At 41.7% G+C, this 71699-nt stretch overlaps 5 protein-coding genes and 1 pseudogene across 7 annotated transcripts; 2 read left to right on the top strand and 4 right to left on the bottom strand.

Annotated features, from left to right (window-relative positions):
• Window positions 1-7601: 7601 nt before the first annotated feature.
• Window positions 7602-17495, top strand: LOC149084651 (vascular non-inflammatory molecule 3-like). 3 transcript variants are annotated; one of them, XM_089235044.1, is made up of 3 exons: window positions 7602-7723; window positions 10554-10786; window positions 13676-15884. In XM_089235044.1, the coding sequence occupies exons 2-3, from the start codon at window positions 10562-10564 to the stop codon at window positions 15041-15043; spliced, it is 1593 nt and encodes a 530-aa protein (XP_089091170.1). In that variant the 5' UTR covers window positions 7602-7723; window positions 10554-10561; the 3' UTR covers window positions 15044-15884. The 3 variants fall into 3 exon arrangements, with proteins under 3 accessions (XP_089091170.1, XP_089091169.1, XP_089091171.1); XM_089235043.1 differs by having other exon boundaries at window positions 7618-7788; window positions 13676-15883; XM_089235045.1 differs by lacking the exon at window positions 13676-15884 and adding an exon at window positions 16042-17495 and having other exon boundaries at window positions 7650-7788.
• Window positions 17496-20573: 3078 nt separating this feature from the next.
• Window positions 20574-34242, bottom strand: LOC149084650 (cytochrome P450 18a1-like). The gene is made up of 8 exons (XM_089235047.1): window positions 33800-34242; window positions 29643-29770; window positions 29431-29537; window positions 26753-27054; window positions 26541-26656; window positions 24953-25208; window positions 22457-22647; window positions 20574-20843 (listed from the first exon to the last, which is right to left on the bottom strand). The coding sequence occupies exons 1-8, from the start codon at window positions 34018-34020 to the stop codon at window positions 20647-20649; spliced, it is 1518 nt and encodes a 505-aa protein (XP_089091173.1). The 5' UTR covers window positions 34021-34242; the 3' UTR covers window positions 20574-20646.
• Window positions 34147-40474, bottom strand: LOC149084649 (pantetheinase-like; annotated as a pseudogene).
• On the bottom strand, window positions 39407-49680 carry LOC149084648 (vascular non-inflammatory molecule 3-like). Its single transcript, XM_089235046.1, has 3 exons — window positions 49541-49680; window positions 42672-42903; window positions 39407-42162 (listed from the first exon to the last, which is right to left on the bottom strand). The coding sequence occupies exons 2-3, from the start codon at window positions 42894-42896 to the stop codon at window positions 40798-40800; spliced, it is 1590 nt and encodes a 529-aa protein (XP_089091172.1). The 5' UTR covers window positions 42897-42903; window positions 49541-49680; the 3' UTR covers window positions 39407-40797.
• A 7884-nt stretch (window positions 49681-57564) lies between these two features.
• LOC149084647 (vascular non-inflammatory molecule 3-like) lies at window positions 57565-65960 on the bottom strand. The gene is made up of 3 exons (XM_089235042.1): window positions 65832-65960; window positions 61379-61613; window positions 57565-59908 (listed from the first exon to the last, which is right to left on the bottom strand). Exons 2-3 carry the CDS (start codon window positions 61607-61609, stop codon window positions 58538-58540), a joined length of 1602 nt encoding a protein of 533 aa, XP_089091168.1. The 5' UTR covers window positions 61610-61613; window positions 65832-65960; the 3' UTR covers window positions 57565-58537.
• Window positions 65961-68849: 2889 nt separating this feature from the next.
• On the top strand, window positions 68850-70767 carry LOC149084646 (TD and POZ domain-containing protein 1-like). Its single transcript, XM_089235517.1, has one exon. It carries the CDS (start codon window positions 68952-68954, stop codon window positions 69966-69968), a length of 1017 nt encoding a protein of 338 aa, XP_089091643.1. The 5' UTR covers window positions 68850-68951; the 3' UTR covers window positions 69969-70767.
• Window positions 70768-71699: the final 932 nt, after the last annotated feature.

The following is a 71699-nucleotide window of genomic DNA, read 5'->3' as shown; positions in this document are numbered from 1 at the left end:
CCTATCTGCTGTTTTTCTTAGTTCCCCCCCCCCCCCGTCTTAAAAAAGTCCCCGTGACCTTAGCGATGCTAACCCTGCAAAACCGTTTATTTTTCCGGGTTTTATGAATTTTTAAAGTTTCTACGGACTTTTTGCCCACTTTGTATAATGCATATTTATTAGAGTCGCAATCTGATACGTCGGTATTACAGTCAAACCTCGTTAGTGCGTCACCCGGTTAACACGTCACTCCGCTTACCGGGTCACTTTTTGGAAGTCCCAATTGTCCTCAGGTAGGAATTTTCACAGCTATGGCTTACTCCGTTTAACGAGTCACTCCGCTTACTAAGTCATATTTACATCCTAAGAGTGACTCATTAACGAGGTTTGACTGTACTTTTACTCAATCATTTCATCATCATGAAAATGTAAAACAGTAAAACATACGATCCACTCTAATTTTGATGCTTTCGTTTACTCTCATTTGCTAAATGAAAATCCTTCATAAAGTTCACTTTCTTCTTGCAATATTTCCTCGAAAAGAAAAAAAAAGGGTCTTGTTTTTTCAAAAATATATATAACTAGCTGATACCCGGCGACGTTGCCCGCCCCGTAAAAAATGTATATATGTATAGCTTATTAATTATTTCTTACTCAAAAAAATTTCTGCATCAAGTAAGAAAAAATTACTTTTATTTTTAAATATTTGAATTAAAATCTTCGGGGAATCGCTTGTGGATACACAATATTTTTTTCTTTTTCCATCTGGTGTGTAGATGTACAAATTTTTGCTATTACCAACACGTGAACAGGTGACGAAAAGGTGTCCGTGTGAAAAACAGGGCTCAAGTAGGTTGATACCTGCCACTGCTAACGACTGGCATTACGCTTTGTTGATTGTCATGGCAAAAGCTAAATGAATCGGGAACTGTGATCGCTTGAAAGTGAATGGCATTTCTTCAGTGATAATTGGGATACGTAGAACGAAGACGTCTTCTCTCCTTTGGCACATCCAGTTAGAATCGTCGCTTCAATGATGCAATTGTGCAATTTCTTCACGCAGAGTCTGGTGCCATTGCAGAGTCTCGGTGTATCCAAATTTCTTAAAAGCATTATAGGTGCTCCGACTTTGAGGGTCAAATTGTGTGGTGGCACACCCGGAATATCCAAAGGAGTTCAGAAATTCTGCAGGATACAGAGCTAAATGTCTGCGCTGTGTCTGTGACAGTGTCAACCGATTTGTAAGATGTGGAGTCTCCTGGAATAATTTTTAGGATTTTTTCGTTGAGATTGTTCACACTGTCATTTTTCGGTGCCAGAATCGCTCTCAGAAAGCCACTCATGGTTTTGGTCATTTTGTTGAATGTTTGGGAAGACTATGTCTGCAAGTTCTTGAACTGAGTTTAACAACTGGCAAAATCCATTTGGGAACGTAATCGGTCCAATGCTTGGGTGTACTGGTTGGTCAACTGATGTGAAAATTATAGTAGTGCTGAGTCATTTTGCAGTTGAACTCGCATGTTTGTGGATAATGATAATTTTTTAACTTCGTGCCAGAGTGTTGATGATTTGAGGCAAGCATTGAGTTCATCAGTTGGCGTTGAACATTTTTATTCCCAGTTTTGTCAGCGTAGTTGTTGTTCTCTGTTGTTAGCGACGTCATACGTCCAGCTTGTGCAGCGAATATTATTCAAACGCCTTTTACGCATTTTTTAAATTGAAACTATACCTATACGATGGGCGGTTGATGAGATAAAGGCCGCATTATCACTTACAGGATTACAGGACAACCTGTATATAGGCTAGCAGAAATACCCGGCGCTTCCCGGGTTTTCTGCAATTAAATTGGAAAAGTGACAAACCATTATAAAAGAATAAACTGTTATAATAACAGAATTAAAGGTGTGGCAAACCATTGTAAAGGCATATATACACGTCTGAAACGCATTGTTGGAAACCACGGTAACCAAAGTAAACGTTCCGAAAGTAATTGTTGAGGCCCCAAAACTATTGTTGCCCGACAGTTTTCCGCCCATTTCGGGCATTTGCCCAGCTCTGCCGAACTTTTAAAGTAGCCTACGGTTCAATCCCGGACCTGTTTGGTATATATGCAAAATCTGGCGACGATCGGTCTAAAACTGTAGATTTGTATAAAGAGCATACATACATACATACTTTCACATTTATATATAAGACTAGCTGATACCCGGCGACGTTGCCCGCCCCGTAAAAAATTTATTTATGTATAGCTTATTAATTACTTCTTAATCAAAAAAATTTCTGCATCAAGTTTGAGAAAATTACTTTTATATTTAAATATTTTAATTAAAATCTTCAGGCAATCGCTTGTGGATACACTGTATTTTTTCTTTTTCCATCTGGTGTGTAGATGTACAAATTTTTGCTATTACCAACACGCGAACAGGTGACGAAAAGGTGTGAAAAACAGGGCTCAAGTAAGTCGATACCGGCCACTGCTAACAACTGGCCTTGCGCTTTGTTGATTGTCATGGCAAAAGCTAAACGAATCGGGAACTAATCGCTTGAAAGTGAATGGCATTTCTTCGGTGATGATTGGGATACGTGGAATGAAGACTTCTTTTTCTTTGTAACATCCAGTTAGAATCGTTGCTTCAATGATGCAATTGTGCAATTTCTTCACGCAGAGTCTGTTGCCATAGCAGAGTATCGGTGTCTCCAAATTTCTTAATAGCATTACAGGTGCTCCGACTTTGAGGGTCAAATTGTGTGGTGGCACACCCGGAATATCCAAAGAGTAAAGAAATTCTGCAGGATACAGAACTGTCTGCGCTGTGTCTGTGACAGTGTCAACCGATTTGTAAGATGTGAAGTCTCTCGGAATAATTTTTAGGATTTTTCCGTTGATCTTGAACGTTCCGTTGATCCTTGATCTTTTCCGTTGATGAGTGAAAAATCACTCATTTTTCGGTGCCAGAATGGCACTCTCACAAAGCCACTCATGGTTTCGGTGATTTTGTTGAATGTTTGGGAAGACTTTGTCTGCAAGTTCTTGAACTGAGTTTATATATATAAGAACTGGCAAAATGAATTTGGGAACGTTATCAGTCCAGTGCTTGGGTCTACGGGAATTCTTCCATTGCCAAGTTTGATCAACTGATGTGAAAACGATAGCAGTGCTGAGTCATTTTGCAGTTGAACTCGCATGTTGGTGGATAATGATAATTTTTTAGCTTCGTGCCAGAGTGTTGATGTCCTAACAAACTCGAGGCGACCACCGATAGACAGAACCTTCACTTCCAACCCATCTCACTAATGGCAGTAAATTGCAATGTAGCGATATAGCCAGAGTTGGTGTTTGGTGAAGTAGAGTGCTGATGATTTGAGGCAAGCATTGAGTTCATCAGCTGGCGTTGAACATTTTTATTCCCTGTTTTATCGTCGTAGTTGTTGTTCTCCGTTGTTAGTGACGTCAGATGTCCAGCTTCTGCAGCGAATATTGTTCAAACTCCTTTTAAGCACTTTTTAAATTGAAACTATATCTCAACGATGGGTGGTTGATGAGATAAAGGCCACATTAGCACTTACAGGACACCCTGTATGCATGCAAGCAAAAATATCTGGCGCTTCCAGGGTTTTCTTCAATTACTGGGAGTATTGGAAAAGAGCCAAACCATTATAAAGGAATAAACTGTAATGATGGCAGCGTTAAAGGCGTGACAAACCATTCTAAAGGCATATATACACGTCTGAAACGCATTGTTGGAAACCACGGTAACCAAAGTAAACGTTCCGAAAGTGATTGTTGAGGCCCCCAAAACCATTGTTGCCCGACAGTTTTTTGCCCATTTCGGGCATTTGCCCAGCTCTGACGAACTTTTAAAGTAGCCTACGGTTCAATCCCGGACCTGTTTGGTATATATGCAAAATCTGGCGACGATAGGTCTAAAACTGTAGATTTGTATAAAGAGCATACATACATACATACATACATACATACATACATACATACTTTCACATTTATATATAAGACTAGCTGATACCCGGCGACGTTGCCCGCCCTGTAAAAAATTTACATATATATATAGCTTATTAATTATTTCTGAATCAAATATTTCTGCATTAAGTAAAAAAAATTACTTTTATTTTTAAATATTTTAATTAAAAACTTCAGGCAATCGCTTGTGGATACACAATATTTTTGTTTGTCCATCTGGTGTGTAGATGTACAAACTTTTAGGATTACCAACACGCGACGTAAAGCTCTCCGTGTGAAAAACAGGACTCAAGTAGGTTGATACCTGCCACTACTAACGACTGGCCTTGCGCTTTGTTGATTGTCATGGTAAACGAATCGGGAACTAATCGCTTGAAAGTGAATGGCATTTCTTCAGTGATAATTGGGGTATGTGGAATGAAGATGTCTTCTCCTCCAGCACATCCAGTTAGAATCGTTGCTTCAATGATGTAATTGTGCAATTTCTTCACGCAGAGTCTGTTGCCATTGCAGAGTATCGGTATCTCCAAATTTCTTAAAATCATTTTAGGTGCTCCGACTTTGAGAGTCAAGTTGTGTGGTGGCACACCCGGAATATCCAAAGAGTTCAGAAATTCTGCAGGATACAGAGCTAAATGTCTGCGCTGTGTCTGTGACAGTGTCAACCGATTTGTAAGATGTGGAGTCTCCTGGAATAATTTTTAGGATTTTTTCGTTGAGATTGTTCACACTGTCATTTTTCGGTGCCAGAATCGCTCTCAGAAAGCCACTCATGGTTTCGGTGATTTTGTTGAATGTTTGGGAAGACTTTGTCTGCAAGTTCTTGAACTGAGTTTATATATATAATAACTGGCAAAATCCATTAGGGAACGTTATCAGTCAAGTGCTTGGGTCTACGGGAATTCTTCCATTGCTAAGTTTGATCAACTGATGTGAAAATGATAGCAGTGCCGAGTCATTTTGCAGTTGAACTCGCATGTTGGTGGATAATGATAATTTTTTAGCTTCGTGCCAGAGTGTTGATGTCCTAACAAACTCGAGGCGACCACCGATAGACAGCACCTTCACTTCCAACCCATCTCACTAATGGCAGTAAATTGCAATGTAGCGATATGGCCAGAGTTGGTGTTTGGTGAAGTAGAGTGCTGATGATTTGAGGCAAGCATTGAGTTAATCAGCTGGCGTTGAACATTTTTATTCCCAGTTTTATCGCCGTAGTTGTTGTTCTCTGTTGTAAGTGACGCCATATGTCCAGCTTCTTTGCAGCGAATATTATTCAAACTCCTTTTAAGCACTTTTTAAATTGAAACTATACCTCAACGATGGGTGGTTGATGAGATAAAGGCCACATTAGCACTTACAGGACACCCTGTATACATGCAAGCAAAAATATCTGGCGCTTCCCGGGTTTTTTTTTAAGTACTGGGAGTATTGGAAAAGTGACAAACCATTATGAAGGAATAAACTGTAATGATGGCAGCGTTAAAGATGTGACAAACCATTGTAAAGGCAAATACATGTCTGAAACGCATTGTTGGGAACCACGGTAACCGAAGTAAACGTTCCGAAAGTGATTGTTGACGCCCCCAAAACCATTGTTGCCCGACAGTTTTTTGCCCATTTCGAGCATTTGCCCAGCTCTGACGAACTTTTAAAGTAGCCTACGGCTCAATCCCGGACCTGTTTGGTATATATGCAAAATCTGGCGACGATCGGTCTAAAACTGTAGATTTGTATAAAGAGCATACATACATACATACATACATACATACATACTTTCACATTTATATATAAGACTAGCTGATACCCGGCGACGTTGCCCGCCCCGTAAAAAATGTATATATGTATAGCTTATTAATTACTTCTTAATCAAAAAAATTTCTGCATCAAGTAAGAGAAAATTACTTTTATTTTTAAATATTTTAATTAAAATCTTCAGGGAATCGCTTGTGGATACACAATATTTTTTTCTTTTTCCATCTGGTGTGTAGATGTACAAATTTTTGCTATTACCAACACGTGAACAGGTGACGAAAAGGTGTCCGTGTGAAAAACAGGGCTCAAGTAGGTTGATACCGGCCACTGCTAACGACTGGCATTACGCTTTGTTGATTGTCATGGCAAAAGCTAAATGAATCGGGAACTGTGATCGCTTGAAAGTGAATGGCATTTCTTCGGTGATAATTGGGATACGTGGAACGAAGACGTCTTCTCTCCTTTGGCACATCCAGTTAGAATCGTCGCTTCAATGATGCAATTGTGCAATTTCTTCACGCAGAGTCTGGTGCCATTGCAGAGTCTCGGTGTGTCCAAATTTCTTAAAAGCATTATAGGTGCACCGACTTTGAGGGTCAAATTGTGTGGTGGCACACCCGGAATATCCAAAGGAGTTCAGAAATTCTGCAGGATACAGAGCTAAATGTCTGCGCTGTGTCTGTGACAGTGTCAACCGATTTGTAAGATGTGGAGTCTCCTGGAATAATTTTTAGGATTTTTTCGTTGAGATTGTTCACACTGTCATTTTTCGGTGCCAGAATCGCTCTCAGAAAGCCACTCATGGTTTTGGTCATTTTGTTGAATGTTTGGGAAGACTATGTCTGCAAGTTCTTGAACTGAGTTTAACAACTGGCAAAATCCATTTGGGAACGTAATCGGTCCAATGCTTGGGTGTACTGGTTGGTCAACTGATGTGAAAATGATAGCAGTGCTGAGTCATTTTGCAGTTGAACTCGCATGTTTGTGGATAATGATAATTTTTTTACTTCGTGCCAGAGTGTTGATGATTTGATGCAAGCATTGAGTTCATCAGTTGGCGTTGAACATTTTTATTCCCAGTTTTGTCGTCGTAGTTGTTGTTCTCTGTTGTTAGCGACGTCATACGTCCTGCTTGTGCAGCGAATATTATTCAAACGCCTTTTACGCATTTTTTAAATTGTAACTATACCTATACGATGGGCGGTTGATGAGATAAAGGCCGCATTAGCACTTACAGGACACCCTGTATACAGGCAAGCAAAAATACCCGGCGCTTCCCGGGTTTTCTTCAATTACTGGGAGGATTGGAAATGTGACAAACCGTTATAAATGAATAAACTGTTATAATAATAGAATTAAAGGTGTGGCAAACCATTGTAAAGGCATATATTCACGTCTGAAACGCATTGTTGGAAACCACGGTAACCAAAGTAAACGTTCCGAAAGTAATTGTTGAGGCCCCAAAACCATTGTTGCCACACAGTTTTTCGCCCATTTCGGGCATTTGCCCAGCTCTGACGAACTTTTAGAGTAGCCTACGGTTCAATCCCGGACCTGTTTGGTATATATGCAAAATCTGGCGACGATCGGTCTAAAACTGTAGATTTGTATAAAGAGCATACATACATACATACTTTCACATTTATATATAAGATAAATAGAAACGAAACACACAAGTGTGTCTGCAGTGACGCGTGTTCTCGACCTTTGGACGAAAAATAAACACAGAAACTCGTTCTCGTGTTTGGTTTTGTTTCTTTTCCGGCGATAAGTTGCGTGCCAAAGAGATTCCATTACGAAACATTCTTTCAATGGGAAAAACAAAAACGAAACACTCCCCGTGGATGGGCCGAGATTGAAATAATGAGATTGTAAACGGGTTTTTCCCCACGATTTCAGCATCCATCACTCCATTGAGTTCGTCTCTCGCTTCTGATTTGTCGAGACTCTACGAGGAAACTCTTTATCGGTGTAATATATTGCTGTTGTTACAGACGCTTCATTAGTATACAAGTATGCATAAACACTCTTCATTAATACACAGCTAGTTTGATATTCGTTCAAGTCATAGATCACAGGTGAGTGACTTCTTTCCGTTTTAACTTATACGATAAACGTATATTTGTTATTTTAGCGCGTTGAATTCATTTATAAGAGTTTCATTTTCACTTTAAGAATATTTCTGTTATGAAACGTCATAATATGTTTCATTATCTTAAGTATTGGATTAGATCCAATTGGATTGTTGGCATCACTTTCACTTTTTGCCACGAAGCTGGGCTGGAATAGATCTCGGCAACGGGGGTAAGTCCAGTGGCGACAAGTTCTGTCGTTAATTCAGGAGTAATGCACGAAAGCTTTTGAAAAATTAAAGAAAATTAAATTCTTTTCCATTTTTCAAAGAAATTCTCTACAACTTTTCAACAATTCTTTTCTTATGTAAATGATGGTTCTCTATAGGCCTATTTAGTATGGTAGGCATTCTTAAGATAATAATTATGTGATGATTTTCTATTTAAAGCGTTTTTATTCGGTTATTTATCTACGAGCATAGTTTTTGCACGTTATGTGTACGAAATTAGGATCTTCCGCATGAAAGACATGCATTTTTTTGTATAGTACAATTACATTATATATCCATGAATTTTCGGGAGCAAGCCTTCTTACGTAGTGTATTGGGAGGGGGGCAAGCACCCAGAGTCTTCAGATTCCGGTGCACAACATGGTGTACGGAAAATTAACTTGTACCGGAAAACGTACAAACGCAATCTGCGCTGTAATAATTGAATTTATGACTCAAAAATAGAAACAATTAAGAACTCAAAAGAGTGAAACTGAATATTTTTAAGAAAAGAGGGCAGAGTCGAAAAATATTTTGCAGGAACGGAGAGAATGTTCGTATCCCGTAAAAACGGGACGTATAATCTCAATGTTAAAATTCGTAGAGTGGCACGAATATCCAAAATAATGTTGATTGTGACACGGCTTCGAAATAATGGTTGGACACTAATTAATTAGTCATTACTGAGAAATATACAACGTCAGTAAAAAGAATTAGCTGTGATTCAGCCAATTCCAACCATCACTGTAAAAATTAAAAAAATATGAGGAAGAATTGAAATTTGTCTTTTGAAAAAAATATCAATAAGTACAATTTACGCCTCCTCTATTAATTGTACCGGAAGAAATTTACTCTGTGTTGTTTGAATGAATATGAATATAATTGAAATTTTTGAGGTTTTTCCACATCTTAGGAGCTAAAATAACTGAATTTTAAATTTTCTCAACATGTGGAAAAGACGCAAAAAATCGGAGGAATCGGTGACGTCTCGGCGGATTCGAGTCACAGGCAAAATGTGTGGTTTTTTTTTCACTACAATCAAAGAAATTCCAGTTTTTCCAATTGAAGACATGGGTGCAAGGGCCAGGCAGCTCCAGTTTTTTCAGCCCATGGCTTTCTTCGGACAATATTTTCTTTTTGGAGGCCCCTCGCGTTATCAGGGCCACCTACCCTCATCACATATCTGGACCCTTCTACTTATAGAATTGAATTTAATAAAAACTAAATTTCAATGAACAAAAAATTGTATAAATGAAATCGATCTGTGGAATCTTGTGCCGGGCACGGATACAGAAAATAAGTAATCATTCCTCCCCAAAGTGAAATCATTTAAAAAAAAAAAAAAAAAAGGTCTGCGTAAAAATACGGGATGAACCAATGGACCTGCAATCGAACCTTCCGGCATATCACCATGGGTCCACCCATATCCTGGGCTACTAAAGGTGTTATGCATCGCCGTCTCAGTATCATGGGTGCCTATGAAAAGTGCCATTCTCGGCCCCATACTTGGCTGGAAGTAACTGCTTACATATCTACATTCAAAATGATTAGATCTCTTCATGCAACCCCCTCCTCCTTACGGATATGAGACCCCTCGCCCTGCCCGAATGGGCCCGTGGGTTATGATCGCCTTAGTTGCATGGACAGCTCCGATGGATTGTGAAAGTACTGACATTCGCCGCCACAATGGTGGCCGGCTGAAGTCGGTTTTTGTGGTTCCCAACTTCGAGGCATGAATGCGAGCTGATCTCGCAGTTAAAAAGTCTCACCACAGGGAGCAACGGGCCTACAATGGTTTTCAATCATTAAACTTCATTCACAATTTGAAATATAGGTAGCAGCACTAAAAAAATTCCCGCACAACATTAGATACGCTCTCAGGCTCTGTAATGTGCGCGCGCACACACACACACTGTTCCGGCCCATCTCAATCGGTAATAAATTGACTATGGCGATAGACTGGAGTTGTGCTCAGTTTGAAAGAAAGTGCTCCGTGGCCCTAAACCTCTTGTGGCTCCCCTCAAACGTGATTTTCACCCGTGGTCATTAGAATATCCCAGGACCACAAGGGGTGGGGGCGTGTGGCACCACAGCCACAGGGTAGAAACAATGCTATCCTCTGTCACAGACCTGTTTTACTTTTTCACTTTTTGCCTGGTTTTTTGTATTGAGAGAAAACGAATGGAGTTGGTTTTTTCCTCCAAACACTGGAAATTTGTGGCTAGGCTTGGCAACTTAATTCCTATAAAATTCCCAACTTAATTCACTTAAAATGTGTGCTCAGAAAAATCTCATTAAAATCACCCCAAAAACGGTTCAAAACTCACTTCATCACGTTTTATTTCGTGGCTCTCTTGCAGCGACCGCACATCTGTCGCATTTCTTTTGTGTGAATGCGTTGGAAATATTTTGATTATATTTCAATGAAATTATTTTTTGATGAATATATCTCGGTTATTTATCATGCAATAATCTTAAATCCTATGTCATTTTTTGTTGCAGACATAAACATGGCTTCTCTCGCGATGTTCGCATCGCAGATTTTGTTTCTGGCCGGAGCATCGCTCGCAACGATCACTCCTCGGCTCGTGACGATCTCGGCGGAAAATGATTTCTTCACGGCGGCTGTTTTCGAGCACGTCAGGCTTGACAATTCCAGCACCGACACGCCGGCCGAGGTTGTCGCCAAGAATCTCGATTATTACAGCAGAGTGGCCGAAGTCGCGAGTTCGAAGGTATGTTCCGACATTTTATGCTATACAGGGTGTCCTGTAATGCGGCATTTATCTCATCAACCGTCCGTCGTAGAGCTATGGTTCTAATTTAAAAGAATGCTCGAAAGACGTTCGAAAATTCCCTCAGCATGAAAATACAGTGTGTCGCAAAATAAAAGCAAAATCTAAATTTTTATACAGTCATACCCTGTGCTCTAACTCCCGACTAAGAAGTTGTTGCCCTGTCTCCCCCGATGCAAAAAAAAAAAATCCATGTTTTTAAGTGCAATATTCGCAGGGATATTTGAATCCCAAAATCAGGGAAAAGTTGGGAAAGGATGAGCGAAAATAGAACGTTGGTGGTTAGTTTTTGCTCTTCTTTCATAACTTTTTCTAGGTTTTCGGATTCAAATATCTTGGAATTATATTGTACTTAGAGACATGGAATTTTTTTCTGTTGTTCTCAGGAGATACAGGGCAACAACTTTCTAATTGGAAGTTAGAGGACAAGGTGGGGACCGTATAAAAATTTTTATTTTTTTTCATTTTGTGACACACTGTATTTTCACTCTCAAAACTGGTACAGTGTAATTTTTTAACGCCTTTGTGGAACAATTTTGTAAACTGGAACCACACCCCTACGACGGACGGTTGTTGAGATAAAGGCCGCATTAGCACTTGCAGGACACCCTGTACAATTATGAAAGAAAAGTCAACAGACGTACTCTCAGTACCACACTTATCTTCAACCAAAGCCGAGTTGGAGTGTGTCTGCAACAAACAATGAATTTGTAGGCATTGCTTACTGGAAAATATATGTTTTACCTAATGCAGCGGTTCTCAACCTACGGTCCGCGAAGGTGATCTGTGTCATTGATGGGCAAACTTTTTTAGGAGCGGGCCAAAAAACAAAAATTTTTTGCTAGAATGAACTTATTCGGACATTGATTCGTAATCGGAATTTCTATGCTTAGAAATTGAAGTTGCGGAATGTGTTGTATACTTTGTAGACTGCCACGGTTTCATTACAAATAAGATAATGGTTTATCCTTTAACTACTGGCAAAAAATAAATAAGTATACAGTAAAACCTCGTTAACTAGTGAACCCTAATAAGTCGTCACTGCGGTTTTGTCGTCATTTTTCGTCCGTCTCGTCTAGCTTTTATAGATAACAATGTTATTAAACCCTCGTTTACTCGTCGTTAATCTCGTCGGTATTGGAAAGTTTGAAAGAGATGAACAGATGATTTCTATGGCTCCCTTTTTAAGGGAAGAGCTTGTGTGTGTGTGTAAATAAACGTATTGCTATATGTTTCAAAGCGACCATAAAAGCCTTACGTATCAAAAAGGAAAAGCTCGAACGACGAAAGTGACGCTGAGGGAGCTCAATTGTTAACTAAAACAACAAAATTTCTTGAAGCGTTAGGAATTGTTCAAGCTCAAATTTGAGAGAAATTCATTTGTTTACACACCAGACATTTTTACCCCCAAGTCGACATTGCCTTGGCCTGTCCGTGCCCTTTGCCCCTTTAAGTCAAAATCAGACCGTGTTTTTGATGTTACTTAATGTATGTACAATGAACTACTGCTCAAAAGTTAAAGCATTAAAATTAAATCTATATATATAAAATTCATTTTCTGTCTGTCTGTGTGTGTGTGTATGTTCCCTCCATACATCGACAATTTTAGATCGATTGTCGCCAAATTTTGCATACATGCCAAATGGGACCCGACTTGAACAATAAGCTACTTTAAAATTTTGTCAGAGCAGGGCAAATGCCCCAAATGGGCAACAATGGCTTTTGAGCCTCAACAATCACTTTCGGAATATTTATTATAGTTATCGTGGTTCCCCCTAACAATGCGTTTCAGACGTGTGAAGTTAAGCCTTTACAATGGTTTATCACTTCTTTAACGCTGTCAGTATGTGCATAATATTTATGCCTTTATAATGGTTTGCCACATTTTCAATACTCCCAGTAATGAGGCTTTTTGAATAGACGTCATACTCATCATCAGCATCGCTTTGAGGGTCAGACTTGAGGGTGGTTCTCATAGAAATCAGTGTTAAAATTTGCAATTTTACTGCAGAAATGCGGAAATTTAGTGGTGTTTTCCGCCACATCGATAATTTTAAAAACTGTATTGAATTCTTGATTTTTGAAATATTGAGTTCGCTTAGAAATATGCGAAGCCCAGAAAATTAAGTGGGAAGCAATAAGCCGGACCTACTTTTCAGTTGGATATCCATTCAATAACATTGATTTCAACTTTTGATTTATATCTTCTCAAGCATTCAGCGTACGGAAGTGACTCTCCGTATTGTCTTTTAACAGTTAAGTGCATAAATTGATATATTTTAGGATGTTTTAAGAATTTTTGGAAGCTGAAACGGGCGGATGTGGATAACTAGGAGTTCAAGAGGGAGGGGGAAGGGAGGAATCGAAATATTTAAAACACGGTTTGCCTGTCCCTCAAAGGAAGAGGGAGATATCACGTGATCGATCCAAAAAGCCTCATAGAAGAAAATTCGGGCAGCGCCGGGTATTACAACTAATAACATACAAACTACGTGAGATTGAATTTGTCGTATTTTCTCTTCCGAAATTTGAACTTAATTTTAATAATTTTGCCCCAATAAAATATATGTTTAATCCCCTAGGGGGGGGGGGATGGTACGAGTCTCTTCTCCCGCGCACGTCTCTGATCCCAATATGCGATAGGAGGTGGAGGGAGGGGGGCAGAGCTAACGAAATTTTCCTGACGGGGGGGGGGGGCAGTCAGAGTTTTGCTGACAAGGATGGGTCAAAAATGGCTAAAAATCTGCTGGCGTAATACTTTAATGCCCCCCCCCCTTCACGGATGTCGGAGAGAGAAAATGTCACTTCGGGATTTTTTTATTTTTCCAGGGAGCTGATATGGTTGCATTTCCTGAATATGGTTTCTTCCCGTTTATGGACAAACGAAAAGACATGAGAATGTATCTCGAGACGATACCAGATCACAAGATTGCGAAGTGGAACCCCTGCACAGACACCGTAGAATTTTCCCAAAGGCCCATTCTACGCAGACTCAGCTGCATAGCGAGGGAAAACAGAATCGTGGTCGTGTCTCCCATGGGTGACATACGGCCCTGCACCAAACAACAGCATAGCAAGTGCCCGGACGACGGTTTCTGGCACCACAACGCCATCGTCGCGTTCGACAGAGACGGGACACTGATCGGAGTCTCAAGGAAGGAGCACCTGTTCTTCGAGGAGAGCATGGACCTCCCTCCAGTAGCTCAGGACCCCTTTTTCACCACTGACTTCGGCAATTTCGCCATGTACATCTGTTTCGACAGTATATTCACATCGATGGCTCGTGCCGGCAGGAACTCCAGCATCGACGGTGTCATCTTGTCCAGCGTCTGGGGGCACTACCTACCGTTGCTCACCTCAATCCAGCATTTCTCTGCGTGGGCTATTGGAAACGATGCCAATTTGATTGTTTCGAACATGCAAATACCTGGCTTTGACACTACGGGCAGTGGCATTTTCGCCGGAAGAATGGGCGCTTTGAAATACACTTTCAATATCGACAACCAGGCGAAGCTCATCGTTTCAAGACTTCCGAAGAATCGGAACCGAGACCTCAATACTTTCCAGAACGACGACGCGGGCATAACTGTCATCACAAGCAACGAAACGAAGCCGTACGACGTTGACGAAGATCATGAGGGACGGAACTTGCCCGATGTATGCAACTCTGCAATTCTAGGGGAGGACGATAGTAAAGGTCACAGATGTTTCCAAGAACCGATGACGAATTACACTTTCAAAAAACTGATCGGATCGAATGGGGTCGTTGAAGCCTGCAACAACGGCCTGTGCTGTAGGGCGACGTACGATGCAGTGTCAATGAACGAATCATTCTACCTTGGAGTGTTCAATGGTTCTCACAACTCATTCGACCGCTATTTCTGGTGCAAAGAGGTCTGTTTTATTGTCCGATGCGATAATTTCAACGGATCCGAGTGCAATATATTCCCGGCCCATTCCAGGACCGTCTTTAGGAAACTCGAACTCGACATGAATTTAACGACGGACTTTGTATATCCGTCCGTCCTGAAAAGTGGATTCCGATTAGCTCCGGTCGACGAGTGGAATTTCGACGTCGTAAAGAACAACAACGGCTATTCCGGACGATTGACTTATGAAAGCGACAGCGACAAACCCATGGTAAACGCCGCTTTGAAAGGCAGATGCTACGATCGTGATCCTCCATACATAAGATAGGATAAAAGATGAGAAGATTATCGAAACGTCATGACAATAGAACCCCGATCATGTGCAAATGCTTATGCATTCGCATATTTTGGTCTTTTTTGGCAATAATGCACATTGATACATAAAATCGAAGAATTTCTAGAATAAGTGCATTTTTTGGAGGTTTATCAAAGCTCAGTAACTTTTTATTACAATTTCTCAAATAAGTATTGCTCATAATATTCTCATAACATCGGTATTTTATTCCGCGGGTGGTTTTCAGCGAATTCCCAGAAGTTTTTGCAATATTTTCAACCAAAATATCAACTGTTTTATTGTATTTCCAAAGTTATCGTCAGTGTTCCATTGTTTTAAGAAATAGCTTCGAAATTATTTTGTTATTGGAATTTCGTAAAGTACCACCAAGTAGAAATCGACAATTCCTAGATATAAAATATATGCAGGAGTTATTTGCATATGTGCAGAATATGTATACTGTATGGGTAACATTTTTTGCAAATGAATTTTTCACTAAAAAATGTAAAATATGCATTTTAAAAACATATCTGCAAAAAGCATGTTGATTTTATTTAACGCATATTTTCTCCTTTTTTGTGCGTATTTTGGAATTTTCAACTTATTCAGAATTTTTTAGTGCATATGTTGGCATTTCTAATTATTTTTAGAGCATATTTCGCCATTGTTTTAGTGCATATAATCCAGGCGCTAGTCATGACGTTGATTCAAAGATGTTTTTAGGTACACGGCACATATTTATGTTTCTGAATGTTCCGCACCGTTCACTTAATGACGATCTGTGTATCTGTAATCTAGTAATGTATGTTATTTATAATAAAAACAGTTTTTAGCAAAATTGTCAGTGTTCTAGTTTTATTGTCCCGTATATACTCTACTTTAGAATAATTATTTTGTATTACATATATGTGTATTACTCTATGCCCATACCTCTGATACAAAACTTTTGTTCGCCTCTCAGATGTTCCAAATTATCGCTCCTTTCTTTGTAGGAAGCTGACCTGATTGTGTTTCCAGAATATGGATTTTTCCCACCGATGGGTGAACGGGAAAAGTTGAGACCTTACCTCGAGACGATACCGGATCACAAGCTTGCGAAGTGGAACCCTTGTCTACAAACAGAAGTATTTTCCCAACGTCCTATTTTACGTAGATTCAGCTGCATGGCGAGAGAAAACCAGATTGTAGTCGTTTCTGCCATGGGCGACATACAACCCTGCACCAAAGAACAGCACAGCAAGTGTCCGGACGACGGTTTCTGGCACCACAACGCCAACGTAGCTTTCGACCGCGACGGGACTTTGATCGGTGTCTACAGAAAAGAACGTCTGTTCTTCGAGAAAGGAATGGACCTTCCCCTTACTGTTCAAGATCCAACTTTCACAACAGACTTCGGCAATTTCGCCATGTTCATATGCTTCGACAGCATGTTCGAGCGTATGGCTACTTTCGGTCGTAACGCGAGCATCGATACTGTTCTCCTGACCACTATGTGGATCGACAGTCGTCCCCTGTTGACTGCCGTTCAACATTGGTCATCCTGGGCCATGGGCAACGGGGCGAATTACATAGTCGCGAACACACACCTTCCGGGGTTATTTGCCGTTGGAAGTGGAATATTCACCGGTAAAATGGGAGCACTGAAATATACTTATAATCCGGATGGATTATCCAAACTAGTCGTATCGAGGGTACCCAAAAACCGTTACCAGGAGTACCCTTTCGACAATAATGCCAGTAGCATCACCATTATATCAGGAAACGGGTCTGAGCCGTACAAAGTGGATTTGGACAACGAAGGTAAAAATATACCAGACGTTTGCTATTACAAAGTCTTGGACGAACCAGTCGACGTGACGAAAGATTACAGGTGCCTTCAAGAACCGACAGCGCCCTACACGTTCCGGGAGCTGACCAGGACGGAAGGGACCGTCGAAGCCTGCAATAACGGTCTGTGCTGTACCGAATTCGATGGACGAGTCTTTCTACCTGGGGGTCTTCAACGGCACCCACAACTCATTCGACCGCTATTACTGGTGCGAAGAGAAATGCTTCGTCGTTCGGTGCGATCGTTTCAACGGCTCCGAATGCAATACATTCCCGTCGCATTCCGAGACCGTCTTCACGAAGCTCGAACTGAAATCGAACTTCACGACGAGCTTCGTTTATCCGTCCGTCGTGAAACGTGGATTTCGATTGTCACCCGTCGACGAATGGAGTTTCAGCGTCGAAGATAATACCGACGGAAGCTATTTCGGACGACTGGCCTACGAAAGTGTCAGCGACAAGCCTATGCTCGTTGCCTCGTTGAATGCCAGGTGCTACGCGCGCGATCCACCATACGTCAGATAATTCAATAACTGTATACAAACCTGGTCTATCACCATGATAACATTTTCGGGTGAGAAGACCCACCCACTGTAAAAGATAAATGTTTTTTTTCGTACCGCGGCTCACTTTTTTTGTGGAATGATGATGAAGCGTATTTACCAATTTCTCTTCATTTTCCAAATAACATGAGATTTTACAGCTATAAAATCAGAGGCACTGACTTGAAGAAAACATTGGGGGGGGGGGGGGCTGAGAGTTCCCAGCAACCCCCAGGAGGGGTGGGGTTGCGTTTCATTGTGCGTTCATTAATTACTCAGAGGGTTCCTCAAGCCACCCCTACAAAATTTATTGGAAGGCTCAAATAGCATCAGCTTCTCAGGTTCTGATAGAATAATGACAATAATGCTTGACTTATCTGCTCATAACATTAATATTTAAGATATGTTACCATATTTAAAAATAATTGAATTAATATTTTGATGACATTTTTATCACGAGAGGAAACACAAGTTGATTCAACGAAAACTGCTTATGATTCTAGTGTGAAAATAGAGTCTGGTGGAAGTTTTAGAAGAAAAAGACAAAAATGTATTGTCTCCACTGTGTTTGTGAACAGCAATTTTCGTAATCAGGAAACCATCTTTTTCGCTCCCCGCCAGTACAATACCACTATTTTATACCACTTGGGTGCAATTTCTAGTGATACAAGTAAGAGTATGAAGATCGAGAAAGTTTCGAAATCAGTGACAAAACGAAATAACTGATATTCTAAAAAAAAGGGCAAAAGATCAGAATGAAGAAATTCCAGTACAATACAATACAATAATAATTATACAGGGCTTTTGGCTAAAAAAGTTCTTCGCATTTAACAAATATTTTAAGCATATTAAGTTGCTTCAAGCTGACAGCGTTAATTCTTGATCTATTCCGATATTTGCTTACATCTAGGTGGGTGAAATGAATAAAAATATTTTTATAGCATAAAATTAATACCATGGGATTATAAATACCGCGTTTTTTGTTAGCATTGGAAAATTTTCCATTAAAATTCGATTATTCAGTTGATTAATCGGTAAAACTTTGCTGATTAGGACCCTGGTAAAGCCCTTTGAAACTTGCAAGAAATAGTAAGATTGGTCGAGCCCGGGTGTGTGCGAACCCGTGTTGAACTGAATGCAGGTAAAACCAAATTCATGTGGTTCACTAACAAGTCCTCATTACCACAATATGCACACATAGAGGTACAAGGAGTTATAATCAACCCAGTCATTCACAATAAATATTTGGGGGTGATAATGGACAAGAGATTCAGTTTCTCCCGGCAGTGTGTTGATGCCATCCGTAGGGCGACCGCGGCCTCGATCATGCTCAACAGACTAAGCCACAGGCACTCAAGTCTTTCAATTCGAAATAAAATTATTCTGCATAAGATGGCAATTAGACCGATTCTTCGGTCTAAGAAAATGAATATCATCGCACTGGAGAGATTTCAGAACAAGACTCTGAGGAGATACACCGGACTACCTTGGTACATTAGAAACATTAATATCAGACGTGATTCCGGAGTAGCTGATGTAACTTCATATGCAAAGAAACTGGCAAAGAACTTATTTGATAAATTGAACGATTCTGAATTTCCACACCTTGCGGAGATTTCATCATACGACAGTAGACACAAAGCACGATTAAAAAGACCAAAAAATTTTCTACACATGCCTTGACCTGTGTTGCCAGGTCTATGAACATTTGAAAACTACGAAATTATAGCTCGACTCTTGAGACCCGAGCTTGAAAAAAAAACACACCCTTGGGTCTCAGGTGAACCTACGTCTTCACCCACCTTATTAGAATCTAACTATCATTGCAAAACGCACTACTGCACAGACAGGAATTGGCACAGTCATGATGAAGGGGGTTTGATGGATTATAACTATCCATTGGAACCCCGTTCCACCAATTACGGTTTTCGATTAGTGGTGTGTTGTATTATGTAGTCAGAGAGCCTTCAGTGTTCGCGATTTTTTCCTTCGTTGGAAAAAATGTATGGTATCATAACAATCGTCATTTTCACGTGTTTAGGATGGCTTGTTTTTCTAGTGCTGCTGATAATGCTTTGAAAGACAAAAAAAAAAAAAAAAAAAGTGAAAAATTTCGTGGATTAATTGACTATGCTTGGCGAAACTAAGTCAATACCTGCTGTGGTCCGCCATTACGGAATCAACGGCGAGATATATCAAGCAAAAGGAATCTCAAATTTGATCGTCTGTAGCTGCACCCGTGGTAGTGAAAACTTCGCATCGCCTACGGGATCCATGTGTTTCTCGTACAAAAAATGATATTTTTTGTGGGTACGGGACTGTGCTAAAAAAAGGTATTCCAATTGATTGTAATATTATAACAGGAAAAAGGGGGAAAATTTTAATCTTCTCTAAAAGGGCTGGTGAAACGTCCACTTCATCAGAAGTTTATGCAAGTAAATGTTGGTTTCACAGGCTCAAGAAACGATTCGGATCACGCAAGGTAAAAATCACTGGCGATCAAGCCTCTGCTGACCAGGAAGCAGCTAGAAAATTTCCACCGCGGTTTCGCTCGCGTGGATTTGGTTATCTGAAAATTACTCGGTGATTATTCTCCCATATAACATTTGAAAGCATCATGACCTCCTTAGAGGTTCAATTTTCAGAAATTCCATCTTAGTTGGTATGAACATCATAAAATATAATACTAACCAAATTCCACATTTATACCTTCAACGACTTCGACTCAGCGATGATTGCTCCATATAACATTTGAAGCCCGTTATGACGTCCTTAAGAGTCGAACTCCGAAGAAACCCGTTTTAGCTAGTCTTTACAACATGAAATAAAACTACTGACCAAATTTCGTATTTATAGCTTCAGTGATTCTCCGCATAACCTTTGAACGCACTTATGACCCATATTTATAGTTTCAGCGATTTCGGATCGCCGATGATGAAACAGTCGGTATAAGGGCATGTTATCTGATACATATAAATTGTTTCAGATTTATTCATTCAGCATATGAATGCATGAAACATAATATTTAGATTCTCCATCAAAAGAACCGATTATTATTATTTTTTTTTGAGGTAATAAGATTATTGAAAACGACTGAAACATGACAATATGATTCTATCCATGTCCTCATATACAAATACAAGTCCACAACGGGATGGCTGAGAAAAAGATGCCCATAACAAATATGGATGCGATATATTTCTATGTATAGAAGTAACCCTTCTGCTTTCAGTAATGCTGTCGCGTTCTTGTGCTGAGTACTAGTTCATAAGGGTTCGGTTGCAGGCCGATACCTAGGAAACCATCGAACAGTCTCCCGACGTCAGTTCCTTCTGGTAGTCTCACGGTGAACTTCTGAAGTATCGTCGTTATGTACATAAATATCTCGGCGACAGCCAGAGTTTCGCCTGGGCATGCACGCTTTCCTGTAAGACAAGTCGAGACGTCGAAATTCAGATGAATAAGATATATATATACAGGCTGTCTCAAATTGTTTGCACGGCAGATATCTCTGCAACCGTTGACTTTAGAAACATACTTTGAATTTCAAAATGTTTTCAAATGACGTGCGGTTGCTGGAAATGTTTTAAACCTCCCGAGGGGTCGTATGCATAAAAAATTTAAAAATTGACTTTTTATGTAGACTATGTTTGCTAAAACGTTCAATTGATGGCATGTAAATGCGGGGCTCTGAAAAGTCATTTACAAAAGATTGCATATTTTTAAATACAATATTAACGGAGATATTTGACTTTGAAGTTTTCAGCATATCCAAAATTTATTATTGTTTTCACCATTTTGAGATACTTTCTACAAATAAATTGTCTCAACTTGGAGAACAAATATGCGTGAATCAAAATATTGTTGGAAGAGAGCGCATAGAAGATAAGCCAGCTCTAATACCACTGTGGGAGAAAACGATCGACTGGAATGAGGATCATAAAGGATACTATGGGAAACTCAATCTACACACAGATGGATACAGGATTGAAAACAGGGTAGGCTGCACTTATGTGCATTATAAAAACATCCAGATTCCAAAAGGAGCAACTATTAGTGATCATAGCGCTGCATTTAGAGCCGCAATTACAGCGCAATATACGAATGATTGAGGGCGTGGTTCACAAATTGCGAAACATAAATCAAATTCAAATTTGTCAAAATTCTGTAATTGCCTAAATAATAGTCGTAAACCCCGTATGGCGAACTATGTTTGCCAGGCCGGGGGTTAGTATCTCTTAGGTTCACTTTGGTGTTGCATTTTTACGTACAAGTAATCCGTGAATAAAAACTTTAAACTTGTTTCAACGAAGAATGTTATTTTTGGCGTTTTTACTTGAGTTTGAAACATGATTTTTCATTCATTATAATCGTTTTAAAATTTTAATATAATATTTTGCTACACATTGTTGAGGTTATGAACCAAAACCTAAGGTGCATCACATAAGTTTGTCTAATTGGAGTGCTTTTATAGACGATACGTCGGATGAAATTCCAAAAAATTCACACGTACTTTAACAGGTTTGAGCGTAACTTATTAGCATACCATGCAATCCTTTATATTTTTTGTGTTCTTAACCTACACCATTACCATCTCAATGTACTGTGAAAATTCCAGAGTTTTTTTGCAATCATGTTTCGAATATCACTTGAATTTTGCATAAAATTTAACATATACACTACTTCTTCAGGGAAAGCGACATAGGTAGTCCAGAATTTATTACTGTTTCCACCATTTTTGAGACACTTTCTATCAAAAAATGTGATTAAAGTTCCCTCCAGAACCATTTTATAGAAAATTACTTTCGAACGCATTCCCGTACCTTAATTTCTTTATTTTTCTGTGTACAAGACCCCTGAAAAAAATTTCGAGATTTTAGGTGACTGCGCCGTCATTTGAAAACATTTTGTAACTGAAAGTGTGTTTCCAAAGTCAACAGTTGAAGAGACATCTGCTGTGCAAATCATTTCGGGCACCCCTGTTGTCCAACCATCAAACATATCGAAAGAACCATGGAAATCATAGATAATTAATTACCAATCGAGAATGGGATGTAGTATTCTGGCTTTCGGGCCAGTTCGCCGTCCTTTGTGAGGAACCTTTCGGGCTTGAATTCGCTCACGTCGTCGCCCCACAGTTTGGGATCGTGATGAACCGACCACAAGTTCGCTATGACGTACGAGTTCTTGGGTATGAAGTACGAATTCAACGTAGTGTCCTGCAAAGTGCTGTGCAAAAATAGAATGATGAGATTAATGAGATTTTGTAAATTTCTTATAAACTGAAGGAATTCGTTGATTTGGATTCTTTTTGCGACGGAAAAAATTGAGAGAATGGTGTTTTTTGTTTTTTTTTTCAGTCGAGGGCGGCTGAAGTTGCTGAAAAATCACCAATAACGGGAAATAGAGGGGCACCGAGAGTCGCAACGGATAAAAATTTCATTCACCAAAAAAGCGCATATATTTGGCAAGTATGTGACGCGAATATATGACTCATAATACTTGGTCAACAGTGAAATTGCTTCTCAGATGAAAGAACCCAAACCTGAATGATTTCAACGTGCTGAACACGAACATCACCTTAAAAAAGTTGATTGGCTCTTGAAAAAGAGATACGGATGTTTTGTCCGTTATATAGATCGCGTGATATAGAAGACAACAGACGTTGCAATATAATGCAATTTAGTAAGATAAATATATGGGGACTAAACTGTTGCGGCATATTGCATCATCCCTTTACACAAATAATTGGTGTGTTGCATCACACACACCAAGTTTCTATTGGCGGCTTCGCGACTGTGATTGCGCAAGATCAAGCAATAGTTCATTAATTAACGCGAGACGGCACGGCATCGAGTAAGGTCCTTTCATTACTTTTCGAAGCTCTGGCATACACAAGTGATTGTTACAGTGTAAAATCAATGTCTCGTGACTGCGTTAATAGTGCTAATAACACTTGTGTGACATTTGCTGCACGGGAAAAGACCATCAGTGCCATAGTTGAGAAAGCGTATCATTTGTATTTTGGTTGTAAGATAAGCGACCAGGACAAAGACTGAGCCCCCACACGTATGTTGCTGCATTTGTGCAGTAAATATTTCTATGAATACTCTAACATACAATCTGCTGTCTGCGTCCTGTCTCGAATGGCGAAGGACTCCCTATTGCAGAGCATCCTACAGATTTTTCTATCAGTTCACACGAGGAAGATCTCCGTGAGTCCGCAAAATCTTCTAAACCGCCAACGTCAGCATGTGATGGCACTATGGGTGCTATGGATGATGGCTTTCCGGGTTTTGATGGAACATCTGCTCATTTTTTTTATTTTTGATCATTTTTGTCGCACCACGGTCATTTTCTGCACACGAGGGCTAATTAGACCGGGACCTACACTTTATTGTCGACTCCGAACGGCAGGCTTGTTTTCATACTCATCGAGAGGCTGGTGCGCTAACCCTTCGATGGGGGACTCTCTGCGGTAGCAATTTTTTCTGCGGTCATGTCGCCGTTTCTGTTGTACCCCTGTGTTAGGAAAGTTTTCTGACAAGGACGAACCGGGTATCGAACTCGCGACACTTCTAAACATCCTTTGGTACTTTAGGCGAGTATCTTATCGACCCGGGCTACCGCGCCCATTAAACATCTGCGCCACATAAACTTAACTCGAACTGAACAAGATTTGGATTTGTCCGAAAGCAAAGCAGAATTACTAGCCTCAAGACTTCGACAGTGGAATCTTCTCGAACAAAACTTTCGAGAATCGAATTTCGCCATCGTCATCAGTTCTTCGAATCTTTCTCTGCAAAAGAAGAAAGCCTTGTGTTCAGCTGCGATATTGATGGTCTGCTACAAGGACTCGGCATTCACCATGGGGCCCCATGAATGGCGGCTGTTTATAGACGCGTCTATATTATTGTGTATCAAATAACGTATGCATCAAGTTTCAATGAAATACCTTCATTAGAATGGGCACTACATAGGTCGCAGTAGTGCCAGTATTATTGAGCTGAATAGTTGTTGGTTTATTTATACTGACGCTACTCCGACCTATATCGCGCCCGTTATGTGGTGGACGTGTTCCATTGAAACTTGTTACATGCGTTATTTGGACCGGGGGGGGGGGAATAATTGCGATAAAAAGCGTCACTTTTTCACCTGGTAATCATAAATTGAACTTTTTTTAACTGAATCTTTCTTTCCCCCAGTCCATATATCCTATATACATTTCATCAGAATGGGTGCTATATGCATCTGAGTAGTGTCAGTTTATTTATAACCACCCTGTATATAGTGTAAATCCACACCTGCAGGGCACTGGGCAAATACCCCACTTACAGACGCCAGGCATAGCCTTGCAGCCGCACATCGAATGATGACAAGTGCGGTGGTTTCAGCCCTTTTTTTTTTTCAGAAATGGCGTTTGATCCGGGGGGTGTTGTTGGTGCTCGAACACCTACCATGCAATTTGTCTGAGCGCCAGACAGAATTTATTAATTATATGCGTATATAATCAAAAAAGACTCTGCATACTCACTATCTGAGAATATTGATCGGAACCAACGTCTTCCACCTGAAAGTCTCCATGATGAAGGCGCTGGTGTAAGGCATCCGTTTATCGTCGGATTTGGTCACGAACCGGTCGCCTCCGATGACATCGTCGATCTCGTCCTGGACTCTCTTCTGAACATCGGGTTTAGCTGCACAGACCAGCAGCAGCCAATCCAATGCAAGCCGAACCGTCTCGCTTCCAGCTCCGAAGAAAGCGTTCACCATGTCGAACAGCACGGGGACTGGAATAAGGCGGTTGTACTTAGTGTCGTCATGAGAATTAAATCTTTACATAAGTTATCATCGCCGTCTACGCAGGTTGATTCATATAGAACCGCCCCCACAAAATGAGTTACATCACAAAATATGTCATACATAATAATTATGCTATGTCATTATATAGTAAAACATAAATTAATATATAACTGACCTTGGATTGTGTACTGTACGTTCGAGTGCCATTCATTTGATTAGAGCAGGTGTTGAAAGCGGGAGCCGTTTTCTTGAACGGCACGCGATCACTCGATGTTTCATATTCTTAGTAATGCGTTGTAGTGTTTGTTCCTTTAGTGAGCAGCTGGAATGTTATTCTTCACATTTCTTTTAATGTGTGAGTGTGATGTTTTCTTGTGCACACTGTGCAATACACCCATCCCTCGGGAATGCTTCGATACCTCTGTGAGATGTGAAGCAGGGTGTGCTTCAATGTTTAATGTGTTCACTCTGTTTTTCAGAACCACCCCCCCCCTCTATATGTCTGTCTTAGTATGTCCAGACCTTTTAAGCCTTGACTTAAGAGGTCTGGGATCCATGGTCCCCACATCCTGAAGCAGGGCCCCTAGGTTGGGATCTTTTACGGGCCCCCGACCAGACTTTCACGGGCCCCTTTATGATGAATTTATAACGTGAAGAAACAAAAAAATGATGACAATCATCCCGGGCCCCAGGGCTGGAGCCTTGTCAGCTTACCCCTTGGAGCCATGGCTTGATCTTGACACCGTACGTGCTGCCACCTGTTTGCGCCATTCGCAAATTATTCGTTTATTCCACTCTACACAGCCGACACCTTCTATAGCAGAAAGCCTTCGGTGCGAAGCTCGTGGCGTCACTGAAGTCGTCCATTTCACTTATAGTCTTTGAATATACTGCAAAAAATAAGGTAAAGATTTCCTATACGTCGACCTGCTTTATCCAATGGCTACAAGTTAAATGGGCGACTTTAGTGACGTCGAAGCTTCGCGTGAAGCCTTTCTGCTACAGAAGGTGTTGACGCGGCCGAGAGCTCAATAATTCCTCGTGTTTAGCGGTTACATGTATCAACTACGGAATCATTAGCGAACCCATTGGCATAGGCGGAGATAGACTTGGACGTCTGGGGGGGGGGGCACGACAATGATGATGTCATTTCATATACACGCATATACATTACATCTGTCGACTCCACCTTTGACGCTGGGGGGGGGGGAGGCAATTCTCCCTACGCCCCCCCCCCCCGTATCTCCGCCCATGCCCATTGCGCTGGTTTTATACGAATCAACTTGCAAAAGGATAACGTCATTAACCACTGGTCATACTTTTGAACGTTGTCCCTGGTTGATTCTTCCTTTTCTCGATCTCCATCAAGTAGCTGTCCACGAAGTCTCGCGCGACAGTCGGCTGCAGTGTCCTCTTGTGGTCTTCTATCTCTCGCCTGTAAATATTTTTTGAAGACTTGTTTTATATCAAAATACCCCTCGCGCTGAAAATTCAACGTTAAAAAAATGTCGATTGAATGCACGTTCCATACCCGACATATTCCCTCAGTTTCCTGAAGTTCCTGACGATCTTCCCGTATGATCCCAGCTGCAGGGATTGGACCAAGAACCTCGCCCACGGGAAGAAAGAGTGCCACGTGGCTTGCCCAACGAGTCTACCGACTTCCCGAATCAACTTGTCCAGCATCATCCTCTCGGGATCTTTGAAGTCTCTTCTCTTGCCGAAGACCAGAGACGAGATGTTATTCGACACGCTGGGAGACAGCAGGTCCGACATGTTCACGGGCTTCCCGACTCGTTTCGACATCTCTCCCAGCAACTCGTGAAGCTCGTCCTGGGAGACATTAAGATACGACTTGAAAAAAAAATGCATTATTTCTGAATATTATGTAGAATAGTCAAAAAGGAAGGAGAATGTTTTTATAAATATTGGAATTACAATAGTCTCTGTCAAGTTAATCTTTCTTTCCAATCTTTTCTGGATTGGTCCTTGTATTCTGGTCCTGCGTCCTGCGTCCTTGAACGCAGGTGTCGAGGAGATATGATCGAAGTGTTCAAAATTTTCAATGGGATGGATAGGATGGACCATGAACTTTTAGTACACCGCCAATCGACTGCTTTTACAAGGGGACACCAGTATCGATTGTTGAGGGACAATTCTAGGTTATGGTGTCGCAGGGAATTTTTCTCTAATAGGGTTGTTAATAAATGGAATAGCTTACCCTCGGAGGTAGTAAATTGTAGCACAATTGACACGTTCAAAAAGAAATACGATAAACATGTTGGGGTAAATCGAGAAGCTATCCATTCTTAGAATAAGGCAACCATAAGTATTCTTTATGGGCATTGTATAGTATTCTATCACGTGTATATATTGTTTATAATTTGTGTTAATTGCATTTTTAATTGGGTTGCTGTATTTTTGAAATATATGACATCCATATTTGCTATGGGGAATCTTTTTCTCAGCCACCTCGTTGGGCATTTTGCCTGTTGTGGCGTTGTATTTGTATTCCTTGGTCTCAAAGTTGTCATTCTTTGTGCTGGAACCACAATGTGACAATTGACGAGTGAAATCACCGTTGTTCCCGTAATACCGATTTTCTCCGAGGGATTTAAAAAAAAACTACCCAGAAGCTATATTAGGGATGGAAATGGATCATAATCCCGTCAAATTTCAACATTAGTTTATCCGATGAATATTCGAAATGTAAAATTTATCCGGTGAAAAGACATTTTACTTTAATCTTCATTTCAACTTTTAAATTTTTGTAATTAAATATATTTACAATTATGCAAATTAATATACAGTCAAACCTCGTTAATGAGTCGCTCATAGGAGAGCAAAGATAAGACTTAGTAAGCGGAGTGACTCGTTAAACGGAGTAAGCCATAGCTGTGCCAATTCCTGCCCGAGGACAATTGGGACTTCCAAAAAGTGACCCGGTAAGCGGAGTGACGTGTTAACCGGGTGACGCACTAACGAGGTTTGACTGTACTTTGATACAGTTTGCAGAAAAGTTATTCTCATGAATTGAATTATTTTTATGTATTTGTACATTAAAAAAAAAAAAAAAAAAAATCAGTTCAAATTTTGGCCGATAGAGGGCAATGTAAAAAAAAAAGCAAAATCACAAAATTTCACGGGGAATTAAGTTTATTTGCATTCTCTCAGGCAAATATTTACAAGCATAATCACAGCACTAGAGTATATATACGCGGTGTTTAAATATTCATAAAAAATGAAGGAAATACAGGTATACAGTATTCTAGTGCTGTGTGATTATATATGCTAGTAAACATTTGCCTGCATGCAAATAAGTGCAGTTTTCCATGAAATTCTGTCTCTTGCATTCATGAGGGGCGTCCTCTTTAAAAAAGGAAATTTCAACTAATTTTGACATCGCGTATGCACCAAAAAAGTTAGAAATCCCTTCTTCGCGAGAATTATTTTTTTTTTTTTTTTTTTTTTGCACAAACCGCATTCAAATATAAAATTTCTTTCAATTTTTATGAATTTTTAAACTGTTTACAAATTTATGGGACACCCTGTATTTTGGTCTGTCGGGATTTCTGGCCATGTTGCGATTTTGGTCTGTCAGGATTTTGTGGCTGTGGAGATTTTGACTCGTCGGGATTTTTGTCTGTCGTGATTTCGGCTGTCGAAGCTGTGTGTGTTCGTGGCTGTTTAAATTCGGACACTTGTTATTCTCACTTCAAAATATAGAAGACAATGGCAGCACGGCACGATACAAGCATAATTGCCTGCAACTCGTACAGCTCGTCCTAGGGAAGATTAAGATACGATGAAAATGCGTGGCCGTAACATTAACACGTTGTGGCCACGCATGTACACACACGCACGTTCTTACGTGTACCAATTCGTTTGAAATTCCTCAAAGGAATGTTTACGAGGTGCATGTACGGGTAAGTAGTAATGTCGGAACTGTTTCTTGTCGTGATTCGGACTTGTTGGGATTTTTGTTTGTTAGGATTGAGGGTGTCGGGTCTGTGTTTCGTCGGGACTTCGGACTTGTCGGAACTATGGCTTACCCAGATTTTGGTCTATCGGGATGCCGGCTGTCAGAATTGTGGCTCGTCGGGAATTTGGACTTGTCGGGATTTCGATCGCCGGGATTATGGCCGAAATCCATCTGGGATGTATGGGAAGTTCTAAGCATGGTAAAGAGCTCAAGAAAACATCCCTAACCGTCATGTGCTGCTCCATGGAAACTTTTCCGAAACCCAGATCCCTGAGTATGTGAAGAGCGAATCTTCTCTGCTCCTTGAATCCCATGTCCTGGATCGCACCGATCTCTGCAGAGACAAATGAATCAATAAGTAACTTTCATGCACACATGATGTACCTTCAATTGCTGCCTTACACTCTATTAAGCCAAAAAAACTTTTAGAAGGACTCACTTATCGTCTCAGGATGGAGCTGGAAGGTCGAATCGGGAGGCCTTCCGAAGAAAGCGTCCCGGCTGAAGGCTTCCTTGATCGTTTCGAATTCGCACATCACTATCACGTAACGGCTTCCGATCTTCAAACTGCACCAAAAAAAACAAATGTCATCTTGATGCGTTTGTAATCAGAGTTAACATACGATTAAATTGCAATTCTAGTACAGCTGACAAAGCTTATTAGAATCACGGATAATGTTATCCGTGTGTATATATACGTATATATATATATATATATATATATATATACTTGAGTTATCTGAAAATGACCCATGGTCTGTTCAAATGCTCCAGAATTGTGCCACGGGTCACTTGAGCGATCAGTAAATGTGCCGCTTAGTTCATTTTTAAAAATTATTTTTGTGGTGGTGTGCCACATCAGATAACCCGAGGGTTACATTTAGCAGCAGGACATGGTTTAGCATACATGGCTTAGGGCAAGCATCTACAATCCGTTGCTCGCCAGCACCGTAGTACTCCCTGAAATACTCAGGGTGCTCGTTACTGATGTCCAATTTCGTGCTCGCGAGCACTTGATCAACGTTCCAATTTAAAACACCTTCCACAAATTGTATTCAAGGATTGATGTCATCCTGATTTCATGTCTTTGCATGTCAAACTTGCCGTAAGGGTTCTCTTTTTTTTGGTAATGAGTGCAGTCAGTGCTCGCGACTAGAGAAAGGTTCGAGACCTCTGGCTTAGAGGGGGAGTAGCAACGAATTTCTTAAAGAGAAATTTGGAGTGCTTAGCCTTCAAATTACATTCAAATTAACAGAAATCGATTATAATAACATGCATTTCTTCCGAAATTTCAGTTGTTTTTGAAATATTTTTGCACCAAAAAATGAATTTTTGATTGTTACCCCCCCCCCCCCCCGCGCGCACGTCTCTGATCCCAACATTCCTTATAGCAGTGATTCCCGATGTGGGCGTTAACGCCCCCTTGGGAACGATGGAATGTTCCAGGGAGGCGATAGAAACTACGGGTATAACATAGGATTCCATGGCTTATTATTGATTGCATTGGGAGGTTGATTTTTAAACGAAGATTGCGTTGGGAGATGGGAGAAAAAAAATTTCTGAAGAAGGGGCCGATGTGTGTGTGCGTGCGTGCGTGTGTGTGCGGGACAAAAAAGGGTTGGGGAAACTGGGTTAGAGGGAGGGTAAGGGACAGTGTTCACGGAACCTTTGCCCCCGATATTTCGCCTCCGACATTTCGTCCCCGACATCTCGCCCCTGGCACGTTTCGTCCCCAGTACTTTTTTTCCCCGGAAATTTCTCCTCTGACATCTCACCCCGGTACATTTAGCCCCCGGAAATTTCGCCCCGGACATTTCACACCGGGAATTTCGCCCTGACCTTTCGCCTGCCCTGACCATATCAGTGACCCAGTGAGTGACTATATGAGTGACTCAGTGAGTGACCATATGAGTGACTCAGTAAGTAATCAAGTAAATCGGAAATTTATCTCTGATATTTCGCCAGCCCTTATCGTACGCGTGACTCTATGAGTGAACATATGAATGATGGTACAAGTGACCAAGTGAGTGAACATATGAATGATGGTACAAGTGACTAAGTGAGTGAACATATGAATGATGGTACAAGTGACCAAGTGAGTGAACATATGAATGATGGTACAAGTGACCAAGTGAGTGACCACATGAGTGATCAAGTGAGTTGGACATTTACTCGTGACATTTTGCTTCCCCTGATCGCATGAGTGACCAAGTGAATGAATACATGAGTGATCGAGTGAATTGAAAATTTATCCCCGGACATTTCACCTGCCCTGAATATATGAGTGACCCAGTGAGTGATCATATGAGTTACTCAGTGAGTAATCAAGTTAATCGAAAATTGACCCCTGTCATTTTGCCTACCTTGACCGTACGCGTGACCGTATGAGTGAATGAGTGAATATATGAATGATAGTGTGAGTCGTAAATTTGGGAAAAATATTTTATGCTTAAACTGAAAATTCTAAATTCTTAGAATCCATTAAAGTGTGAGTCACTTGGTCTACGTAACCACCTATACAAAGAGAGGGGATGAGGAGGATCATCTTTGCAGACAAATCCACCCTCGCACTTTGCCAATCACTCAATTGCTCACTCTGTCAATCACTCAATCGTTCACTTTGTCAATCACTCAGTCGCTCACTGGGTCAATCATACGGTCATTCACTTTATCAATCTTTCGGTCACTCATGCAGTCATTCACTTTATCAATCTTTCGGTCACTCATGCAGTCATTCACTTTATCAATCTTTCGGTCACTCATGCAGTCATTCACTTTATCAATCTTTCGGTCACTCATGCAGTCATTCACTTTATCAATCTTTCGGTCACTCATGCAGTCATTCACTTTATCAATCTTTCGGTCACTCATGCAGTCACTCACTTGGTCACACATTCACTTATGCGTTCCATCACTCAGTAACTCCCTTGGTCACACATTCACTTATGCGTTCCATCACTCAGTAACTCCCTTGGTCACACATTCACTTATGCGTTCCATCACTCAGTAACTCCCTTGGTCACTCACACGGTCAGTCCCTTGATCACTCACTTGATCACTCGTACCGTCACTCACCTGGTCACATATACAGTCACTCACTTGGTCACTCATGCAGTTAACCACTCGGTCACTCACGCGGTCAGTCACTCGGTCACTCATACGTTTAATCACTCAGTCTCTCCCTTGATCACTCATATGCTCAATCACTCAGTCACTCGCAAATTTATTCAAGCATTCACTCTGTCTTTCATTCCGTCAGCCACTCGGTCACTCATACGCTCAATCATTCACTAGGAAACTTACACCAGTATTTAATTAGCCACTCACTTGGTCACTCATTCGGTTAGTCACTTATTCACTCAAACGTTCCATCGCTCAATTCCTTCCTTTGTCACTGACACGGTCAATCCCACTATCACTCACTTGATCACTCATACAGTTAATCACTTGGTCGCTCATGCGGTCATTCATTTGCTCACTCATACGGCCATTCGGTCAGTCACGTGGTCACTCATACGGTCATTCACTCATAAAGTCAATTGCACACTAGTTGATACGGTCACTCACGTGGTGAGTCTACTACTTCACCAAACACCAACTCTGGCCATATCGCTATATTGCAATTTACTGCCATTAGTGAGATGGGTTGGAAGTGAAGGCGCTGTCTATCGATGGTCGCCTCGAGTTCGTTAGGGAAAATATCTTATCGATATCCTCTTTTGGGTTCGAACCCGGGACCCTGACAACAACCTTCACGATGGTAGACGAACATCTTACCACCATGCCACTCGGGCACCCCGTGGTGAGTCATTCTACCACTCGCTCAGTCATTTGTACGGTCACTAACGCACTCCTACAGTTCATTTCACACTCACTTGGTCACTCATACAGTCAATCACTCATACGGTCACTCATACAGTCAATCACTCATACGGTCAATCATTCATACGGTCACTCATACAGTCAATCACTCATACGGTCACTCATACGTTCAGGGCAGGTGAAATGTCAGGTGTGAATTTTTCGGGGGGCCAAACGCACCAGGGGCAAAATGTACCGGGGCGAAATGTCAGGGGCGAAATTTCCGGGGGCCAAATGTAACGGGGACGAAACGTTCCAGGGGCGAGATGTCGGGGGAGAAAGTTCCGGATCCCAGGGACAGAGCTCAGGAAATTTTGCCACAATTTTCCATTTTGGTTCAAAAATAGCTAGAAATCTGCTGACTTGAACGGCCTCCATTAGGACACTTCCATTCCAACGCGTCACAATGGTTGAACAGCGAAAATGCAGGATTTTAGTATTTTCAGGATTAGCTTAAAAGGGAAACAAATCCCGTTTCGGTACAGAACAAAAAAATTATTTTGAACATTTTGCAACCAATTCCGTGGGAGAGAAAAGCAGAGTTGTCCTGTTTCACCAATATACCCGTTTACCATACATCCCGTAAAACCAAACGGGACGTGTGGCCACCGTACTTGCAAACGCGCATTTATTCGGATAGAGTTACCATTCGTTGTTGTTATCGGAAACCCCGAGTCCCGATGTGGTCATATTATGTGGCGTGGACTCTATAAATAAATAAATATATAATATTACCTGAATACTGGACCATATTTCTTGCCGAGTTCCCATAATTTCAGGTAAGGCCTGTCCGTCAGGAAAGGCAGGTATCCTACGATCGGTAACCCGTACGGACCCGGAGGATATTTCCGGCCTGGAAAGGATTTCCTCAAGAACACCGCAGTCAGGACAATAGCCAAGACGGAAGCGGCGACGTAGACCGCAGCCGGGTTTACGAGAAGCTCGTATCCCAACATGTCTGATGCCCACTCTGTTGGTCCGAGATCAACGCATTCACGAAGTCGCGATCTTCTGTCTTATCGGTAGTGCGGCTGTGTTGTGATCATGTTATTATTATTAGATGCTATCAGTAACCTTGCACTTTATGCATCTATGTTTTGGCAGCCATTTTTCAAGGATATTACGAAGATTGCACCTAACACTCCTATCAGTTTCGTCTGAGCGCTCTCTTGCACAGTGTCGTCGTGGGGCGAGATAAGATGGCTGCGCCGAACGTAACTCGAAGGGAATTGATAGCAAGCTGCGAATGTTATCATCAGTGACAGAGCAAATGGTGTTTGATAAAAAAAGACACCGACAATCGCGTATGACAATCGGTTTTCCTTTGTATGCGAAGACAAAACATTTCTTGTTGCCTATGTGCTCGAACATGTCAACCATGTTACACTAAGCTCAACTGGGTGTGAATGTATGTGTGGTTTCATTTGAAACTCCTTCACGTACAGGATTTTGGCAACAAATGGAGACGATCTATATCATAAGTATCTACAAGGATGACGTCACTCTCCGCTACCATACGAAGGTTTTAACAACTAGCTGTTGCGAAGATATATTTCAGAAAGAGAGAAAATTCAACTGCCCCTGCGGGGAATCGAACCCACGTCCTTTCACTTTCCGGGTGACCGCCCTAGACCACTTGACTACAGAGGCACCGAATCTCTCAATCTTTCCTTGGAGCTCGTGCACACTGAAAGGGACCGTACAGCAGGGGCAGTTGAATTTTCTCTCTTTCCGAAATATATCTTCGCAACAGGAAGCCGCTGTGGTGGTCGAGTGGTTATAGTGCCGGACTCGTGATGCGAGGATCCGGGTTCGAACCCCACAGTGGTGGTCGGCTGAAGTTGGTTTTCTGTGGTTCCCAACTTCAAGGCGCAAATGCGAGCCGATCTCCCCGTTAAAAAGTCTCGCCACAGAGAGCAACAGTCCTACAACGGTAAATCATTCAACCATAACACTTCACTCATAGTTAGTAAAACTGGGGGCAGATGACAGCACTACACATAACAAGTATTACACAGAAACAAACTATACGTCAGGTTGCACTACACGTACACGCACATTAACGCATTTACCGATTCGTTGGGGGGTTCCGCGGGGGGGGGGGGTTTGCATGTGTGGTGTAGCGGTAGTAGGTAGGGGCTCGGGGATCCATGATGTTCTTAAGTCAGCCACCTCGTTGGGCAATTTGCCTGTTGTGGCGTTGTATTTGTATTTGTATAACAGCCAGTTGTTAAAACCTTCGTATGGTAGCGGAGAGTGACGTCATCCTTGTATAAGTCGCCATCTGGTGGCAGCGTCAGCAGTTGTGAGCTTGGCCTGTCTGGTCCGGCCGTCCATGTACGGTCCTTTTCAGTGTGCACGAGCTCCAAGGAAAGATTGAGAGATTCGGTGCCTCTGTAGTCTAGTGGTCTAGGGCGTTCACCCGGAAAGTGAAAGGACGTGGGTCCGATTCCCCGCAGGGGCAGTTGAATTTTCTCTCTTTCCGAAATATATCTTCGCAACAGCCAGTTGTTAAAACCTTCGTATCATAAGTATGAACGATAAAATTGGTTCCCTTGTTCGTATTTCAGAAATGAAAGGGAGCAAGATTTCTTTTTCGCCCTTCCCCTCCCCCTCTTCTTTCTTATTCTCCCATATTTCAACAAAATGTTTATAATTGTTTTTCTCCCCCTGTGCGTTCTTTTCCCTCTCTCATATACAACTTGTATATGAAGATGCACTGTGGCGACAACGTCCACCACTGGATGGCGCTGTCCGCGTAATAGGCAAAAAGGGAACGCCTGCGCGATGGGGGAACTGGACTTCGAAGACTGCGTGAAGATCACCTAAGTAACCCGCGACAGTTACAGAACACTTAAACGATCCGTGGCATATTTAGAGATCTCTTGAGTGACATGTGGCGCAGTTCCAGAGCACTTAAGCGGCCCAGAAACATTTCCAGAGCACTCGAAGGATCCATGAAACATTTAGAGATCACTAAAGTGGCTCTGTAGGGAACTTATCAATAGGTAGAATGTTAGTTCAGGTGCCCAATAACTATCGAAAGCTTTTTTTTCCCCGTTTTTGGCGCACCGAATAAGATGTCATTAAGAATATTTCATAAAAGGTGGTTGATGACGTAAGCATCATCCAAAGCCCCCTCCCCCTTGTCATCAAAAGTCAGCAAATCGGAATCCCCTCCCCTCCATCGATGCTGACGTAATACTTGAATGACGCCTTCAGTGTTTTTGTGAGGTATTGACGTATCTATGATGTCAGAGTTATGCAGATTTCGCATTATAATGATGCTGCCACCCGTTTTCCATATTTGAGGTGAAAATGATGCCTGAATTTTCATTTTTCGTGCGGAAGATCTTTTTTTGTTTCTTAACCATTATTTCATGCTCTACCTGGATTGAGCATGAAATAATGGTTAAGAAACACGAGATCACTAAAGGATAACTACCTGGATTGAGCATCATTCAACTTATATTCATACAGTTATCATGAGAGAAATGAAGTGCTGTATGTTACGGTAAATGTGATAAATCATTTATTATGCATAATAAGCAGTAATTACTCATACTTACTAATCATCTTGGTAACTTTGTTGAATTTATGACTTTATTACCGGCGAATATATGTATGATACCCACACACACACACAAGCGTCGTTGGTAAATTTGGAAAATAAAAAAAAAAGGCTAACACTATTAACAGCGATTATGCATAATGACTCGAGCCCGGAACTTCAAGCTAAATGCCATAAATGTCAATTTCTCCTACTTTCAAACTTTTTCCGTAAAAACGCCTTTTTTGAATTTTTCCTGCCATAAGGGGGCCATTCAAGTATTACGTAAGCAGATTTTCAGTTATTTTTGACCCTCTCCCCACCCCCCTTGTCAGCAAAACACTGCCCCCCGTCAGCAAAATTTCGTCAGCAGCTTTGAATATTTCATATCTTCAGAAAGGTGTGGTTGATGCACCCTTCAAACCCCCTCCCCCTCCTTGTCATCAAAAGTCAGCAAATCTGAACCCCCCCCCCCCCGATGCTGACGTAATACTTTAATGACCCCTAAATGCCTGTATCGACATTGTTTTTTTAAGTTTGTTGAAAATGACCGTAGAGGGACAAAAATGATGAAATGAAGATACAAGTTCTGTGTTCTGCCCCAAAGTTGACCCTGAACGGTTCCCCGCGCAGACAACGCTTCATTGCAGTGGATCTCACCCATAATTTAAACTGTGCTCGCACCCCTTTTGGAGCATATTTTCTTCTCGTGTTCCCCCCCCCCCCGCCCCATGCAGAAGCGAGACCCTTGTGTCGAATCGAATTTAATAAAAACTAAATTTATAATGAACAGGAAAACTCGATCGATCTCTGATCCTGGCACGAATCCAGAAGAGTGGGGGTGTGATCATCGCTCCCTCAAGAAGAATGAATTTAATACATGAGGTCTGTGTAAAATATATGATACGATCCAACGAACCTACACAACAAATCGCTCTTCCCGGCTCATATCTATGGGTCCGCGCCCACCCTGAACTAGAATTCAGCGAGTCCCCGGGCAAAATCATATTCTGAGCTGAGACCGTCTACTCAGCAGAAAGCATAACGGTAACAGCTTATGTATTTACATCCAAGAATCACAGTACCAGCTCTTACCATGTAAGCTCCCTATGGATACGAGGGCAACCAAGTCAGCCATACAGGGGAGCATGCTTTGAAATGCCCCGATTCCATGGACAGCACTGCTGAATACTGAAAGTAGTGATATTTTTTCCCTACATATTTGACTTGAAAACTATATTTTCGCATCTCTCCCCCTTTCTCCACATGTCCTGCCTCTCATTCCACCTGACTTTCACCCGTGGCCTCCCTCAAAAATACCCCAGCACTGCAAGGGGGGGGGGGGGGGTCATATGGCCCCAGGTTGAGAACCACTGCATAATTGTCATTAATCTATACATAGATGCCGGAACCTGAGGGGCTGAGGCTATTTGAGCCCTCCAATAAATTTTGTGGGGGGGGGGGGGCATGAGCCCACTGAATAATTAATGAATGCTCAATCAAACGCATTCCCCCTCATCCTGCGTACGCTTGGGTCTCGTATATGGGAAGGGGGAATGACAACTTTCAGCCTCCTCAGTGTTTTCTTCATGTCAGTGCCACTGAGCTATAGCTGTTCAATCTCATGTTATTTGGAATGAGAGCCGGTACGAAAAAAAAACCATTTATTTTTTACAGTGGACGGACACTTACCCGAAAATGTTATCATGGTGATAGACCGGGTTTGTATATACAGTTTTTAAATTATCTGACGTATGGTGGGGGGGGGGGGGGAGGATCGCGCGCGTAGCACCTGACATTCAACGAGGCAACGAGCATAGGATTGTCACTGTCACTTTCGTAGGTCAGTCGTCCGAAATAGCTTCCGTCGATATTATCTTCGACGCTGAAACTCCATTCGTCGACGGGTGACAATTGAAATCCACGTTTCACGACGGATGGATAAACGAAGCTCGTCGTGAAGTTCGATTTCAGTTCGAGCTTCGTGAAGACGGTCTCGGAATGCGACGGGAATGTATTGCATTCGGAGCCGTTGAAATGATCGCACCGAACGACGAAGCATTTCTCTTCGCACCAGTAATAGCGGTCGAATGAGTTGTGGGTGCCGTTGAAGACCCCCAGGTAGAAAGACTCGTCTCGTCCATCGAATCCGCCTCGTACGTCACGGTACAGCACAGACCGTTATTGCAGGCTTCGACGGTCCCTTCCGTTCCGGTCAGCTCCCGGAACGTGTAGGTCTCTGTCGATAGTGCCGAAGTCTGTTGTGAAAGATGGATCTTGGACAGTAATGGGAAGGTCCATTCCTTTCTTGAAGTATAGACGTTTTTTTCTGTAGACACAGATCAACGTTCCGCCGCGGTCGAAAGCTACGTTGGCGTTGTGGTGCCAAAAACCGTCGTCTGGGCACTTGCTGTGCTGTTGTTTGGTGCACGGCTGTATGTCGCCCATGACAGAAACTACCACAATCTGGTTTTCTCTCACCATGCAGCTGAATCTACGTAAAATCGGACGTTGGGAAAATACTTCTGTTTGTAGACAAGGGTTCCACTTCACAAGCTTGTGATCCGGTATCGTCTCGAGGTAAGGTCTCAGCTTTTCCCGTTCACCCATCGTTGGGAAAAATCCATATTCTCGAAACACAATCAGGTCAGCTTCGTACAAAGAAAGGAGGGATAATTTGGAACATCTGAGGCGAACAAAATTTTTGTGTCAGAGGTATGGGCAGTGAGAATAATGTGTAATACGCAATAATTATTGGAATATACGGGAAAATAAAATTACATCACTGACAATTTGGCTCAGAACTGCTTTTATTATAAATAGTATGCATTACTAGATTACAGATACGCTGATCGTCATTACGTGAATGACGAGGAACATTCAGAAACATAAATATGTGCCGTGTGCCTAAAAACATCTTTGAATCATTATCATGACTTGTGCCAGAATTATATGCATTAAAAAAGAGTGTCAAAATATGAGCTAAAAATATGCAACTATTCGCTTAAAAATACCGAATACACATTAAAAAAATTTAAAATATGCACTAAAAAATTCTGAATTAAAAATTCGGAAATACGTACAAAAAAGGAGAAAATATGCGTAAAAAAAAATCAACACGTATAAAAAAACAGATATTTCACATTTTTTACTACATGGTAATTTGCAAAAATATTTCCCCGCATATTATATTGCCCCGCCAGTACATTCTGCACATGTAAATAACTTGTACATACATTTTATACTTAGGCTTTCTCGATTTCTATTCAGTCGTACTTACGAAATTCCAGTAAAAAAAGAATTTCGAAGCCAATACGTTGAACACTTTTGATGCTATCTCTGGAAATACAATAAAACAGTTGATATTTGGAAAATATCTTCTGTTTAATTCATTGAATCCCACCAGCGGAACAAAAAAATCGATATTATGAAAATATTTTAATTTATAAGCAATATTCATTGGTAGAATTATAAGAAAAGTTACAGAGAGCTTCAACCCTTTCAGCGGCAATGCGAAGATACGTTTGATCAAAATTAATCTGCTTCATTTCGGCCACAAATCAAATATTTCGTCTTCTATAAAAACGCGTTGAAGGTATTTTTACCGTAAAACACGTTTTCCTTCTCTGCCTCCAACCAATCAACTGCCAGTGGGCGGAGTCAGCTCTTGTTCAAGGTTAGATAAGAAGCAAGAAAAATAGATTGTGGGTGTTTCCCCTTCTTTCAGCACAGTAAAGTAAATTTATACACCCAGTATATATATATATATATATATATATATATATATAAATAATACAAAACATTTTTTTCTCTTAAAAAAGAAAAGTATTTCTCTTCCTATAAAAAGCCACAAACGTCATGGCAAGTGTTTTTGTATCATAGTGAGGGAGATAAAAGCGATGAATTTGAGCTTGCAATCGGAAAAAAATAATTCTTCTTGACGACAAGTGACAATTTGTGAATGTTTCAAAATTATAACGTGGATCAAGAAAATTTTAAAAACCTCTTAAACGGTTAATAAACCTTTAAAAAATATGCCCTTATTCTAAAAGTTCTGTCATTTTATGTATTTATATGCATTAATGCTAAAAAAGGACCAAAATATGCGAATGCATACGCATATATGCATATGACTCGGGTTCTAGTCATGACGTTTCGATTATCTTCTCATCCTTTCGTTCACCTATTTGTTATAAGGAGGATCGCGATCGTAGCATCTGCCTTTCAAAGCGGCGTTTACCATGGGTTTGTCGCTGTCGCTTTCATAAGTCAATCGTCCGGAATAGCCGCCGTTGTTCTTTACGACGTTGAAATTCCATTCCTCGACCGGAGCTAATCGGAACCCACTTTTCAGGACGGACGGATACACGAAGTCCGTCGTTAAATTCATGCTGAGTTCGAGTTTCCTGAAGACGGTCCCGGAGTGGGCCGGGAATGTGTTGCACTCGGATCCGTTGGAATTGTCGCATCGGACAATAAAACAGACCTCTTTGCACCAGAAATAGCGGTCGAATGAGTTGATAGAGCCATTGAACACTCCAAGGTAGAATGATTCGTCCATTGATGCTGCATCGTATGTCGCCCTACAGCATAGGCCGTTGTTGCAGGCTTCAACGACCCCATTCGATCCGATCAGTTTTTTGAACGTGTAATTCGTCATCGGTTGTTGGAAACATTTGTAACCTTTACTATTGTCCTCCCGCAGAACTTCGTAGAAACATACATCGGGAATGTTCCGTCCCTCGTCCTCTTCGTCAACGTCGTAGGGCTTCGTTTCATTGCTTGTGATGACAGTTATGCTCGCTTCGTCGTTGTGGAAAGTATTGAGATTTCGGTTCCGGTTCTTCGGAAGTCTTGAAACGATGAGCTTCGACTGGTTGTCGTTACTGAAAGTGTATTTCAAGGCACCCATTTTCCCAGCGAAAATGCCGCTGCCCGTGATCCAGCCAGGTTGTTGCATGTTTGAAACAATCAAATTGGCATCGTTTCCAATAGCCCACGCAGAGAAATGCTGGATTGAGGTGAGCAACGGTAGGTAGTACCCCCAGAAGCTGGACAAGACGATAGCGTCGATGCTGGAGTTTCTGCTGGCAAGAGCCATCGGTTTGAATACACTGTCGAAAAACATGTACATGGCGAAATTGCCGAAGTCAGTGGTGAAAAAGGGGTCCTGAGCTACTGGAGGTAGGTCCATGCTTTCCTCGAAGAATAGGTGTTCCTTCCTTGAGACTGCGATCAGTGTCCCGTCTCGGTCGAACACGACGAATGCGTTATGCTGCCAGAAACCGTCGTCCGGGCACTTGCTGTGCTGTTCTTTGGTGCAGGGCCGTATGTCACCCATGGGAGACACGACCACGATTCTGTTTTCTCTCGCTATGCAGCTGAGTCTGCGTAGAATGGGCCTTTGGGAAAATTCTTCGGTTTCTGTGCAGGGGTTCCACTTTGCAAGCTTGTGGTCTGGTATCGTCTCCAGATACATTCTCATGTCTTTTCGTCTCTCTATGAATGGGAAGAAACCATATTCAGGAAATGCAATCATATCAGCTCCCTGGAAAAAAAAAATAACGAAGTGACATTCTCTCTCTCTTGGACATTCCCGCATCACCAACTTGGGAACACAATGTTGTAAATCTTTGTTTTGTGAACACGCGTGTATCTTTCTTCAAGGTCTTAGAAGCCGTTCAAATATTACGTCAGCAGATTTCCGCCATTTTTTTACCCCCCCCCCATTGCTGATTGTGGGGGGGGGGGGGGAATGGCGAAAAATCTGATGTCGTAATATCCACAAGCACTACACAGAAACAAACTTCACGTCAGATTTCACTACACGTACTCGCACATTCCAACATATACCAATTTGTTAGAGGTTCCACAGAGGAATGTGGACGAAGTGTACGTATGGTGTAGTAGTAGTAGAGTTTATTGGAGCCCAAAACTGGGTAAAAGATTCAACTTCAACTCAGCTTTGGTTGAAGATAAGTGCGGTACTGACTATGTCTATTGATTTTTTTTTTTCATAATTATATAAGAGAGCATAAAAAAAATGTCGGAACATACCTTCGAACTCGCGACTTCAGCCGCTCTGCTGAAATAATCGAGATTCTCGGCGATTATCTCAGCCGGCGTGTCGGTGCTCAAATTGCCTCGCCTGACGTGCTCGAAAACGGCCACCGTGAAGAAATCATTTTCAACCGAGATTGCCGCTAGCTGAGGTGTGATCGCTGCGATTGATGTTCCGACCAGAAACAAAATCTGTGATACGAACATCGCTATGGAAGCCATATTACATCTGCAACAAAAATGAACAAACGATTTAAAACTATTGCGTAATAAAGAACTGATCAAGACATACTTTTTTATTGAAATACAATCAAAAGATATTTTCAACGCATTCACAAAGGAAATGCGACGAATTTGCGATCGTTGCAAGAAAGCCACGAAATAAAATTTGTTGAAGGGAGACTCGCTTCTGGCCACCGAGGATGGCTCACCCGAGCCAACAAGCCAACGAGGGAAGACGAATGGTCCAGGACCTGGCCTGGCCACGGAGGACGGCTCACCCGAGCCAACAAAGAAAGACGCGTGGTCCAGAACTTGGCCTGGCCACGGTGGAGGCTCACCTGAGTCAACAAGCCATCGAGGGTAGACGCGTGGTCCAGGACCTGGCCTGGCGACAGCGGAGGGCTCACCCGAGCCAACAAGGAAAGACGCGTGGTCCAGGACCTGGCCTGGCGACAGCGGAGGGCTCACCCGAGCCAACAAGGAAAGACGCGTGGTCCAGGACCTGGCCTGGCGACAGCGGAGGGCTCACCCGAGCCAACAAGGAAAGACGCGTGGTCCAGAACCTGGCCTGGCCACGGCGGAGGGCTCACCCGAGCCAACAAGCCAACAAGAAAAAACGTGTAGTCCAGGACCTGGCGGCCACGGGGGAGGCCCACCCGAGCCAACAAGATAATGAGGGAAAACGTGGTTCAGGACCTGCCGCTTGGCCACAGAAAAAAACAAAGGGCTCAAGCTCAATAAAGCTAAAAAAGACATCAGAAGAGCTCATCGGAATAAATTGTACACTGGTGTAAGAAATTAAGAGAATTTGCAGACTTGGTCGATTATCTCTAGAACTACTGTACCGATTTTAATGAAATTTGATATGTACATACATTGATACAATACAAAACAAATAACCATTCAATAATTGCAATACATACGCATGATCGTGCGTAACACTCGTTGGAGTCGGAAGGTATGAAACAGCGGTTGCAGAATAAACAAAAAAAATTGTTAATAGATGGGTTAATAGGGGGTATGGTCCCCTCTTACAGATATACTTGAAATAAGGTAGTTTATCATTTCCTGTGGTAATTGGTCCCACTCGTTCAGCAACGCTGTTTTCATTCTCTGGATGGTACCCGGAGGGGGGTTGCGAGTTGCAATTGCCCTCCCCAGAGCGTCCCAGACATGCTCTATAGGGTTAAGGTCTGGAGATCTGGCTGGCCAATCCATCCGGCGAATATCCTCACTCTCTAGAAAATCGTCGAGCAGAAGAGCTCTATGTGGCCTCGCGTTATCGTCCATTAAAATGAACTCAGGGCCAACTGCACCCCTGAAAAGGCGAACATAGGGCTCCAAGACCTCATCCCTATACCTCACACCAGTCACAGTGCCTCTTTCAAAGACATGAAGAGGTGTGCGGCCATCCAACATGATGCCTGCCCAGACCATTAAACCTCCTCCGCCATAATGGTTGATTTCGCGGACATTGGAGGGTAGGTAGCCCCTGATTCTCTCCATATGAACGTACGGCGAGAATCGGTGCTTAGGCTGAACCGGGACTCATCAGTGAAGAGAACGGTCGCCCATTGATTCATACTCCAATCTCTATGCTCTCTGCACCATGATAAACGGATTCGCCTGTCCGTAGAAGTGAGCGGGACGCAAACAGCAGGTCTTCTTGCAAACAACCCTCTCTCATGAAGTCTTTTGGAAACAGTCACCCTTGATACACGGGTTCCTGTGGCTGCATACAAGTCACGAGAGAGCTGAGAAGCTGTAGCACTCCTGTTACGCCTCGCTATAATCGACAAATGACGATCTTCTCTGGCCGTTGTGACTCTTGGACGACCTTACCCAGGTTTTCTCTCGATGGATCCGGTATCCTGGAACTGTTTCCATAATTTACACACGACGCTGGGCGTTAAATAAGAACTCTCTACAAATCTGTACTTGAGATTGGCGTGCTTCTAGCTTCCCCACAATTCGCCACCTCATTCCATCACCTAAACGTTACAAATACAAATACAAATACAACGCCACAACAGGCAAATTGCCCAACGAGGTGGCTGACTTAAGAACATCATGGATCCCCGAGCCCCTACTTACTACTGCTACACCACACATGCACCCCCCCCCCCGCGGAACCCCCCCCAACGAATCGGTAAATGCGGGAATGTGCGTGTACGTGTAGTGCAACCTGACGTATAGTTTGTTTCTGTGTAATGCTTGTTATGTGTAGTGCTGTCATCTGCCCCCAGTTTTACTAACTATGAGTGAAGTGTTATGGTTGAATGACTTACCGTTGTAGGACTGTTGCTCTCTGTGGCGAGACTTTTTAACGGGGAGATCGGCTCGCATTTGCGCCTTGAAGTTGGGAACCACAGAAAACCAACTTCAGCCGACCACCACTGTGGGGTTCGAACCCGGATCCTCGCATCACGAGTCCGGCACTATAACCACTCGACCACCACAGCGGCTGGTAACCACCAGCAGCGTTGGTGGTACTCATTTTTATTGTTACAATTTGAAATTAACCGATTGCTGCAAAATAACACCAAGAAATTCGCCGAGGTGTGCTAGCGAACGAAATGCGTCTTAACTTACGCGCGCTTATAAAGCCTGTTTCTCTACTGGCTCCGCCTACACACACGTATACGCTTACGTATTTGACGTACAAGGTTTTCATTTTTGTCTAGAAGCAGTGGTTTTACATTCAGTTCAGTTCTTTGCATGAAATTCGATAAAATATGCAAATTCTCTTACCACGTAGTCGGGAATGCGGGTTAGTTAATGATAATCACAACAGTACTGACTTGAAATTACCCACCTCTGACTTGGATGGCTTCTCGATTGACAACAAACCACCGGGCAAATTAAAATGTGTGTTAATAAATGCCAGGAGCTTGGGTAATAAGAAAGATTTTTTAGAAACTATGATAGTTGTGGAGGGCTTGGATCTTATAGCCATTACAGAATCTTGGGCAAACGATGGGGATGAATCTTTCTTACACATCTCAGGATACGATACTTTTTTGAGAAATAGATCTGATAGGAAAGGGGGTGGAGTGTTGATATACGTGAAATCCTGTTTGAAGGCTAGAGAGTGTAACGTGCAGAGAAGTGATATTGAAACCATATGGGTTGAACTTGAGAGCAAAAGACGTCATAAACTTATTGTTGGGGTTTGTTACAATCCACCGAATAGGGATCAAAGCTACATTGCCAAAATGCATGATGAAATTTCCTACATGTGTAAGCGACAGAGGGTTCTCATACTAGGGGATTTCAATTACCCGGGTATTGATTGGGAGAACCTTTCATCTGGAAATCAGTATGAAAGAGACTTTCTTAAGTTGGTGCTCGATAATTTTTTGTATCAGCATGTATCAGAAGCCACAAGGGGTACTGCTATTTTGGATTTAGTTCTTACTAGTTCTGAGGATCTAGTTGAACATGTTTCGGTGGGGGAAGAGTTTTCTTCCAGTGATCATCGTATCGTCAGATTTCACTGTAACTTTTCTTCGGGTAAGGTTGATAACAAAAGACTGGTTCCTTGTTTTCGGAGAACTAACTTTGATGTTTTGAGAGGAAGGTTAGCGGAAGTTTTCAAACACCGGTTGGAATCAGTAGGGGTGGTAAGTCAATGGGAAGAATTTAGTACGAAGCTGTCCTCTGTTTTGCACGACGTCATACCCTTTGTTCGAAAAAAGCGTGTTTGTACATCACACCCTCTATGGTTCACGGATAGCGTGCGTAACCTTTATCTTGAAAAGAAAAGAGCATTCAGAGAGTATAAAAGTGGACGTGGTGACCTATCATTGTTTACTGATAAAAGAAGACTGTTGAAGAAAGCGATAAGGGATAGTAAAAAGGAAGTTGAATCTAGGTTGGCAGATAACATTGGCTCTGACCCAAAATCATTTTTTCGATACGTCAATAATGGATGTAAGGGGACAGTTGGCCCCCTCTCGATAGGAGGCTCTAAGGTAGAGAGCAATGTAGGCATGTGTAGTGCTTTCAATGACTTTTTCGCGTCGGTTTTTAATGGAGATAATGATATTCGATATACGAGTGTTGCATGGGGTAATAAAACCCTCAACGATATTCAAGTAGAATACGTGGAGGTCCTAAATCTTCTAAGAAATGTATGTGCAAGCAAAGCACCAGGACCAGATGATATCTATCCCAGGGTTCTCAGGGAAGGTGCTAATGAATTGTTGGGGCCAGTCGCACAGATATACAGGAGTAGTGTTGCTGAGGGTATCGTCCCGAGAGATTGGAAACTGGCTAACGTTGTTCCGATATTTAAGAAGGGTAGTAGAGAAGTGGTGTCTAATTATCGTCCAGTGAGTTTGACGAGCTCCCTCTCGAAAATTTTGGAAATTATCATCAAAAGGCAGTTTGTGAAGTGGATAGACGAGAATAATGTATTGTCGGATAATCAGCATGGGTTCAGGAAGGGGAAGTCATGTGTAACTAACCTCCTTTGCTTCTATGATTACGAGACTAAGGCTTTGGGTAAGAGCAAAAATGTCGACGTTGTTTACCTTGATTTCCAGAAGGCATTCGATCGGGTACAACATGGCAAACTCTTGAAGCGTTTACACGAGATTGGAATAGGGGGCAACTTGCTGAATTGGATAGAATCGTGGTTAAGAGATAGGTCGCAACGAGTTATGGTGAACGGGGAATTCTCTGGTTGGACAGACGTCACAAGTGGAGTTCCTCAGGGAAGTGTCCTTGGCCCCATACTTTTTTCACTTTTTATCGACAAACTCGATCAGGGTATCGATGGAATTACTAGCAAATTCGCAGATGATGTGAAGCTAATGGGGGTAATCGGGAATGAAAGCGATAGGGAGTTGCTCCAGACCAACTTAGACAAGATTGCAGCATGGGCAAATGAATGGAGCATGACGTTTAGCGTAGATAAGTGCATGGTCGCTCATTTTGGTTCGAACAACCCACGGTTCTCTTACGAGTTGAATGGTGTCACTATCCCGGATGCAACTAGAGTCACCGATTTGGGAATTCTCATTGACGAGCGACTTAAGTTTTCTGAACATTGTTCAGCGGTTGTCAAAAAATCGAATAGAATGCTTGGTCTCATTTTCAAAAAGGTCTCTTCGCGTTCTCCTAAAGTCATTCTTCCGCTTTTTCGAGGCTTAGTTCGTCCTGGACTGGAGTATGCGGTAAGGTTTTGGAGACCATACCTACAGAGGGACATAGACTTGATTGAAGGGGTGCAGAGAAGAGCTACGCGTGTCCTTATTGGCACACAGGGCTTGAGTTATGAAGAGAGACTTCATTTTTTGAATATGTTTACATTGGATGAACGCAGGTGTCGAGGAGATATGATCGAAGTGTTCAAAATTTTCAATGGGATGGATAGGATGGACCATGAACTTTTAGTACACCGCCAATCAACCGCTTTTACAAGGGGACACCAGTATCGATTGGTGAGGGACAATGCAAGGTTATGGTGTCGCAGGGAATTTTTCTCTAATAGGGTTGTTAATAAATGGAATAGCTTACCCCCGGAGGTAGTAAATTGTAACACAATTTACACGTTTAAAAAGAAATACGATAAACATGTTCGGGTAAATCGAGAAGCTATCCATTCTTAGAATAAGACAACCATAAGTATTCTTTATGGGCATTGTATAATATTTTATCATGTGTATATATTGTTTATAATTTGTGTTAATTGCATTTTTAATGGGGTTGCTGTATTTTTGAGGTGTATGACATCCATATTTTTATGGGCATCTTTTTATCAGCCACCTCGTTGGGCATTTTGCCTGTTGTGGCGTTGTATTTGTATTTGTTTTTGTATTTGTATTTAATTTATTTCACCAGTGTATATTGTATAATAGAAATATTTAAATCTGTATATGCTTTTTTTTTTAATGTGTTTTTATATTCAATGTTCATGTATTTTATATTTTTATATGCATAATAAAGCACCCGACAACGCCCAGCCCCCTCATCCGGGACAATGGCTAAAATTGACAATGGTCGATAGATCCTGGGCGGTGCACGGAATGAAATGAAATGGTCCGAGAGGGGGAATATGTCGCCCAGCACTCCGGCTGGCCACATCGACGCGAAGGGGTCACCCGAGCTACCAAGCCTGGAAGAGGGGACCTGACCTGGCCACGGTAGAAGGCTTACTAGAGCCACAAAGCCCAGAGAAGGGAGATGTGGCCAGCCCAGGCGCCACATTTTGGATTTTTCCATCAAGTTTGTCACTCTTTTGAGTTCCTAATTGTTTTTAATTTTTGAGTCATAAATTCAATTACCGCAATGCAGATTGTGTTTGTACGGTTTTCGGTACAAGTTCGTCTTACCTACACCATGTTGGGCGTAGACACCGGAAAAAATCTGAGGGCTAACGGTTTGCTTGGCCTCTCACCAATACACTTTGTAAGAGGTCTTAAAACGAGAGGGCTCCCAAGAATTCATGGATATACAATGTATGTCTCCCACGCGGACGATCCCGAATCTCGGACGCATGACGTGCAGTCACTATGCCCAAAGATGAAAAACCGAATAAAAACGCATTAAATATGAAATCAAATAATTATTAACTTAAGAATGCCTACCACAAAATAACACATATACGTTTATCGTTGAAACATAAACAAGTCACTCACCTGTGGTCGATGACTTGAACGAATGTGAAACTAGCCGTGTATTAATGACGAGTTTTTATTCATTCTTGATTATAGTAATATTTTATACCGGCAGAGTTTCCTTGTAGCGTCTCGACAAATCAGAAGCGAGAGACAATCTCAATGGACCGATAGATGATCAAATCGTGGAAAAGAAACCCGTTTTACACAATCTCATCATTTCAATCTTGCATCTCTTTCGCAGGCAACTTATCGCAGGAAAAGAAACAAAACGAAACACGAGAACGAGTTTCTGCGTTTATTTTCGTCCAAAGGTCAAGAGCACGTGCCACTGCAGACATTTGATTCGTTTCTATTTATTACTTTGGGAAGGGGGGGGGGTCTTTCTTCCGACTCCCTCGGCATTCAACTATTAGGGGCGTCCCCCTCCCTAATGTCCTTCAATGAATCTACCTACTCGTCATATCTTCTTTATTTCGTCAAACGAAATATTCATTAGGATATGCGGATTCCTGCAAAATACTCATTCAATTGCCATGTTCCCGCTCCAACTTCGATATCAGCAATACAGCATAATATAACGAAGTACCACAATAACTTGATGCAGCACAATACATACGGGATGCACCACTAAAAATAATATGCACCATTAATCAATGCACCACCAGCACAATAATTAATGCAACACTATATGCAGTGTGCGGTAAGAAAAACAACATGACACGCAATGCACTACCAACGGCAATACAAAACAATAGCGAATGCACCATTATATATGTGGTACGTCACAACATTCAATGCACCACAATGCTCAATATATCGTCGGCAATACAGCATAATAGTCAAGGTACTACTATGCGCGCATACACACACACACAGTGCACCACAATAAGAAATACCGCACAGAACGCAAAGCCCCACATCGGAAATACAACACAATAAGCAATACACACTCATGTCCATAAATTAAGGATAATTCAGAATCACACGGAAATCGAAATCTAAAGTAAAAATTTCACCTGTAGAATTGTCACATACATCTGCAAGAATGATATGAAAATTTCGGGAAGCCACCAGATGATGCCGATAGTACGTCACAATGACGAGAGTGTAAGAGGAGGGTATAAAAGGAATGGTGGCAAAGAAGTGAAATTGTTCACAAGAGTTCTGTAAGGCGCTCAGTGCCATAAGCGAATAGTTATGACACAGAGGACGCATGTGGGTGATTTTTTACGTGGTAGAATTATCGGCCGCCTGGAATGTAGGCGTACTCAGATGGAAGTATCCGAGGAACTTGGAATTGCCCAAAGTGTCATCTCTAGGCTTTGGCAACGATTCCAAGATAACAGAAATGTCAGTAGACGTTACAGTACAGGTCGCCCCAGAGTTACAACGCCGAATGAAGACCGGTATTTGGCAGTAACTGCCAAAAGAAGCAGACGGAGCACAGCATCCGACCTGTCTCGTCAGCTATCTGCAGCCACGGGTACCACAGTTTCAAGGCAAACCGTGTACAGAACTTTGGGAGATATTGGTCTATATGTTCGCAGGCCTGTCAGATGTGTTCCGCTCACGGCAACTCACTGTCGGCAGCGATTAGCTTGGAGTAGAGAACATGCAATGTGGACATCGTCACAGTGGGCTTGTGCGATGTTTTCCGACGAGTCCAGGTTTAGCTTTCAGTCCGATTCATGTCGGACTTTCATATGGAGAACGCCAATTACCCATTACCACCAAGACAACATCATTGAACGACACCGTTACGGTGGTGCAGCATTGCTCGTTTGGGGTGGAATTATACTGGGTTCCAGAACAGATCTGCATGTTCAAACCGGAACCATGAAAGCCCAAATTTATCATGACATCATTCTGGAACAACATGTACGTTTGTTTAGGGGTGCCATGGGCGCAGAATTTGTGTTTATGGATGACAACGCCCGTCCTCATGGAGCAAACATCGTAAACGAATGCCTTGAATCTGAGGATATAACCCGTATGGAATGGCCAGCATTCTCACCTGACTTGAATCCGATAGAGCATGTGTGGGACATGCTTGGCCGACGAGTTGCAGCCCGTCAACCACCTCCTACATGTGTACCGGAACTTCGGAGAGCATTGCTTGCTGAGTGGAGTGATCTTCCCCAAGATCAGATCGATAATTTGATACTCAGCATGCCTAGGCGTTGTACGGACTGTATTTCATCGCATGGGAGACATACAATGTATTAACCATCATACCAACCATGTAATAGAAAGTTTTTGTAAAGGAGATATTTTTTACAATTGCTCCAGGGAGCAAAAATCGTAGTTTTTATGAATGGTATCATACATGCACCATCGTTTTTGTTCTTTATCTTTTGTTTAATAAATGGTCTTTATGATTAGGTAACGTTTGTTTTGTTTCTGAACCTTTATTTGCCGGAGCTGGCATTATCCTTAATTTATGGACATGAGTGTATATACAGTACATCACAATAAGCAATACAGCATAATACGCAAAGTGGCGCCATTAATATATATCACTATACCAACAATATATCACTATAAGCAATACACTACTATACACAGTGCACCAAATAAGCAACACAGCATAATAAGAAATGTGCCACTATATGCAGTGCACAACAATAAGCAATAAAGCACCATACGCAATGCACCACTATCGGCAATTCGGCACAATAAGCAATGCGCAACAACATGCAGTGCACTACACGCAATAAAGCACGCGATGCATTGCAATAAGCACCACACATAATTAGCGAAAGATTTCCTTTCCCCCCTTCCTTTTTCTACCGTGCTGTTAGGTTAGGACAAGGTTACCAGATTTATCGCCCATTCGTGAAATAGAAATAATTTCACGAATTTAAGATTCTAATTTTGTTGTCAAAAGCTCGTACGTGACGTGGTTAAGGAATATTTTTTCTGTGATTAAGAACTTCATTTTTGCCTTTGAAAATTTTTGGCTCTAATTGGAAATTTCATTTGCTTTTGAGAATGTTTTTGGTAATAATTGACGATGACTCATATTCCGATTCCCCCATACTTATATGAACAAAATATGGTCAGCCTGGGTATTTATCGTGGTATGAATGTACTTTTCTATCTGAAGAAATACCCATTGCGGGCAGGATGGAACCATTTGGCAGGCCAGACTTTGCGCATGCGTGATAGATGTCATTCTCGGTTCAAAACGCTCATTGGAAGATGATTATTCACCCATATTTAGCAGGATCACTTAACGCAGGGGTCCTTAATCTACGAGTTACGACCCAAACTTAGGTCACAGGGGGGGGGGGGGTTTCCGAGATGGGTCAGTCAAATCCCCTAACAGTTGGTGACTCTTGAGCTATGGATCACGACCTAAACTTGATTCGCATGGACTTCTAAAATGTGTCGTACGCATAGCAGGATTTTCTAACGGGGGAGGGTTCCGTTTCTTTCTGAAAGTGTGGGGGGAGGGGGGTTCCCCTGCAAAATAACACTATAATCTCGGTTCAACCCCCCCCCCCCTTCTTTACGTCAATGGTCGTACAGAAAGGGATTCTTGAGCAATGGGTCCAGACACAAACTTGATTCTCAAGGGCTTTTGGGATGGATCGCACAAATCCACTCGGAGAGTGGGATGAGAGAGTGATGGGTCACGACCCGAAAACTGATTGGGATGTGCTTCCGATATGGGGGTCATAAAAATTCAATTGCAGTCAGAGATTCTTTTGTGAGAACTATTGGTCACGACTTTTTTTTTTTTGGTTTCAAAGGGTGGGAGGCCCCCAGGCGAGAAAATTTATTGGGCGGCAACTTTAGGCTGCAACAAAGAACACCGTTATAGAATTATCGAATTTTAATGTTGCTGTGGCGGCAAAATTATGTTTCTCCCGCGCGGCAAAAATCCTAGTTACGGCTCTGGCAACAATGGGTCACGATCATGATATTTTTTTTCTTTTTGTTTATTTTGGATAGCAGGGCTAGAAAACGTTAAGAACCTCTGACTTAACGACAGCGAAACCATTCGTTATGGTGATGAATCTTGTCTGATGCAAAAGTAAAACTACACAAATTGTAAAAGACAAGAACTTTCTAAAAATATTTACAAGTATTTTCCCCGTTTGACCTTAATCAATCAGATCAGCACCTCCTAGAGATAGAAGGCCTCTGCACTGTTTGCCATGAACGTCATTCAGACTACCTAGCAAGTTTGCCACATTTTGAAACACAGCATCCTATTTCGTTTCTTCTTATTTGGCACTGGCTCACAAATACCGCCGCATAGTGATTGGATGTGGGGCATAGAAATCGCCAATTCTGAGCCCGATCATTTCTTTTCTTTACAACGATGATACTACTTCACCAAACACCAACTCTGGCCATATCGCTACAGTGCAATTTACTGCCATTAGTGAGATGGGTTGGAAGTGAAGGCGCTGTCTATCGGTGGTCGCCTCGAGTTCGTTAGGGAAAATACCTTATCGATATCCTCCTCCCTTGGGTTCGAACCCGGGACCCTGACAACAACCTTCACGATGGTAGACGAGCATCTTACCACCATGCCACACGGGCACACAACGATGATACTGGCACGAGCAGGGAATTTTTTCCTCTGAATATTCTAAGGGGAGAATGGACTGCTTACCGACGTCACAAGCAGACTGCGGAGGCCTTCTATGAGGTGCTGATCAGATACGAGAGGTAAACTGAATATACAGATAGCTGCTGGAAATGATGGGGGAGAAGCTTGTTATTTACAGCTCATTTTTTCTATCCATGGAGAAGATTTTCAATTAGAATGTATTGTAAACGCGATGGAGACAGCACGCGTAACATACTGGTATCTACGAGAGCAACAAGATTAAAACAGAAGCTAATTAATTCAAAAAAAATTTCTACGTTTGTGTTCATTTCTCAAGGTTTTTAACGTCAAGAAGAGACAACTCGTTCGATATCATTTATTACCTTCTTTCAAATGAATGATGGGGAAATTATGGACGGTACGAGTGATTTAAGCATGAGCGATGTTGAATGAAGCTTGATGCAATTCGTCCAAAGTGAGGTCGAGAACATAATTAAATAATATAATTCATTTCCACTGCCATATTTATTACTTCATTGGGAAAAAACCGATGGAAATTCCATCGAGTTATTCCCGATTTTGTTTTAATAGAGACAGAGAAAGTGCGATCTGAACCTTTAATTGATCAAAAAATGTGTCGCTCCACAAACATGACCTATTTCGTGGACTCTGTCTGCTTAGAAATCCTTGACATTAGGATTTCCCACATGTTCGCATATCGGGTCCTATTTTATAGGGTTTTTCCTCCGCCATCGGGGGAATGTTTGCAATGCATATATATATACATAATATCTCAATTAGACGGGTAACGTTCATTGATTCGTGGTATTTTGATTGCCGAAATATAGCAATTATATATTTTGAATTGAAATATCTCTTGGCTTTCAATCAATCGGTGGTTGTGAATTGGATTCGGTTCTACTAACAACTTTTTTTATTGTGTTAATACTGCACTGCTTTTTTTGGACATGACAAACGTTTCATCAATAATTATGGTATATGTCATCTCTTTTATTACGGTATATATTCTCAAAATGTTTCTCAAATTTTGCGTGAGTACCGTAATTTGACGTTTATGTCGTTTTCTGCCTTAAAAAGGTGTTATCTGACGATTTGTTCGTTAGAGCTTGTGAAAATGGGGAAAGACAGATGTGTTGTGCATGCGCGTTGTATGCGTATAAGAAAGGTTGAAGCAGGTTTTATAGTCGTGTTTAAAGTCTAAAAGATTAATGTCCTTGAGCCACAAATCGTCCTAATCAATATTATACAGTAAATCCTCTTTTGCGGGACAAAGAAATTCGTCCGTAAAAAAGGGGGGTGACCATTAATGTGGGATTTGAAATACATACTTTTGTTGTACAAGGGGGAAATATTATTTGGCCGTAAAAGAGCTGTGACCGCATATGAAGGGGGTGTCCGTTATAAGAGGGGTTTTGCTGTAGTTCTCTCGATGGCTATGGAGACTTAACATTTCACGATTTCGACGTCAAAAGTGTTCCCTCTTTGTGCCCGCAGACATTTTTAATTGGTCTCAAAGTCATATTCAGAATAGACCAGGGTTTTTCATGGATGGTTCGTCCTCCAGGGTCGTAGTTCACTGTGTCTCGGACGTGCAGAATTAGGAAGTTGCGTATGGCATTTTGATTCTTATAGAAAGTCCTTTCATGTTTTTAATCGATGATGGAACTCACAAGTCACTTTGTTTGTCCGAACCCCTTATAAATTTGAAGCTCGGATTGTATAGAATTAAAGTATGTAAAGAAATAATTAAATAATTATTATTTTTTGTTTTTTTCATCATGCGAAATTACTTTTAACGAATACGAACATAAACTAAATTCGAATGTCGAATACTGATAATTTCCCTAACTAATTTTTTTTCTCTAACTTTCTCTTAATATGTTTATATTCATGTGAGTATCAGTCATATAATTTAAGAAATATTTACCTATTTTGTACTTTTGTTTGGTACGCTAGGTGGCAGCACCTTTACTCGTATACATTTCTATCACGATTTCGTTGCATGTATTTCGGATATTGCGCTGAGCAATCCCCCACACGCTGATGATATACAGTCAAACCTCGTTAATGAGTCACTCTTGGGAGAGCAAAAATATGACTTGATAAGTGGAGTGACTCGTTAAACGGTGTAAGCCATAGCTGTGACAATTCCTGCCTGAGGATAATTGGGACTTCCAAAAAGTGATCCAGTAAGCGGAGTGACGTGTTAACCGGGTGACGCAATAACGAGGTTTGACTGTATACTACAAAACCGGAGAATGAAAATGCAACACCTTGAAAGAGTGATGTTTTCGATCTGAAATTTTTCAATGACATGTATGGGGAAGAGAGAAAGATGCAAAGCGTTCAAGGTGTTCCATTTTTATTTTAAGGTAGTGCATTTCCGAATTTTGTCCATTTCCCCGATTGTCGGATAATTTTATACGTATCAATAAGTATAAGTTATAATTCCCATGAAGAGCGTGTTTTCATGCGTGCGATGCACGTCTATATCATCATCATCACATGGATGGATGAAATTTTGGGTTGAAGGGTACGAAACACAATGGTTCCTGGTGATTTTTCCTAATACTGAATGAGACTTTCATAAACACTTTTCCGGGTAACTTCTAAAGACTCATCTACATACATGAACTATACGTTGTCCTTGAGTGGTTTGTTGACCCCCCTCCCACGGAATTTTTCATTGTGAGTTAAGCATTGCGCACACTAGACGAACGTCAAACTTGGGGGGAATCTAACGACGATGAATGCAACAAAGACGCTTAAATTGCGTCTCCGAGTTTGTAATGTGAAGGCTATGTAACGCCTTACTCGGAACCAGGTTGTACGTGGAGAGGGAAGAAGAAAGAGAGAAAGAATCATATATAACAGCGTTTCTTAACCTGCGGACCGCCTCTGGTCCGCGACGATAGCATAAGGTTGTTTACGGACAGACTTAATAATTCGATTCTAACTGAATGAAAAAGTACTCATTTGTTGTAATTGATATTGTAATAATACCCATGTGGGTTCAAATAAAAGTTGTACTTTGTGTGCCTTCATATGTACGTTCATCATAGCATCATCAAGGAAAATGCGGGAAATCGTGATCCTAAGTACGGGATATCACTAATTGTCGTCAAAAGAGATGCAATTTACAAGTTCGCTAATCACTGCAAAAATCTTTAAAGGATGGGGGGAGGGGGGGGGGCTGCTACAAATCGCGGTAAACAAAAATTTATTTGACGAAAAAGAACATTCAAGTGACTAGGTGGCCATATTTCATTGGGAAAAATAGGGGGAACTGGGATCTTAAATGCAATAAAATACGGGACGTCGCCAATTGTCATCAAAAACGATGAAATAAGTCGATAAAATTCCACATTGTGAAAATGGCTGAAAAATTGAGGAAAAATGGTTGAACAATTGACAAATATGTAAAATGAATATGTATTTGTATGTACAACCTGTAATTGTCATAAGTTATGACAATATCGTTTTATTCATGATTTTAGTTGAAAATACATAATAAAAAACAACGTGAACAAATTTAAAAGTAAGCATCGTTGAATGAATAAAACAGTTCGGAGCAACTAAAAATACAGAATTGCCCCGTAATACGGGATACCGGCTCGTATTTGCGCCTTGAAGCCGAAAACACACAAAAATTTCAACTTCCAACCGACCACCACTGTTACCTACTTAACCTCTTTACGATCATGGACATAATAATGCATCCAAACGCCAGTAGAATGAATTCATAAAAGCTCTCTGTGTTTTCTTTCCTCTCCCTTCACCATCGCAAAGCTTTAATAGCATAGTTTCCCAAACTTTTTGTTCCATCGCCCCCTTCTTCAGAAGTTATTTTCTCTCATCGCCCCCCCCCCAACTCAAGCGAACCTATAGAATCCTATGTTACACCCGTAGCTTCTATCACCCCCCTGGACCATCACTCACCAGGGGACAATATTGTCCACTTTATAACCCTATCTACGAAAGTTGCTTTTTCTTTCCTATTGATACACAACGTTAACGATTTTTTTCCACACATATAATGTATCTTTTTACCATATACATGTAAGAGCGAAAGAGCACACGTAGGGTGATGGTGGAAAGGGACTAAAAAAAGCCGCTCTTATCTATCTTATCTATTACACTATTTCGTTTTATATATTCTTTAATTCCCCTCTTCCTTCCTTTTCTAATGTGTGGTTGGGTTAGTATAAGGTTACAAGACTAATCACCGATTTGTCGAATAGGGATAATCCAAATTTGTTGCCAAAATCTTGCTTGTACGTGAAATAGTTAACTAGGGTCCTCGTACGTTTATTCTAAGAACCTAGACCACGACGGACAGGAAAATGAATGCTTGAACGTATACAATGATGATGAAAAGCTTCAATGTGTATGAATCTTTATTATTGCCTAATAGTATCATCTCGAACGTATTATCTAACGTATGGTGGATCTCGTTCGTAACATCTCGCGTTCATAGAGGCAGCGAGCATGGGCTTGTCACTGACACTTTCGTAGACCAGTCGTCCGAAATAGCTTCCGTCGGTATTATCCTCGACGCTGAAACTCCATTCATCGACGGGTGACAACCGATATCCACGTTCCACAACGGACGGATAAACGAAGCTCGTCGTGAAGTTGGATTTCAGTTCGAGCTTCCTGAAGACGGTCTCGGAATGCGACGGGAATGCGTTGCATTCGGAGCCGTTGAAACGATTGCACCGAACGACGAAGCATTTCTCTTCGCACCAATAGTATCGGTCGAATGAGTTGTGGGTGCCGTTGAACACCCCCAGGTATAAGGTTTCGTTTATCGAATCCGCTTCGTACGTCACGGTACAGCACAGGCCGTTATTGCAGGCTTCGACGGTCCCTTCCGTCCCGGTCAGTTTCTGTAACGTGTAGTTCGCCATCGGTTCCTTGACGCACCTGTAATCTTTCTCCACGACCGGTTTGTCTAGGATTTTGTAATAACATGTGTCGGGAATATTTTTGGCTTCATCATCGACGTCAACATCGTACGGTCTGGATCCGTTTCCTGTTATAACGGTGATACTCTCCATGTTATTATCGGGTGGATGCTTCTGGTGCCTATTTTTAGGCACTCTCGATATGACCAACTTCGATAACCCGTCTGGATTATAAGTGTATTTCAGTGGTCCCATTCGTCCCGCGAATATTCCACTCCCCAAGGATAGGAAACCTGGAAGGTGCACACTCGTTACTATGTGATTGGCATCGTTGCCGTGAGCCCAGGACGACCAGTGTTGAATGGAAGTCATCAATGGACGACTGTCCACCCACATAGCAGTCAAGATCACGGCGTCGATGCTCCCGTTGCGACCGAACTTGGCCATACGTTCGAAAAAACTGTCGAAGGAGATGAACATGGCGAACGTGCCGAAGTCAGTGGTGAAAGTTGGGTCTTGGACAGTCGTTGGGAGGTCCTTACCCTTCTCGAAGAAGAGGCGTTCTTTTCTGTAGACGGCGATCAACGTCCCGTCTCGGTCGAAGGCCACGTTTGCGTTATGGTGCCAGAGACCGTCGTCCGGACACTTGCTGTGCTGTTTTTTCGTACAAGGCTGTATGTCGCCCACGGCAGAAACGACCACAATCTGGTTCTTTCTCGCCATGCAGCTGAGTCTGCGCAGGATGAGTTGCCGTGGAAATTTTTTGGTTTCTCTGCAAGGATTCCATCTCCCCTGTTTAGGATCCGGTATCGTCTCGAGGAAGGGTCTCACCTTCTCGCGTTCACCCATCGGTGGATAAATTCCGTATTCTGGGAACACAATAAGATCAGCCTCCTACAAAGAGATCATCAAATATTAATCAAAACATGCATCAAGAATTCACTTTTTTCACTCTCCTCCTCCTATAGTGAATGTGCGATTTCGCAATTGAGAGCAATTTGAATAGATCACGGGGTGGCCAACCAATAATAATCTTTCACGGATTCTTCAGAAAGAGTACAGGGGGAAGTTTTCCATTGAGAAATCATTTCTACAAAATATCCAGGCTTGCCAATGCTAAAATAAGAGGTCTTTACGGAGGCGAAATGTCTCGTCATTGCCGCTTAAATAGTTACATGTTTTTATTATGATCAATAACAGTCCTTGACCAGTAGTTCTTAACCTTTTTGCCTGGTTGCACCATCAAACGATTCCGAATTACATTCTCGCATACCTTTGATTGGGGAACAGGCAATCAGTAACTATTATAAAAGATACCGTTTTCTCGCAACCAGAGCCCGTTTCTCGCATTGGTGCACGGGGTACGTGCCCAGGGTCCGAAAAATCGGCTTCTTTTTTATTTTTATTTTAGGCACAGGCCGCATGACCCCCTTCCCCCACAGCGTACGCCTCTCCTTCAAAGAAGACTAACACATAAGATGCCAGAAAATTTCGCATTTGACCAGGACTCAAATTTATGAGGAGCAAGCCCTGCTCCCCAGAAGTTTGGGGGCTTTACGGGCTAAGAAACCTACATTTGTTATGATATATACAGTATATGTTCTTATCAATCATTACGCGTTTTTGTTTCGTTTTTCATCCGACCAGAGACGCCACCGTCGGGAATCGTTTATTTTCGGGGGGGGGGGGGTAGTTTGAACGCCAGGGTTTTTCTGGACATCCCATATGTACGATGAGGTTCAAGGACCTCTATAGGGGGGGGGGATGCATTGTATTATATATTCATCAATTCTCATGGCAGTTTCAACCTTATATAAAGTTATTTATAGTAGGGAAGGGCGGAGTAAGCAATCTAGCTGAGCCCTTCAGGTTGAGGCACCGATGCCTAATGCGTACGTTGATTGAGATGCACTTTTATCACACTTTACACCATAGTTTCTCAAACTTTTGGTCCCATCGCCCCTTTCTTCAGAATTTTTTTTTTCTCTCATCACCTCCCCCCCCCCCCAAGTAAACCCGTAGCTTCTATTCCCCCCCCCCCCGGACCTTTCCATCGCCCCCAGAGAACAATATTTTCCACTTTGGGAAGCACTGCTCTACACGAATTACATTGTGACAAACTCATCTGCGGTTCAAATCCGACTCACAAAAGAAGTGACGAGAAGAGAATTGTCTCGAAAACTAATGACTGAATTGTCGGAATTATGTTAGAAAAGAGGGTCGCTTCACGTAAAATCTCGACGTATGCTATGCAAGTTGAAATTTCGAGGAGTTGCAGGTGACGTGAAAATGGGCTTCATTGTGGCACGGCGCGGAATAAGGTTGGCCACCCCTGGAATAGATAGTTAGGGGTGTTATGTATACCTTGGAGCTAGCGACCTCGGCAGCTCTGCTGTAATAATCTAGATTCTTGGCTACAATCTCTGCCGGAGTCTCGGTGGTCCAATTGCCAAGTCTGACGTGCTCATAAACTGCCGCTGTGAAATAATCGTCTTCGATCGTCGAGATCGTCACAAGTCGAGGCGTGATCGCAGCCAGTGAAGTTCCAACCGCGAGCAAAATCTCACTCAGGAAGATCCAGGAGCAAACCATCATCTGTCTGGAGAAAAAAATGAAATAAATAAACATGAGATCAAAACTATAACCTGGCTACCAACCCCCTCCGCGTACAAGCGGTTGGCGATAAATTTGAATGATCGTGTTGGCGATAAATGTGCTAGCCTTGTCCCACGTTAGAAAAAAGGGAAGAAAAATAAACAAGGATGGAGGAACAGTGCAGAGATAATTAAATAAGAGATAATTTGTACAGTTCCTTGCTTTCTCGCCCTCACCTACAAACTTGTTTTGTAGTTTTTTACTTGTTCCCTTTCTCCTTTCTATGTACAGTATATTATAGGAGGATTAAGATAGTTATATGTGTTTGTGTGGGGGGGGGAGGGGGGCTGAGGAGAACCACCAATATCGTTATCTCAGTTGATTATTATCTCGTTGAGATACCACGACGGTGGTGGGAGAACAGAGAGGGGGAAGCACGCACGCAAGCACACAACTTTGTTTCACAGAGTTACTATAAACCTTCGCGATGAGAAAAAAAGGGGTTGAAGAAACAGTCAGCTGGATTAAATTTATTCCACGGGTGTTTGGACGCAGTATTGCGTCCCTGATCGTAAAGGGGTTAACAAGGATTGTTGGGCTTATGAATTTCTTTGTCATTCCCCTTGTATATAATCTGTGGCTAGTCTTGAGTGCCTACGAAAAAACAAAACAAAAATTCTTTATTCAGATATTCTCCTCACCAGATAATTTCGGCTGGCATTGAACTCTCTTTAAAATTAATAAATTCAGAATTCCTCTACTTACAATGGTTCTTAACCAGGGGTCCTTGAAGAGGTTTCAGGGAGTCCGTGAACTTGAATGAAATAACAACTGCCTATCATTTTCACATTATTTTGTCGATAATATTATTTTGTGAAGGGGTCAGTGGCTTTCATTCTATTGGCAAACAGAGTCCCCCCACCTTCGTCTTATTACTGGTACAAAGTTTCAGTGGAGAGCAAAAACTTAAAATCCCGTTTACACGTGATGAACGAATACATCAACCTCTCTGTGAGAATGAAAAGGCTGCCGTGTTCGGAATCGGCAATAAATTGTAGGTCTCGGTCTAATTAGCCCTCGTGATAATGACCGTAATGACCGGGGTGCGACAAAAATGATCAAACTAAATTTTAAATTGTCAAGTACTTTAAAATGTATGCAGATGTTGGGAGGTTTACAAGTTATACAAGTTACTTGAAAACCCGATTCTTTTTTCGGTTAAGTAGAACTATGCGCATGCGCCAGTGGGTCTTCTATAAGAATTAACCAATGAGCATCCTCTTAACGCGTGGACACTTTTATGAGAACTTGACACCTTAAAACTTAGCGGAGTACTAAATCATTTAAAGCGTGCGACCAGGCCTTAAGAACCCCTGTTCTACATTATATGATACGAAAACTATGTTTTGCGCAATTTGTTGAAGACCCCTCAATTTAACAAAGCCATGAGGAAGAAGAAAAGAAATCGCGCGATTGGTCTGGAACATTTGAAAGGCTTCTTCGACCGGAAAGTGGCGCCACCAACTCGGTACCATGAACTAGTAAATATAGAATTCTCTGGAAGTTTATTTTTCCTCGAAAATTCCGCGTGCCTAATAAAACGATGCCACGGTCAGAGAGGGGTCGTCGGTGTCGTTATACTTTATCCTCGATGCGAGAACTTTACTTCGTTGAAATCGCTGTGTGTAAATACATGTAAAACAGCTGTTCTGTGTGAATAAATCTGTGACGTCCTGCAAATTGTTTCGTCCTCAGCTAATTTCAAGGACTTGTGAGACATTATCCGGAACAATACGAAGGAAATACAGTCACTGTTAAAATACTTCAACTCGTGACCATGTGTGTTCTGGGGTTCGAGTGCCAAATGTTCATAGAATTGGATGACGGATGACTTGAAAGTCAGATCTATAAATTAATATATTTATATATAATTATGCAGGGTGTCCTGTAAGTGGTCATTCAAGTATTACGTCAGCATCGATGGGAGAGGAGGGGGTTCTGAATTTGTTGACTTTTGATGACAAGGGGGGGGGGGTTGGATGGTGCTTACGTCATCAACCACCCTTTATGAAAAATATTCTTAATGGCATCTTACTCGGTGCGTCAAAAATGGGAAAAACCTTTCGCTTGTTTGTGGGCCCCTGAAGTAACATTCTCCCAATTGATAAGTCCCCTACAGTACTATTTTAGTGATCTCTAAATGTTTCGAGGATCCAAGTAATCTGGAATTGCATCTGGGCCGCTTAAGTGCTATGGAACTGTGCCACGCATCTCTCAAGTGTTCCGATCCGTAATTATGCCGCGGATCACATAAGTAATCTGGGAATGGGCCGCGGGTAACTTGAGTGAGATGTAGAACCACACTGGGTACCGCTTAAGTGCTCTAAAACTGTGCCACATGTGACTCAAGGGATCTCTAAATGTGCCACGGATCGCTTAAGTGTTCTGAAACTGTGTCACGGATCACTCAAGTGATCTGTGAATGTGCCACGGGCCGCTTAAATGCTTTGGAATGCGGTTCGCTTAAGCGATCTATGTGGATTGTGCCGCTTAGTTCATTTTTACAACATCAGGGGACAGGGCACATCAGATAACCCCACAGGGCCGCATTGGGTCCGAGGACCAAGGGTTTATCATATATGTCTTAGAGGGTGGGTCGGAATGAATTTCTCGAAAAGAAATTTTGAGTTCTTCAAATAGCATTGAAAGTGACAGAAAAATTGATTACAATAAGATATATAGAGGTATTTCCTTCCCAAAATTTCAATTAAAAAAATATATATTTTTTGCTTTAAAATAATAAATTTTTGATCGTCTCTAGGGAGGCCCCCCCCCCCTATGTGTTAGATGAATGCAAAATTTATCATTTCAATTTTTTTTGGAAGCGAAGAAAAACTTTTCATTTAAATAATATTTTTGCAAATGAATCGAAATTTTTTTTTTTTTTTTTTTGGATTATTTCTGCTGTGATGAATAAATGATATATAAATTTTTGAAATTTTCTTGCGAATGCAATCATCCACAGAATTGCTTTTCAAATCAAAATTTTTTACGATAGAAATATCGTATATATACATATAGCCCATGGCGGCAATTTCGGAGGGGCGGCAAATCTAAGAATGAGGGGCTTAGAAAATTAGTTTATAATGGGGAAAGGGGACAAATTTTTAAAACCACGAATCCGCCTCTGCGCAGAGAGCGGACGCAAGCATGTGAATAACCAAAAGAGTATGCAAGCATGTGAGCGACCAAAAGAGCACGCAAGCATGTGATTGACCAAAAGAGTATGCAAGCATGTATTTGACCAAAAGAGTACGCAAGCATGTGAATGTGAATACAAGTACGCAAATATGTCAGTGAGCAAAAGAGTACAAGCATGTGAATGGCAAAAAGAGTACAAGCATGTGAATGGCAAAAAGAGTACAAGCATGTGAATGGCAAAAAGAGTACAAGCATGTGAATGGCAAAAAGAGTACAAGCATGTGAATGGCAAAAAGAGTACAAGCATGTGAATGGCAAAAAGAGTACAAGCATGTGAATGGCAAAAAGAGTACAAGCATGTGAATGGCAAAATGAGTACAAGCATGTGAATGGCAAAAAGAGTACGCATACGTGTGAGCTACCAAAACAGTATAAGCATGTGAATGGCCAAAAGAGTACGCAAACATGTTAGTGATCAAAAGAGTACGCAAACATGTGAGTGACTAAAAGAGTACGCAAGCATGTGAATAAGCATATACAAACATGTGAGTGACCAAAAGAAGGACTTAGATTGAGGACACAGGCGTATTTACTGGCGGGGGGGAGGGCAAAGCGAGTTATAGCACAGAGAGGCGAATCCGTGGAATAAGTAATCAAGAAAATTAAACTAGAACGAGAGAAGGGCGGCAAAGCCGTAAATACGCGTCAGTGAATGATAAAGTTTTGATGTGAGAAACGTTTTTGCGGGTGAATGCGGAGTTTTGATGTGTGTGTGTGTGTGTGTGTTTTCTTTTATGTGGGTGAGTTTTTCGTGATCAAAACATTTTTTCTGTGAGTGAAAGTTTTTAACTTGTTTTGCTACGATTATTTTATTACAGGGTGATTACAATTTTATTTTTTTGGTGCGAAATTTACGTATCTCTAATTCACATGAACATGAAAAACAAACAAGCATGTTTATCATGTTCATTTTGAAAAATATCTGGTTTATACCCATTGGGTACGGAAGATAATCACTTACCGTGTGTGTGCGATTATCCGAACCTATTGACGAACGTGAAGACAGTAATTGCGTTCAACGATTGCAGACGGTGATGAAAGGATATTCTCGTTTGTACGGACTTTCGATAACACGCGACACAAATTCAATGGACGGAAGTTGAAATAGCGTTGACGAAACCTGTTTCCTCTTGTTTTTCTTTCACCTGTTATTAATTAGTAAGCGAAACTCATCAATGACTCTTTCTCAAAGCCGACTATATGAAAATAAATAGCGGATGCTGACTTGACACCGGAAAATTATTCATTGGATGATGATTCCGAAATGATTCTTCCCTATGGAGGTCGAAAAATTGTAACTATGTCAGTATATATCTCTCCATGGGCGAAGATACGGGAGTGGGGGGGGGGGGGATGAAGATACATCATCACCATCGTGCCCCCCAGAAATGCTGACCGTGCCCCCCAGATTTCCAAGTCTATCTCTCTCCCGCCTCTTCGGCAATCACCACACTGGAGTTCCGAGCGAATAGCATGCCAAGTCGTCAGAGTGACGCCCGTTGCTAATACATCAATATCTTTATCTGAGGGACGCTATAGAAATGCACGGCGGATTACCGAGTCCTCTGATATCTATGTGACTTCAGTATCCCCGTGTGAGGAGGGTCTGACCAGCACCTTCTAGAGATAGAAGGCCTCCGCACGGGTTGCCATAAACGTCATTCAGACTACCTAGCAAGTTTGCCACATTTTTGAAGCACAGCAACCTATTTCGTTTCTTCTTATTTTGGCGTAGAATCTTCCCGATTGGCTCACAAACACCGCAGAGTGATTGGATGTGGGGCATAGAAATCGACCATTCTGAGCCCGAGATCATTTCTTTTCCTCACAACGATAATACTGGCACGAGCAGGGAATTTGTTTCCCCCTGAATATTTTGAGGGAAAATGGACTACTTACTGACGTCACAAGCAGCGAGCGGAGGCCTTGGCAGGCCGTGGGTTGAAGACCGCTATTCTTGATAATATTAGGTTTTGTGGAGGTAAAGATATTTCCAAGCCTGTCCCCCCCCCCCCCAATAGGGAAAATTCATTTCAAAAACTTTGAATAATATTTCTTTTGTAATATTTTAATTGCGTATCTATGCAACAATTGTGCATTTCCATGATTTTAAACGCATCCCATATTGTCAGAATTTCATTCATATTCAAATAAAGAACCATTTCTGTTATTCTTATTCTGTGTAATACAATTCAAACAGAAACAGTCTGATATGGTCACCCCTATTTAACGGAAAATATTTTTTGTCACGCGATTGTCCGCGTTCAAAAAATAGCGAAGTACCTGGACCGTCTCGGAAACCCGGATCAGACCTGGCCACCCTAATCAGACAGGAAGAACATATCTTCTTGAGGCTGGGATTACACTATAAAAGTTTGACAAAACTTGGATAAAACAACCAAAATAAGCCTATTGTTTACATTCGTATACGCTTATCGGTTGTATTTTTCAAGTTTTATCAAAGAGCTTTTACAAAACTTTTGTATGTGTAATAATGAAAGTTTTAAGCAGTGTTTTGTTAAAGCAGTGCCGTTTTATAAAACGGCTTTTATCAAACTTATATGGTGTAATCCGGCCAGTTTCAAGTGTGTTCTTGAAAGTTTAGCCACTATAATAAGGGTAAGGGTCAATATTCAAGTCGCCCTAGGGTGACCATACGTCCCGTATTTCCCGGGACAGTCCCGATTTTTTCTGTTTTTTGACCGTCCCAACTTTTTAACGAAAGTGTCCCGGTTTTTCCCGTTTTTCACACGAAGCTTACTTGAATTTTTATTCTTTATATTGAATCAAAGAATGAAATTATTTTCCCACTCATAAATTATATTATGATAATTACAAATACAAATACAACGCCACAACAGGCAAATTGCCCAACGAGGTGGCTGACTTAAGAACATCATGGATCCCCCGAGCCCCTACCTACTACTGCTACACCCCACGCGGAACCCCCCCAACGAATCGGTAAATGCGGGAATGTGCGTGTACGTGTAGTGCAACCTGACGTATAGTTTGTTTCTGTGTAATGCTTGTTATGTGTAGTGCTGTCATCTGCCCCCAGTTTTACTAACTATGAGTGAAGTGTTATGGTTGAATGATTTACCGTTGTAGGACTGTTGCTCTCTGTGGCGAGACTTTTTAACGGGGAGATCGGCTCGCATTTGCGCCTTGAAGTTGGGAACCACAGAAAACCAACTTCAGCCGACCACCACTGTGGGGTTCGAACCCGGATCACGAGTCCGGCACTATAACCACTCGACCACCACAGCGGCCAATTACAATTATAAATAAAAATATTAATCTCTCACATTTGTGTTGGTGAACGTTTTATTTCGTGGAATTCATTCAAATTCACTGCAATCGGCAGCAATGCTTTATTTCCCGCCATTTTGATTTTTACGTAATTTCTCCAATATTTGGCAACTTTGTTTACTTGTGGCGTCATTTTTGGCGATAATTGGCGGTGTCCCGTGTTTGGAATCCCAATTTCCCGTATTTCTTTCAAGGAAATATGGTTAGCCTATGTCGCCTTAACTAGAGTAAAGTTAAAAGCACTTTCAAGTCATATAATAGGCTCCTTATCGCTCCTTATCAAGCGCCTTACTTGAAAGTGGTTTCTAGCTACCACGTCATCCGCACAAAGAAAAAAAGAAAATATCGACACTGGCTATACCAACACCCCCTATAGATAAGATCTTATCTATAGGGGGTGTTGGCTATACACGTGAGAGGCCTTTTCTCTGATCTTCTTTCCCGGCATCGCATTTGTTGTTAATGTTTCCGTTGGTTTTTTTTTCTTCTCACGTTTTCTCCCTGCGTATACTTTTCTGAAAGAAAAAAAAACTGAAGTGGTGACCTTCAATAAATCGGAATGATACAGACAGAGAGCATCTGTTGGCGAAATTGGCGATATTGACATCAAAAACGAAGTCTGCAAGAGGCTTCCATTCGTTGCTTGGCGGATGAAAAACTGCTTCAGCTAACGAATGTAGTTGACACGTGCGGCTGAAGAACTTTACTATAGATCCAAGCTGCTCTGTAGATTGTGTGAACATTTCTAAAGTTTTTGATCAAACCTGTCACAATGGCTTCAAAGTTGACAGTAGTCGGAGGCGTTCAGTTTAACTTCAAATGCACGTGGACAATTCCGTGTTTCAGTTCGCTTGACTCGGGGGTTGGAAAAGGTCACCAGAGCGAAGTGTTTAAGCCGGAGGAGAATGGCCCGGAATGGTTTTTAAAAGTATATCCTGGAGGAAACAACGAAGCTTATAAAGGATACGTTTCTTGTTTTGTCTTTGTATGTGATTTATCTGTGAGTAAATGCAAATACCGTCTTTCATTCCTTAATACTGATTATAAGGTTTTATTTGATGAGGAATATAACGATTGGAGGACAATCACGACTGGAGGACGTGGTTATAATGAAACTATCAAAGCAGACATTTTGAAGCGTAACTTGATTAACGATACTTTGGTAGTCACTCTGGATGCAACTTATTGCGTAGGCCGCGACAAAGATTGCGAGATCTTTTACCACTGTGCGGAAATAATTCCAATGATGAAGGTGACTGACGACTTCAAGAAGATGTGGATTAGCAAAAAAAATACAGATCTTGTGCTTTCCGTGGGACAAGAGGACATACCTGTGCATTCGGCTGTACTCTGTGCGCGTTCGAAAGTGTTTTCGGCCATGTTCGAACATGACACAATAGAAAAAACGACTCCCCGCGTGGAAGTGAACGACTTCGAAAAAGACACAATGGAGTCGTTCTTGGAATACATCTACTCCGGGAGTGTGAGCGAAATGAGTTTCGATCTCGCCCTGGAACTGTTACGGGCCAGTGACAAGTATGAGGTGAGTGATCTGAAATCGTACTGCTACAATTATCTGAAGCCATTTCTCAATAAGGAAAACGTTTGCCAAATCCTCGTGAGTGCTGACATCCACAACGCTGAGAAACTGCGCAGCCATGCCCTTGAATACTTCTCTAAGAATATTTCGAAAGAGAATTTCCAAAGTCAACGTTCCATTTTCGAAACACGGCCAGCTTTGATTTGCGACATCGTCGAAGGGATGATCAGCCAGAGAAGTGTTGAATAACGTGAGAATGATCGTGTGGTTGATGGCATTTCATGTTCATGCAGTAAATAATTTGATGGCAGTGATGATCAATTGCATCGCATAGATAAATCAATATCTGTGACCGCGTCGATATTGATGTTAACATCCTCATGGGGTTATTTTTTCATTATTAATATTTGCATTTGTATTTGTGCTAATAATTTCAGCAGTGGTGGGTGACGTGAATTATTCTCAGAGTTAAGTTTGTACGTCTCACTGAAAATAACAATGTATTTTTCCGATTAATTTGCTGACTAAGTTGACTAAGTTATTGGTTTGCGGTGCTTAACTGATGCAAAGATTTTTTTCAAGCCATCTTAAAACACATGGACCCGCAGACAGTGCCGTCTTAACGCATGGGCGCCTCAAGAGAAGAGGGGTCTCACAAAAATGAGATCCGGTTGAAATTTTCTAGGAATTACCAGGTAGAGCCTCCGAAAAACCACTTGGCCGGGGACCCCTTGATACTCTTCAAGACGGTCCTGCCCGCAGACGCATAACCTGGGGAACTCAAGTGCATCGATGGTTTGCAGACCATTGCAAACGGTTCTCCAGATTTCCAAAGGATGTGTTCCATAATAAAGCATAGATTTGAATGAAATATATTGCAAGGCCATGGGAAAAGATCTTGGAGATGAGGGCTAAATAAAAACTACAATCCTCTTAGAACAGTGAATCGTCAATGAGGTGACGTAGTTTGGAAATGCCTCGGAGCAAGTGATTCCCGAACAGTAATACCGAAAGATATTTTGGGAATAAAATGATATTGGAAAAGAAAGTTTTTCAAGCATGCGGCCAAAAACTGATCTTATTTTTTGTAAGACATTGCCCAGGGCTCCCACTCAACAAATTAATAAAAAACTATTAGGGGCAGAACACCCCCCCCCCTCCCCATAGGCGGTATTGACTTGGAAGTCTGGGGGGGACAAGGTCATTATTGCTGGGGGGGGGGGCACGATGATGATGATGATGATGTCAGCTCATATATACATTAGATCAGTCGACAAACATGAGAATTAACAATGTGGCGCCATCTGCCGAGGACTTTACAAACTCAAAACAAATTGGTAAATTACAAAGGTTCCAATGTAGTCGAGGCAAACCAGAAGGTTTCTGTCTATTCTACATTTTTTGAAAAATTAAGCACTTGTATTTCTAGCTCTTCGCAGAGCTTTGTATATGCTACTGCCAAAGCCCGAAGTTGGCCACTTCGTGTAGTTGACCAGGCCAATGTCCGAAATTCGGTCTTTCGCCAGCCCCTATATGTCGATCCCTATACATTGATCACTAAGATATCGATATTCAGATTCTTTGATCGTTAGGTTTGCCATTGCTGACCATAATAATTATGGTTAGTTACAGATAATTGTAAATGGCCATAATTATCGCACAAAAAATACGCCAACGCGGCGATGACCCCCGAACCATACGGATCGTTATATAGGGTCCGGCTAAAGCCCGAATTTCGGACATTGGCCGGGTCAACTGGGCTGACAATAATATATACATTATTTATGCCATTTTATGTCCTCTAAAAATACAGAGGACAATTGAATGCTATTGGATAACATCAGAATGAAAAACTTAGAATAGGCCTATGTATCTAACTGCTTTGTTGCGCAAACAATTGTTTCCCCAACATACAAAATGTGCGTCATAATTTTGAATGTCTTTCTGTACTATGAATAGTCCAAAACCACGAAGTTGTAA

This window comes from Pholcus phalangioides, unplaced genomic scaffold, assembly GCF_987345545.1.
Source record: "Pholcus phalangioides strain wild (caught in Gottingen) unplaced genomic scaffold, Ppha-v1.0 ptg000008l_1, whole genome shotgun sequence".
Classification (NCBI taxonomy): domain Eukaryota; kingdom Metazoa; phylum Arthropoda; class Arachnida; order Araneae; family Pholcidae; genus Pholcus; species Pholcus phalangioides.
Note: the sequence above shows the minus strand (reverse complement) of the source record. Positions and strands in the feature narration are given on the sequence as shown.

What these genes read in the sequence shown, in the direction of transcription:
- LOC149084647 (XM_089235042.1), bottom strand. Translation starts at nt 61,609, where the DNA reads ATGATGGTTTGCTCCTGGATCTTCCTGAGTGAGATTTTGCTCGCGGTT. An exon ending in CCGAGGTCGCTAGCTCCAAG is followed by an intron (nt 59,909 to 61,378) that starts GTATACATAACA and finishes ATCTCTTTGTAG; the next exon opens with GAGGCTGATCTTATTGTGTT.
- LOC149084648 (XM_089235046.1), bottom strand. Translation starts at nt 42,896, where the DNA reads ATGGCTTCCATAGCGATGTTCGTATCACAGATTTTGTTTCTGGTCGGA. An exon ending in CTGAAGTCGCGAGTTCGAAG is followed by an intron (nt 42,163 to 42,671) that starts GTATGTTCCGAC and finishes TTTTTTTTCCAG; the next exon opens with GGAGCTGATATGATTGCATT.
- LOC149084646 (XM_089235517.1), top strand. Translation starts at nt 68,952, where the DNA reads ATGGCTTCAAAGTTGACAGTAGTCGGAGGCGTTCAGTTTAACTTCAAA.
- LOC149084650 (XM_089235047.1), bottom strand. Translation starts at nt 34,020, where the DNA reads ATGTTGGGATACGAGCTTCTCGTAAACCCGGCTGCGGTCTACGTCGCC. An exon ending in AAATATGGTCCAGTATTCAG is followed by an intron (nt 29,771 to 33,799) that starts GTAATATTATAT and finishes TTTTTGGTGCAG; the next exon opens with TTTGAAGATCGGAAGCCGTT. An exon ending in CTACATCCCATTCTCGATTG is followed by an intron (nt 20,844 to 22,456) that starts GTAATTAATTAT and finishes CTTGTCTTACAG; the next exon opens with GAAAGCGTGCATGCCCAGGC.
- LOC149084651 (XM_089235044.1), top strand. Translation starts at nt 10,562, where the DNA reads ATGGCTTCTCTCGCGATGTTCGCATCGCAGATTTTGTTTCTGGCCGGA. An exon ending in CCGAAGTCGCGAGTTCGAAG is followed by an intron (nt 10,787 to 13,675) that starts GTATGTTCCGAC and finishes TTATTTTTCCAG; the next exon opens with GGAGCTGATATGGTTGCATT.